The 72,089-nt window shown below is 37.5% G+C and overlaps 3 protein-coding genes across 8 annotated transcripts; all 3 read left to right on the top strand.

Annotated features, from left to right (window-relative positions):
- The first annotated feature begins 688 nt into the window (after positions 1 to 688).
- LOC149830335 (uncharacterized) lies at positions 689 to 39,993 on the top strand. 6 transcript variants are annotated; one of them, XR_016433852.1, is made up of 10 exons: positions 689 to 1,035; positions 13,053 to 13,153; positions 13,271 to 13,694; positions 15,868 to 16,758; positions 17,217 to 17,277; positions 19,284 to 19,345; positions 19,435 to 19,541; positions 19,658 to 19,745; positions 39,030 to 39,585; positions 39,729 to 39,993. XR_016433852.1 is itself a non-coding variant. In XM_090016445.1 (9 exons), exons 1-9 carry the CDS (start codon positions 904 to 906, stop codon positions 39,375 to 39,377), a joined length of 2,214 nt encoding a protein of 737 aa, XP_089872571.1. In that variant the 5' UTR covers positions 689 to 903; the 3' UTR covers positions 39,378 to 39,618. The 6 variants fall into 6 exon arrangements, 2 of the variants coding, with proteins under 2 accessions (XP_089872571.1, XP_089872572.1); XR_016433853.1 differs by having other exon boundaries at positions 39,734 to 39,993; XR_016433854.1 differs by having other exon boundaries at positions 17,220 to 17,277.
- Positions 39,994 to 51,494: 11,501 nt separating this feature from the next.
- On the top strand, positions 51,495 to 55,487 carry LOC149830336 (TMV resistance protein N-like). The gene is made up of 3 exons (XM_090015428.1): positions 51,495 to 52,132; positions 54,119 to 55,241; positions 55,413 to 55,487. Exons 1-3 carry the CDS (start codon positions 51,495 to 51,497, stop codon positions 55,485 to 55,487), a joined length of 1,836 nt encoding a protein of 611 aa, XP_089871554.1.
- Positions 55,488 to 55,711: 224 nt separating this feature from the next.
- Positions 55,712 to 57,656, top strand: LOC149830337 (uncharacterized). The gene is made up of 3 exons (XM_090015791.1): positions 55,712 to 55,998; positions 56,447 to 56,938; positions 57,026 to 57,656. The coding sequence occupies exons 1-3, from the start codon at positions 55,765 to 55,767 to the stop codon at positions 57,470 to 57,472; spliced, it is 1,173 nt and encodes a 390-aa protein (XP_089871917.1). The 5' UTR covers positions 55,712 to 55,764; the 3' UTR covers positions 57,473 to 57,656.
- The last annotated feature ends 14,433 nt before the right edge of the window (positions 57,657 to 72,089 follow it).

Genomic DNA, 72,089 nt, shown 5'->3' on the forward strand with positions numbered 1-72,089 from the left:
CTTCTGGTTCAACCTGGACTCTAATGGGACCTTATTGTTTATCACCAAACCTTAACCATATAGGGTCTGGTACGGGTTGGGTTTGGGTCATACCCAACCCGTTGACACCACTACCCGTTTGTAATCATCCCAAATCCACTCTAAATTCTAAATTTTAATTTCTAAATTCTGTCCCCAAACTGAAAAAATTATAAGAAATGTTGGATCTAGAATTCGGATCACATGGATCTGACACGTTTGATGGGTAACCTTATTTAAAATTGACGTTGGAATCCCTGGAGTCCGGATCGAGTGCAATCACATGGCACAAATTTTGTACATGATCACCCTCCATCAGCCTTGGCCACACACAACTGACAGGCCCCGTCCTCAAGATCGAGGGTGATCAGGTACGTAAGGCACAAATACTTGTGCAATCATATTGCACCTGATATTTTCACGAATCCTGTTATTATAAGTAAGACATGCATATCAAAATATCATTTCTTTTGAAAGGACGATATTTTTATTTAATCTTTTATCATGTATATGTGTTGTAGACATTTTTCATATATTTATATACCGAATATTTCAGAGATTTCACCCATTTTTTTTTCAAAATATCCCGATATTTATCTGAGAGCGAGATTTTGTAACTACTAGTACATGACGCCTATATAAATTGATCACGTTACGTCTCTCTCTCTCTCTCTCTCTCGGTGTCTTTCCGGAGGACGGTGAGCGCGGTTTCTCTTCCCTCTCGCTAATCGGAAAACCATTTTCGGGCGAAAACTTCCGGAATCTGGCGTCTGTCTTTGCAAGAGTCGCTTTGCTCCTTCTCTCTCGGAGGGAACCGCTTCCTCTTGCGTGAACAATTTAGAGTTTTTCCGTTTTTCGATTGCTGAGGGATTTTGGTAGTCGGTGATGGACGGCTCCGATCGAGCGGGAGGGCGCACGTTTAAGTACGATTTCAGCAGGGAAGGAGAGGTCCGGCTGAAGGGGGAGGTTGAGGCCAAGTTGTTGGAGTTCACCGGCTACAACGACGACGTTCTCGCGGTACGCTTCGTCCCTCGACGTGGATTTCGATTCTTTTTTTTATTCTTTTTTTTGAGATTTTTGAAGGCGTTTTTGTAGTTGTTGAATTTGTTGTTGATCGGGAAGTGAGATCTCGGAAAGGTTGCTCTTCGAGGTTTAGAAGGACAAAAATCCTAGGATGGTTTTAGATTTAGATTTTTTTGTTGTGATTTTTGTTCAACGCCTGCTGATTAGTGAAGTGGGTTCATTGATTTGAAAACTCGGTGAATGGTATTTTTTTTGTTTTGAGTTTTTAGACGTGTAGAGGAAAAGAAACCGTCGGATGGAACTTTTGGTGCCTGTATTGATGCGTTTATGGTTGTTGAATTGGTGATAAGTAGGAGAGCGCGATTTCGTAATTGTAAAATATTTGAAGTTGGGAAGCCATAGCGTGATAGTATTATTTTCTTTAGCCGCCATTATTTTATTTTCTTGGCGTTGCTTGTATAACCAATTGCGCTCTTGGAAGATTCAGTCTTAGATTTTGAACATGTTAAGTTCTGGGCGTTCCTTTAAAATGAAAAAAAAAACTAGTCTTTGTTCGTCTTGCTTTGGACATGGGTTTGGGATAATGTGTTTGTGTAATTCCATGTTAATTTTTATGTTATGCACCAGATGCTGTCTACGATTAAACAGTGAGAGAGGAGGATTAAATTCTCTATATGTCTGGTCTGATAGATCTGAACAAGGTCCCAAATACCAATAATTAGTTGTTTATTACATCACTGTTCTACAAGTGGAGAAAATCAGCACCTGGTCATATAGCCAAAGAAGATGCTAAAAATTGGAGGTTCTGTTGAATAACCAATATAGAGCTGAAAGCGTCAGTCGTGATGAGAGGGTCTACAATAATGCCGTCATAACATCTCTGTTGTTGGACACTAGAAGCTTATTGGGTGGTCTCTTAGCTACGATTATTTGCTTTTATTAGGCCCATGATTAATTGATGATGATGACAAATAGATTAGCTTTTTATGATTACAATAGTCATAAACCTGTATTTGTGTTCTATTGCTAGTGGGCTGGTAGGACTGCAGTTTTGTGTAACAAAGCATTTGTTGGAAATATGAAATGACTAATGTCATTGGGTGCTGAAGAGCCCTTAATTCATTGAAATCACTCACATATTCATTGCAGTTTTGAGTTGGTGGTTGCTAGCTGCTGCTGTATATATTAGTTAAAGAACACTATGAACTGATGGGCTGATATGGGCTTCTAAGTATGTCTCATATTTAAATTCTTTGAATGCACAGTGCATATGATGTGTCATCTGGAAATAAGGCCATTCTAATTCCTTCTTTATTTGAAACATATGAATGATGAATGCACAAGTCCCATAAAAGCAAGGGCGTAGCTAGGGGGGGGGGGGGGGGGGGCAGGACTGGGCTGTAGCCCAGTCCTGCCTCCCGAAACAGTTAATTTTTTTTTTAAAAGCCCAGTCCTAGCCCAGCCCTGATTCCATATGAAATAGATTTTTATCCATTTTTGTAGCCCAGTCCAGTCCTAGCCCAGCCCTGACTGCAGCAAATAGTTTGATTTGTCCATATGAAATAGATTTTTATTAATAATTGTAGCCATTTTTTATTTTATCTCAAATTTTTTTTTTCGGGGCCGCTGCCCCCGAACCCCCGACTATAGCGCAAATAAATTTTTTTTGGCTACACCCCTGTTTGCTCCCCCTCCCCCTCACATGAATCCTAGATACGCCCCTGCATAAAAGAGAACTCTTATGATAAATCTAAGCCAAACCAAAAAGCCACTAACATGATGGTACTTGACAAGCAGCTGTAGCTATTATTACATGCTTACCTGCACAAATAGTTAAGGATAAGTTCATGTCTCTAATGTTCATTACCCATCTGAAAGAAAATAAGGAATAACTCTAGCTCATTTTTGGTTCCTTAAACCATCCCAATACAATTAAAATATGAAGCAATATTTGTTTTTGCTAAAATTTAACAACATTTACAAGTTGGTCCACTTTGCACAATCCCGATGGACCTATTATTTTGGCTTCTTAAAGGTTGACTAATCTAATGTGACTTTCATGTAGACCTTCTACTTGGTTTTAGTTTTGATCCATGTGTAACATTTTGAGCCTCCTAGGTTTTGTTTAGCTTCATGTATGCATGGATGATGTTCCATGTTAGACTTCCACATTCAAAGAAGCTTCAAGCCTTTGTAGGTCTAGGTACAACCTTAATGGTGGTAGGACATAATCATGTTTCTAAAAAGGTGATGTTAGAGATAGGTATATGAAGCTACCAAGAAACACGTTGTGTCCATTTTTTTCCTAATTTTTGTTGTTTTAGTATTCAAATATTTTGTTTTTTATAGCCTAGTTGGGGATTGCTACTAGTGGAATTGGAACCTAGGGCTCTTTGGTTGAAGTAGTTTGACTTTTACCAGCATAGCTGTCTCATTGGATCCTTATAGGCCATCTTTAACACAATATATGTTTGACACATTTGGGAAGAAAAAATTCTTGTTGCTGGGAATTCCCATAACTAGTCTGTCTTCAATGTCAACCAATCAAAGCACCTTCACCAAAGATATAGTTATTCTCAACAACTTGACGAATGAATCTCATAATTCACTTCTGAATACAATATCTACAATTTTTTTGAGTTTTTTTGTGTGCATGGGGTTATGCATTCCACTCATCTGATGAAAACCGTTTTTTGAGTGCAACTCTATTCTTTATTAGTCTTTGCACTGGAAAAAAATTCGTAGCAAATCTAGTAGCTGCACTACAAATCAACTCAACACTATCAGAGTACTTTTTTATTAGGCTCAAAACTCATGCATGATTGTAAATAAATTTAATAATTTTGTGGCAGTATTCAACTGTTTGATGTACCTCATCCATGCTACCGATATCCTTAAGCATAAGGTCTATGCAGTGGGCAACACATGGGGTCTAAAAAAATGACAAAAAATTTTCTGCGAATTTTTCCCCTGCTACCCTATAATTTGTTGTTTCGTTGTTTGTACCCTATAATTTGCTGCATTATCAATAATGAGTTGTATAATGTTTTGAGGCTGAACCTCTTCCCCAACTTGGTAAAAAACCCTTAACAATACATTTGCTGTCTTGGGCATATCAGACAAATTAATTAATTTGAAAAACATGGTTCCTTTGGGCAATAAACAAGAAAATTTATCAAGGTCCTTGACTTTCTATCTATCCACCAATCTGCCATGATGCTATACCCAGTTTCTCTGCATGATTGTTTCATCTCGTTACAATATGCCTTCACTTTTTTCACATTAGCATCTAAAACTTTCTCTCAAATCATGATATGGATACATTTTATATCCATGCTCGATACTAGTTTTGGCATCTGCCATGACCTGAAAATGAAAAAAATTTACTGCATTGAAAGGAATGCAAGCATCATATAACCATCTCCCAACCTATGTCACATGGGTGCGGTTGTGGGTGCGGAGATGCGGCACTTCCAAAAAACCTGGGTGCAGGGGTGCGACAAAAAAATAAAAATAATATATATATATATAGGACTTATAACCAGTTTTTTTTTTTTGCTGGTGTGTTTGTTTGAAGACTTGTTACCCACGTTCTGCTTGTTGTGTACTTTGGCGTAACGGGACAAAATTGATGAACCAAAAGGATTGGCAATCTGATCGACCCAGCCTACTGCGTTCTGCTGACTGTCATGATTCAATCATGTCTGAAACTCCCCGGTCTTCACGAAAAAAAATATAAGCGAAAGGTTTGATGTGGTTTGTTGGAGAGAGAGTCTTCACGAGGCCTACGACTCCACCGCCACTACCACGCCACTGCCTAGCTATGTCACATGGGTGCGGGTGCGGGTGCGGGTGCGACACGGGTGCGGCGCAATTTTAAAAATTTTGGACACGGGGACTCGGCTATATATATATATTTAAAAAAAATATATATATATATATATATTTAAAAATATATATATATATATATATATATATATATATATATATATATATATATATATATATATATATATATATCCAGTGTGTGCATATGTCTATATAAATTTTGGACTCGGCTCGTGACTCTTCCAAGTTGTCTCAGATCCTGAACTAACTGAGTTAAAATAGTAGTATAACTGTGTTAGAACCAAACTAGGCTGAGTTTATCATTGACTCAGCCGAGTCTTAGCTACCATGGGAATAAAACATCATCAAGGTATTAATTAAAAGCATTAACTAAAAGCATGTTCTGGTAAATGCATTAAATATCTTTTGCTAAAATTCATAACATTAATTAAAAGCATTAAAAGCTTTTAATTTTTGAAAGCTAGATTTGAAAAAGAGAGAGAGAGAGAGAGAGATCTCGGTGGATGAGAAAGTGTTGCTACTCGTGGATGAGAATTTATTAGCTTTTATAAGAGAGAGAACTTGGTGGATGAAAAGTGTTGGTACTCGTGGATGAGAATTTATTAGCTTTTAAGATTGAGAGAGAGAATTAAATGATAATATTTAAGAATAATTTTTTTTCTGGGCCTAATGTTTAAGACTCATGCTATATATATATATATTTTTAAAAAATATATAAAAAGATCTTTTTTTTTTTATTTTTTTTGTACTAAAAATGGACATTTTTGGACTCGGTCAACGTTGACCGAGTCCAAAATTAAGACGGACTCGGCCTGGACTCGTTGACCGAGTCCGACTCGGCGTTGACCGAGTCCAGGCCGTGTCCGAGGCCGCACCCGTGTCCGCACCCGTGTCGGGGCGTGTCGACTCGGGTGCGGCACCTCCCTAGCCGAGTCCGTGTGACATAGCTGCCTAGGGTTCTTCAAATTTCATTTTATATACAGTTGCACACAGATCTTCGGTCTGGACTCTGGATGACAGCTAAAAGAAATTTATTGGATTTGACATGTGGAAAATAGAGGTCTACACCAGGCTACGGTTAGAGCACCCATCTCGTTAGGAGAAAAGTGAATACTAATAGCCACCAAGGCTACCACCACCATTATCATTTATTATGGAGAGAGAAAATCCTTGACGAAGAAAGATCGGGATGCCAACAAAGCTCGTCAGATGTTGTGGACACAAGTGCCCCTTTATAAAACAAGAGTAGCAGCAACAAGCAGGCATCCACGCTTCGGCTGTTCTGTCCTTTCATTCTCTCATCACTACCTGCAGGGATCCAGCAAGGGGTGGGGAGAGGTGAAGAATCTAGAAGTCCTTGTCAGGGAATAGGCAAACTCTAAAGAGACCGAAGCTATCAAGGCCAAAATCAAAATCCAGCAAGGGGCAGGTCCCGCTGCGTGGTCAACTGTCAGCAATTTTTTTTTTAAAAAATTCCGCAGCCCATTTCACAGGGCAAAATTTAAAAAAAAAATCAAAAAATTGGACCAAAATGACCCTGGGTGCGGTCAACGCACCCAGGGTCGGGTTGACCGCACCCGCATGCGCACTCGCATCGCGTCGCGTCGACGCGGGTGCGGCACCTGTCTGGCTGAATCCCTGTGACATAGCTACCAACGGTGACATCCGCCTTTTCGACTAAATGCTAAGGAGTTATAGCAGTACGAATGTTGGGCTGCACCTCATAAGCAATCCTAGGAGGGAAAAAACTCCTAATAGAGCCTCTAGCTCTACGTCCTGATCCTCCTCTCGAAAACTCCCTCCTCTTCTTCTTTTTGTGCTTGCGGCGGTCGCTGCAACACTACTACTGGCACCAACCATACTTTTTCCCTTCACTGCAGAACTTCTTACTTTTGATCCTATATTATGGGCTGTAGGATCATAAGTAGGGAGCTCATTTTCGTAATACATGTCCTCTCAGGTCTCTGCATACCCCATTTCTGCCTTATTTATCTCTCTTTCTTGTCTTTTTCCTCTCAAATCATCAAGTAATTGTTGTCTTTGCCATTTTACAACATCCGACAATTTTCTTGACATTCATGCATGCACATTATGATGTGTCCAAGCTAAATAATGCTTCAACTAAGTGATACCAGCCAAAAAACTATTTTGACAATAGTTGCATTTGATTTTTAATAGGTTTACACTCGTTACTTGAGTGCACCATTGTTATGCCGGATCTTCCGATGTCATCTTCCCTAAAAACACTCAATAACAAACAAAAATAAATATTTTTTACCTTAACCCACTTCCTTGAATGAAAAAATGGGTGAAAATGCACTCTTGAGAAAATCGCAAAAACCCTCTATTTTGCTCACAAATCGGCCCCTAAATCGATCTCACGGAACCTAAGGGACGTGGGTTCCCTTTTAACAACCTCTAGGCATATGGAGAACTCGGTCCTCAGGAGGCCTTTTAAACCTAAATTGAAAAAATTGACTTTTTGGTCTTTTTAAGTGCGCCAGACCTGTCACGTACGATACGGGTACTCGTATCGTGATACAAGTATGTGTCATATCGCAAACCCCAAAAGTAACGATACGTATCATACGATACGATACAATATCGACAACCTTGGTTTGAATGTCCCATTACGAGCCGAGAAGTGTCACGTCTGTAGTGTAAAACTCCATGATTGCTCCCTCTCTGCCAACCAACGATAGTTTTCCATTTGGCTTAGGCCTTGTGACAAAGGAAACACATCCCATGGATTGAACTCTCGACCTTTTTCAACTTGAAAGCCTTAAATGGGTCCACCTAGCCATATATGCAGGGCCCTTGCAGGCACCAACTGCAACACTTTTTTTTCAATATGGTCTGCTATGCCAAATAAGTGCTAGAATAGGTATTGTGATACTCGATATGGTTTGTATCAGAGTTACTTAAAGCTTCTTATACAGGTGGGAAGCGCACTCCCCAAAAACTTGCTTTAGAAGAGCAATACTCCTCACTTCCGAAACTTGATGGAAATCTTGATTCTCCCACGTTTCTCCTATGCTTCTCATACTCTTCATTCATGTTTCCTACATGCTTCTTATATGTCCTCTCATGCTTCTTTTCATGTTTTCTCTGTGTTTCATCTTTCATCTCATGCTTCTACTCACTTCCCATGTGCTTTTTCTAAATAGGTGACTATCATTTTTAGATGTTGACAAAAGTTTAATTCCTACACTAAAAATCATGAAACTGAAGAAGTCAATTTTAATTTTTATTCGCTTCCCATTTGATTCCCGTTTTAGTTCCCATTTGATTCTAATATTGCTTCCTGTTCAATTCCAATTTCGTTTTCAAATTGGTTCCTCACTTCTCTCTACTTTACATTTCAAAATGCCTCGCTTCTCGCTTCTGGTATCGTTTCCTGCTTCCGCTTCCTGGTCTAGCAACTTTGGTTTGTATGACATGGGTTCTTTTTGGAGAAAAGGCATGGGAAATTATTGATTGCTTCATGAGGGCAGGTGCAACCAAACAAAGGAACACCTATTTCTAACTTAGTCTAGACCTTTTCTCTCTTTCTCTTTCTCAGCCATCTTTCCCATTTTTGACAAAGAGGTGGCTGACATAGGAGGTCGCTCCAGTCACCAAAAGCAATCCCATCCATTGCCACTTGACCCTTTATTGGTTAAATGGCTGGAAAGCATCTTGATAAATATAGTCTAAACAACACTATACTTGCCTATCTTCATGAGGCCACTTTTTACCAAATGTGGTAGTTAGAGAAAAGCCAAATGGTGCCAGCTTTGCAAGAATAACCACTTATAGTTAGCCTTATCCATGGCTGGAATCTTTTTGGAAAGGAACTCTTTAACTTTTTTATGACAGGAGTCATAGGACTCTTGCAGTCTGGCCATGGTGGCTTGAATTCATTGAATCGATTTTGCCTTTGCTGAGTGACTGAGTCACACTTGGAGCTAGTAAATGGAGGATTGTGAAGGAGCTGAAGATACAAATTTCTAGCCACCTTTTGCTTTGGTCATTGCCATGGTCAAAAGGGCTTGGTGATGCCACTCAAAGAGGAGTTCAAGGTTGCATTTGAATACCTCAAAAGGAGATATTAATGGTTCTCAACATGACTCTTAGTTTACTCAAACACTAGATCTCAAATACTTGGGGTAAAAGTAAAACACCACTCAATTTTGTCTATTTACAAAAAACTGCCCAACCATTCAATCATTGCATTTAACCACCTTGGGGTTTTGATCTTTTGATACAATGATGCATCTAGTTCCAGGGGCGAAACCAGAAAAATTAAATAGGAGAGCCGGTTATATTATATATATAGTGTAATAGTAGATGGTTTAAAAACATCAAACAAACACCCAAAAAGGCTTTAACGGTGGTCGCTGACCGCCGCTAAAGACCCTTTTATTGACACCTTGCACGTGTGTCCAATGTCTGGGCGTCTACTGTTGCACCACACACACACACACATATACTGAGTAACCAGCTTGGTGGTTACCCATGTCGTCAGCGGGGTCCTGTGTCAAGCTGAGGGCCCAAGATCGAATCCCGTTGGCACATGGGCACTGCCGTTGCTTTATCAAGGTTGGGGCATGTAAGGCTGCGTGGTCGTATCCTCAACCCAGAGTTTTACCTTGCAAGGAGGTGGGCCCATTAACGTGGAAACCGGTTCTTGGTGAGGGTTCCTTCGTCATCTCTCTCTTTGCATCATAGAGCATCACACAATATCCCAGCATATCCTAGTTTTCCAAATAAATTAGTGCGTGCAACTACTCTTAAAGACAAAAGGTTAAACTACATATGCAAAGAAAAATTTGATACAACATAATAATCCCGTTGCAGAATATATGGATATTTTAGTCATTTAGTGAAATCCTAACCCTCCTTTTATGTCGTTTGCTCATAAATTGTGTCTTGATAGTGTGCTGTAAATAGCACTGCAACCTTTTAATAGACAAGATTGCCCTTTTATTTATTGTACAAATTGTACACTGATATGGCGTCATAATAAATTGGCACACTATGTTCATTCACAATTTTGGGAAATAGTGCTCTTATTATATGGAAATAATTTCTCCTAACAAAAAAATTTGAATAATGATAGTTAGGGTGATGGTTGTAATATTTTTTTAGTTATGGGACTTTTTGTCATTATGTAAAAGCAAGAGTAACTACCTAACAAAATCTATGGATCCCATGGCTACATGTATTTCTCAATTCATGAAAGAAGGTTTTGTTAGACTGTCATTTGACTTTGCTTGTCTCAGGCTGGGATCCAGGCCCCCATATTAGCTTATTACTTATTTTTCTAATTATTATTTTTTTTTTGGGGGGGGGGCAGACATTACTTGCCGCAGGCTGGGGCCCAGGCTCCCATATTAGCTTCTTACTTATTTTTTAATTCTTGAGGGGGCCAAGGCCTCTGCCCACCCTTGGCTGGTTCCTTAATTAACCAGTTGGCCATGGTTTAGTGTAATAAAGTGAGTAGAATGTCCTCAACATTTATTTCTTTAGCAAAAGAACATAAGATGGATTGCTTTATCAGTGAAGGACGAAATGTAACTTTTTCTTTAGGCAGGTATTTCAAATGTGCCGAGGAAAAGTCGGTAGCTTTCCTTCAAAGAAAAAGTAGGTAGTTGACAAGTCAAAAGAGTTGGGAGGTCTGTTGTAAAATGGTGATAAGATTGCTAGATTCTTGTAAAATTTTGAAGTGTTTTTTAAAGAATTCATTAGGAAGAAATGAATAAGGAAGTAATAAAAAGCCGTTACTTTAAATTAAAAAATAAAAAATAAAACAGCTTGAATTTTTAAATGGTTTTGATATTTTAAGATAAATTTTTTCCAAAGCAGGTTCTTGTAATGTCCCCAAACGTTTTTTATTTTTCTAAGAAGCCTTTGTTTAAATTCGAATTAAAAATAGCACAGAGTGAGTTTTTCAATCTTTTTTTTGATAATTTTGTGGTATCTTTAAGACATTTCTTTTCCAAATTTTCAGAAAAATATTGGTAGAGGTTCTTTTTCTCATCATCTTGCAAAAAGATTGCAATATTCATGGATAGAGGAGCACCTGAAAATGCCAAGCACCTATGTAAACATGGGTATACTGGGGCTATTCAGTTAGAAATGGTCGATTAATTTTTTTTTTGTTTGAAAGGAATCATGTACAACTCTTATCGCGTTTCTGATATCTTCTGTAGGTTATATGGGTTTGTCATATGGACATATTTTTTATGGATGGGGATTGTGGACATCGCTTTTGTTTTTTATGAAATTTAAGATGCAGTAACATGCATATATTAAATATTTAATTTATATAACTCTATTATTCAGTGTTTCTTATATATAAGAATATATGACTGGGTTAGGCTTACTTTTCTTAAGCATTAATCATACAAATTATGTTCAACTCTCGATTTATTAGATAACAGTCTAACACAAAGAAAATCATGTAAAATAACAAATAATGGAGAAAGGCCAACAAATACATTGACCATATCGACAATGTCATAGTGCAGTTTGTGTTGTGTCATCTAGGATGGTGATTCAAAATCACGTTTGCTTCTGACATTATATGGTGCACATTCTATTGTTTCCATGTTACTTCATAGTGTCGTTGTATTAGCTTCAAAAGATATGGATGCCTGCACAAGAGGAATTGTTTTCTCATCTTCTTGTCTCAACCATGTTAGTGGTTTCAGATATTCTTCTGTAGGAGCTTAATTTTCTGACATTGCTTTGATATGAGATTCGAGCAACCACCACCATGTTACTATTGCATAATTTTCATTAATCTTTTCTTGAATATCATTATTCTTCTGCGGATTTTTTTTAATACGTGAAGGCCACAGGACTACAACTTCATGGAACAAACTGATGATAACCATGAGGGGCTGTTTGATTTTTGACAACTTTTTCCAGTGAAGAAAGTTACTTTGATGTTTTCCTCCATAGACAATTTATCTAGAAACAAGTGATAGGCTCCATGAGATATGACATTTTCTTTTGGAGAAACTTGTCGAGAAAGATGCCTTTCTCCAGGATAATTTTCTAACACATTTGAGATGGCTTGGAGGAAAGTATGGGCCCCACTATTTCTTAGACAAGTTTATCCATTATGACTACTTTTTCTGCGCAATCAAAAGGGACCCAATTCTATATGATTTCATCTGTAAATCTGAGTGTGGTAGTGCCCTATATGGGGTGCACTTAGAATTTTTTTTAGGAGCCAGTCGTCTCTTAGTTATATTTTCTATACTAGTCTAATTGATTTTCTGTTAATATTTGGATCTGTGTGTATGTTGTTAATGTTTTTGGCAATTTGCCCTTTTCTGTAAAATTGTAAACATCATTTAAAGCCACTGCTTAAAAGCGGGGTGTTTCAATTATACTTGGGTGGCAGACAAAAAGTTCAACTGTAAAAGTCTAGATATATTGAATTTTAGAAAGAAAAAATTGGAAATGTTTTGCAACAGCAGACATTTCAACATATTTCTTGTGCTCCATATTAGTATTTTATTTGCTGTATGGCCCACTAGCTATGAACAGGAAGAAACACTATTAATTAGAGATAAATTTAATGAAGTGCTCTCGAACATTGATATTGAAGTGTTTTAGTTGTTGGACCCAGCGACCTTTTAAACTTTGATTTGAATAATTATATTTCATGCTTGGGTGTAAAATGCATTTATGCACAAATTTTGCTTTTGCGATCTGACCACATTGTTGGAGGAAATTCATTTAGATGGCATGAGTGCTAATTTCATTTTTTTTGTAGGATTTTTTTTGAGAACATTTTCAAGTTCAGTTGTTTGCTATTATAGAGTTCTTTCTTTGGTGATTGTGTCATACATTACTTTTGTTTGATGACTTGCCATTTTTCTCTTAAACTTGGATGAAACCATGAAGGTGTCAGAAGCTGTTTTATCAGAACTTGACAAATGAAAGAATTGAATGATACCTTTGCTATTCTTCATACAAAGTAAGCAACAGTATGCTCTTATTTTGAAGCTACTTCTGTCTTTTGCCAAATCTGTTAAAAGCTTCAATATAAATCCTAAAGCTTGCTTTTCAGGCAAATAAAGACATAGATATTTGTATTCTTAATACAAAGCATTCTTTATACAAAACAAGGAAACATTTTCATGTTTCTTATCTTCACTCTGCAGGACTATGTTATTGTGCTGGTCAAGAATGGCAAGCACAAAGAAGCAGCTGAACAAGACCTTCATGTCTTTCTTGGGGACGACTGTAGTTCATTTGTGTCCTGGTAATGTAACAGATTAAAGTTATCCTGCTTCTGTTCGATGCATAGAAGTTTCCAGAACCTGTGGCATTTTGATTGAGATAACCAAGTCACTTTACTTTTATTACAACTTTGATGCAGGTTGTGGGACCATCTTTCTTCAAACCTTCATCTTTATGTGAAACCCCACGAATCATCTTTTCCAGATGCAGCAGGTCGAACCAAATCCTTGCTAGCTGAATGTACAGAACAAAATGACTCAAAAACGGAGCATCAGAATGACAGCTTACACATGAATTCTGAGCATGTGCAAGAAGGTTCAGTGAAGGAAGCCAGTAGTCGTCACAAAAGGGAATGGAAATGGGTAACAAGGGACATGGCAGAGCCTCCTCCCCTTCTGGCCTCTGAAATTGATAATTATCAACCTGAGGATTATGGCAATGTCTCATCGGGTTTCTTGAGAAAGACCCGTTCTTCCAAGTCTCATGAGGAGAAAGAGCATAACAGGCCCAAAGAACGAATCCAGAAAGAGCTGAATGAGCACACAGAATGGAAACCAGCAAAGGTGAGGGACATTACTTTTTTTCTGAGTACATCTTCCTGGAATTTTGGAGGTGAAATATGTGGAATATTGTAAGTGTGTTTTCCGTTCATTCATGTATTAATGAGTGGATGGGATGTTAAATGGTCATGGAGTAGGTACAGGAAAAGAGACATTTCTAGGGTATGGTATCTTCTAGTCTTCTGCTTTTATGATAGTGATCAATTGATCAGTGATTGGTGATTACTTGAGAATATGCTGCCGGTTGATCAGCTTGGGTTGTCTGTAGCCAGTTTTTATGAGCTCTGATAAGCTATGGTGGGTTAGAGAGAGAGAGCAGGGGGTCGGTCCTTTCAATAGAAGGCGGCTAAGACTAATAAGAGATGCCGTCCCTCAGTTGGAGAGGTCTAACCAGATTGCGCAATATGTTGGTGTGGGCACAATTGATGGCCCGGGTCCAACTTTAGGTAGGAACTAGGGGTGCCAATGGGCCTAGGGTTTTATGCAAGCATTATTGCTGTCAGTTCAGATGTGCATGCACAGACATGCGCCTACACACTTACACATATAGAGACAGGAAAACCAACAACAGTGAATACCCAGTTAGCTGGCATAGTACTTGCCCCACCCAAACATGAGGGAGATAAGCTGTGCTTGTTCTAAAATGAGCGGGATATGCTTGAGTTTTTCTGGGTGTAATAAAGATTTTGTTTTTTCAGATGATTTTATTCACTTATATATGAACTAAAGTTGGAAAGTATGTAATATTATACTCCATGTAACTTATCATTTTAAATACATCTTTCTTAAAGAGAATAGATTTTGTTAATGATCCCCAACATATAACATAGAGATATAAAGTATATGATTTTTAGATTTGAGGTTTCTCTCTCTCTCTCTCTCTCTCTCTCTCTCTGCATGCGGATAGACGCACATGCACTATCTCACACCCACGAGGAAAAAGGATGGGTTGCTTATATGTTTTCTCTTCCATCATTGAGAGTTGCTCCAATTTATTCTATTAGATTTTTCTCTTCTGTCTCACATGTTCATTGAAAATTTCAATACATACTCAAACACACATGCAAACACACGTGTGTGTTTGTGTGCATATTAATTTGGTCTGTCTAGAGTCAACTCATTATTATTTTTTTGTCTCTTAACCAATTATGATATAAATCACCAGTATGTCTTTTTCAAAATCAATTCACTAAATTGATAGTCAAGGTTATAATAAAGTAGGTCAGTACCATCATAATTGTAGAAAATCAGTCCATACCATTTGGAGATGATGTAACACAGAGGATAACACACACACACGTGCACATATACACATGCACCATGCCGTGTTCCCCATCATAATGGAAAATCTTGGTTCCACCACTGTTTTGTGTGTTTTCATTTCTTTTTTTTTTGCTTGAGCTTTGGTGACAAGTAATCTAACAAAGTTGATTCTTTGGTCATTATGAAAACTTCTGAAATTTTATTTGGCTTATGCAAAAGGATTTCTACTCGCTGTACCTTGTACCATTTCATGTATTTAAGGAAAATTTTAAAATGGCACCTAACTTTTTTGGCATAATCACCTAATATTTGGAGATTTCTGAAAGGCACCAAAGTTTTGTTTATGTAGTTCAAACTTCAAAAAACTTTTCTAAAATCGACTGCAGTTACTACCAAGTTACCAACCTGTTTTTGGTTGATATGTAGATATTACTATTTTACCTTTCAACAAATAGAATATAATCTTGGTATGAAATGACAACCTGGGTTTGTAAGGCTTATGAATTAGGTGTTTTTTCATCTGTTATCTTCTCTCAATTTTTGGTTTTATTGTTTTCATTTATCCTTAAAATGTATTGGTATTTAGATAATCAACCCTCCATGCCACAACAAATTCCTTCAACTTATAGAATAGAGAGTTCAAACTTTGAAGGTGAAGAGAAAACAAAGTGATTAATAAATTTTTAAACATTACATTTGGGATTTTGCTGTAAATTTTGATGCCAAAACTGTCCTTGGTTTTCTTTGATTAACCATAATGAAGTTTTGGGGCATTTGAAAATTTAAAAAACATAAGTATATTTTTGAATATGCCTAAATCTTAGGTGCCAATTTTGAAATTATCGATTTCTTTATTTATGTTCATTAATTGAAACCTGCACTTACTGATGCAGTTTCCGTTTGTTGCTTGTAGAGAGATGTAACATCCCGTATAAAGATTGATGCCCCTCGTCGGCTGCTTCAATCTGCTGTTCGTGAAGCTTTGGCCCCATTGAGGACATTGGATCCATCACGATCAGAGCCAGCATTAAAGCGCTTACGATCTGTGGTTTCATCATCCACTTGTGACTCGGACAAATTTTCACAGCCTCAGGTGAATAGACTTGTTTCAAAAGTGGCATTTTCCATGACCACTGCATTGAAGGCTGCAGCAGAAGCTGCTTGTGACACATCAAAAGTTAGACCACTTCGAACTGTTGTTAATAGGTTGGGTTATGACATACATGTGGAGAACACTGATCAGGTGATGGAGCTTGAAAATCATCACTCGAGGGAACCAGAGAGTGATTGTGATAGGGATTCTGAGGTGGACTTTGATCCAACTCATGCAAGTGCTCAGCCTGATAAATTACAAATGGAAGAGTACAATAGGGACCTTGAAGGGGATTTAACAAATCTAGACAGAGATACAGCAGCGGTGTCTGGTTATGCATCTGGTAATGATGCATATGAGGATGTTGGCGATGAGGAACAAAGGTTTATGGATGTTACTCAAACCTCGTACTCTGAAATTGAGGGGGATAATTCACTAATGGTACAGTACAGCATCACTCCTAAATCAGATGAGGTTTTAAGGAAAATGAAGCTGAAAGATCAGTCTGCGACTGCGACGGCAAAAGCAACTCGCAAGATTGTAAATATTTCTGTGAATGTGAATACATGGAAACCACCAAATTTCCAGTCAGCAAGTAATGTGTCAAAAGTGGAGCAGCAGACTGGGCTGCAGAATAGAGGAGTTTTTGCTTGCAAGCCTGGCGTGCAGTTGGTTCAGGATAATGAGAATGCTGTAGTAGGTGATAGAAATGTAAGAATGAAGGGAAGAATTGCACCAATTTTTGGTTAGGATTGTTTGTGTTCTTAGATGCTAGAAATTTGAGGCTTTGTGATTTACAAATGCAAAATTGCAATGATTTACATAATGCAAATTCTTATTTGCCTACTACTTCAATGTCCTCTCTTCGAAAATGAAATATTTGAGGGATTAAAGGGTCCCTTATAGGCGTGGGAATTTTTTGGTATTTCTTGGGAAATGTCAGGATCTTCTTTCATCCTTCTTACCTATGATGTCCTTTCTTTGGCCTTTACTTTCCCTTATTCTCTCTACACCATTTTTTCAACCACTGTTGATCCCTTTTCAGACAAAGAAAGGCATAATTGTTTATACACCTTTTGAGATTCATAAGAGCTTATATTGCCTTGAATTCAGGGAGTTGATCATCTTAATAATCTGCTTGATGAAATTTTCTAAATTGCGTTTTTTAGCAGGAAAAATCTCATGAAGATGTTTGTAAGGAGGACCAAAAGGCCATGTCATGTATGCCTGGTGAGTTTGAAATCTTACTGTAAGGTGCAAACTTGTTAAAGAAACTCCAGTGCAGGTTTTTATCTGCAGTCTTGGTGCTCTTCTTTTTATTTAATTCCTTGAACTATGAATTTTCTTTTGTTTCTTTCCTCTACTGGTTTTATGTCTACTCGAAGTTGATCCAGTTGTTTGTGGTTTCTTTTCCCATTATTTCTTTCTTGCCATTTCCTTTTCAATGGAGAGGGAAACTACCATCCAGTTTGTATTGCTCACCTGACAGACATGCTTGTGATAATGATACTCCAAGACCATGGCAATTTTCCTCTTTTTGAGGGAAGGCTAAATGCATGAGAAAATTGGAATCCTCCACTTCTTTCTTGTCTGCATCCTTCTCTTAGTAAGTGAAAAGATGAAAACTGCTGTGGTTGCTTTGTCAGCATTATTTAGTGAAAATTGCCTGGAATATGATGGTCAATTCAGATGAATGGCTGTTGTTGGCTGTTGCATCATTTCCTCTCCCACCCCCATCGCCCATCCCCCATCCCCCATCCCCCACCCCCATCGCCCATCCCCCATCCCCCACCCCACACATACACACACACACACACACATGCTTTTGTATTCTCCATATCCTTCAAGCATCTCATGAACATCAATATTTCCCCAGTTGCAATGCAAGATGGAGGATGTCTTGGTGGTTCTTAGATAAGGGAAATGACACGTGGTGGTGCTTAAATTCCAAAGCGGTGATAGTGTCCTGTAATCATGTTGGAACTTTTAACTAGTCTAAGTTCAACACAAATGCTTTAAGGCTCTGATCAGGAGGTGAGTTTTTGAGGATTCTGGGCATTGGACAAAACACAAAAGAGATTCTGCAAATCTCTCCTATCTTAGGAGAGATTCTCAAAATCTCCCCATCAATGGGTGAACGAAGGGATTTTTTCATGTTCCTCCTAGTTTTCCATATGTCTTTATAATAACCTTGTCACAAACTGTGCCACCCAAAGGAAATGCTTCTTTCCTGAGTCATCAGAAATGAATAAAAAGAAAATTGAGCACGATCAGAATGGGTCTCTTCTCTAGAAAAGTAAAAAAGGGTCCATGTCCATTTCACTCTGTCCAGATTATTAATCTCTCCATAAGTCCTCTGCAAAATATTTATATCCACAGGTTTTTCCTCAAAGTTTGTAGCATTCTTTTCATGCTATGTAAACCACCATGTTGGGAATAACCACTAGATTCACACTGACCCTTGTTTTCTCATCCTCCTCATTTAGGGAATAAGGAATAGAGGTCAAATACTGCAATTAGATGAAGCCAGTCGCAAATCTAGTTGTGGGGATTTTCTCAGCAAATGAAAATCTTGCTACAAATAAAAAAATTGTTTTTGGGGGTAAATCTCAGGAAAATATTGGTATATATAAAATTTTAAAATATATATGAAAATATATAAAAGGCAATAAAAATATTAAAAGTATATAAAAATGGAAAAATTGCATTATTAACACGATAATATCAGGATAAAAATGTGATATATTCATAACAGCGATACTTTGAAAATACTGTGTATGTATGTGTTTTTCCATCATTGTATCGGTTTTTGAAAATCTCGCTACAAAATCACGAGATTTAAAAAAACTGGCAATATTTGTGATTATAGATGAAATTAATGCAATCAGATATGGCAATGCCCAGCCTAGTAGTGTTGGGAACAAATGTGCTCTCAAGAAAAGGTGTTTTATGGATTCCTCAGTTGCGTAAACATGGAACATTTATCTGCCATGATGAAACTTCTCTTCTTCAGATTCAAATGCTTTGTGAGGCAATCTTCCGGTGTCATCTATGTGGAAGCCTTGGCTCTAGGAGATGGTCCAAATGCCCATGTGACATCATGCTCCCCTGTCATTTATCACTAATACAATGCCGTCCCCAAATGGTTATCTCATCATGCTCATTAACTGTAAGGATCAACGTGTTTCCTTCTATTGAGGTGGTATCAATTAAATTTCTCCCTTTGGTATCTGCAGAGTCTCATCCTGCTGTTCGTCTGTCTGATGATGTTGTATCTCGGAGCATCTTTGTCAGCAATGTAATAACCTCATTTCGTTTTCCTTTTCCCTTCTAGTGTTGCTTTTGTAAGCTTAAGCTCTACCAAATTTTTATTTCCTGCACTTGCAGGTTCACTTTGGAGCAACAAAAGATTTGCTTTCTACACATTTCAACAAATGTGGTGAAGTGCAGAAGGTGGTAATTGTGACAGATGCTGCAACTGGTCAACCTAAAGGGTAATCTGTTTCTGATTTGCCTTGATTAAGATATTTTTAAATTGGTTTATGATTTGCCTTGATAAAAAGTTCCATTGAAGATTAATTTGGTTTTTATTTGCTTTCCTCTGAAATAGATCTGCCTACGTGGAATTTGTGCGCAAAGAGGCTGCTGAGCTTTCATTGTCCTTGAATGGCACATCTTTCATGTCCCGCATTCTCAAAGTAAGTTGCACCATCTTGCTTTTGTTCAGTGATGACTTTTTGTCAATCTTTGTACAAATTGGCAATTTTATATTCCGGTGGGTGGTTGTTTGATTGTCTTAGATAGGCGATGCCATTGATGGAATTCAAGAATGATTTTTTTGTAGCTTTGTAAGACACGATGCAAGATTCTTTGACAGTTGGAAATAGTGATGTCAACAGGGGAAAAGTTTATTTATAGCAATGCCTTTGGTGGTGATATCTACAAAAAAACATTGCTATAGAATTGTAAAAGTTGTTAGGGGTTAATGGAAGTTGGTCAATTTATTTATTAGAGAGAGAGAGAGAGTGAAAAATTTGTCGCCCAAACATATGGATAGATTAACCCAGAAAGAGAAGATGCTCTTTTATTACTGGAAAGAAAAAGTAATTATGTCTATCCAACTGACAGCCATCCCACGACATAAATAAATTAAGGACCAATATTAACATTGACAAAAGGAATGACACCAGTTTTATACAACTTACAACTAGTTTCCAAAGTCCAAACAACAAGACCTAGACGATGTTGCATATTTGGACATCTTGATTGACTACAAAACTTACTGAACCTGAAGGAGCAAGGACCAAAAGAAACCTCTTCTATGATTCATCACAGATAACATATGATTCTCTAATCCAGTATCCTCTAACATATGTTGTCCCTAAAATTTTCCTTCAATAAAATAAACCGAGGTCTAAAAATACAACAAATGATATAATCATCTGTTAATTGTGGCATCAATGCGAGATTTTCTTGAAAATTAGGAATAAAAGGACTATTTTTCAACTCAATGGAACCATTTGGAAAATAAATGGTTACACATCCAACATGGGTTATGGAATGTGATGTTCTATCTCCTACTCCTACAATTATGGCCTCTTTTCCTTAATAAGGAACAATGGAAGTGAACATACCTGCATTACTGGTAACACAATTCATGGCTCCGCTATCCAAGTACCAAGTGTTGGTTTTTAAAGATGTGATGGATAGGACATCCATGCTTGGAGTCAAACTTTTGACACTACCTCTATCATCTGCTGCTCCTTGAACATTGGAATTATATGAAGCAAGATTAGCAGAATTGGAGTCTGTTATTTGGTTTCTCATGATAATATCTGTAAGGAGATTGCAACATCACAAACATTGCACATCATCAAATTAAGATTTCCATAGTTGGGGTTAGACCTGTTTCTATAATATCCAGTATCTACTGTAGGTTGAATCCCACAACCAATACTAACATTAAAGTTGCCGCCTCTATCATCATTAGCAAATCCTCCATATGTACCAAAATCTTCTTTTGCCACATCCTTTGTTATTCATGTTGTTGAACCTACCACCATGGTCATGTCTTTGATGAAGAAAACGAAGTATGCTTGTTGAAAAATAGTGACTCATGGTGTAGTAACACTAGTCAAAGCTGTTAGTGCACGTCTCCTTGTGATGGTGGGACGTTGCAGTTTCAAACCAGAGTTACCGGAAGCGCCTAGGCGTATGGGGAAGCGCGCTTCCCCGATACACGCTTCGGAAGCGCGAAACGTCGTGCTTCCGAAACGCGTGGGGGAAGTGTCCCCCTTTTTTGGGAAGCACGCTTCCCCCTCGCTTCCCCATTTTTTTCATTTTTTCCCGCTTCTCCCTCGCTTCCTAGGTCGCTTCCGGTTCGCTTTCGAGACAGTTCATAATTTTCTTCTAAGTGGTCCCCCGCTTCCCCGCTTCCTAAATTTTTGAAAGTGCCTCGCTTCCCGCTCCCGCTTCCCGCTCCCGCTTCCTCGACTGGTAACTCTGGTTCAAACCCCAGTGTTAGGTTGAATAATAACTGGTGGGGGTCTGCCTAACCCCAGCTTGCCTTAAAAAAAAAACACTAGTCAAAGCTAAGAAAAAGTTGGATATGAGGGCTTGGCATGTGCAGACTGACAAACGACTCATTCATTTATGAGTTATTACAATGCATAAAACACCTTATCTACATGCTTAAGATGTGGAAAGAGAAGAAGACACTAGATTTACGTGGTTTGGCCTCGGGCCTGACTCTACGAGCAAAAGGGGACTAGAAAATCCACTAACCATAGTGAGGAATACAATGACAAAAGAACTCTCAAAGTCCCAAAACACCCGTTACTCTCAAGGATCCTATCTTTCAAGGAGAGGCACTTCTTTATTATAAAGGAAGAAGCCTTAAATTGCATGTGGAAAAATTACAGAAAGAGGCAAGGTCCATACTCGCACCCTGGAAGACGTTTGTGGTGGGCTCCAACTTGGGTGATGCTAGCACTTAATTGAAGGCGGAGTCTTGAAGTTAGTAAAGGTACATTTGTTGTGATACAAAACAAGAAAGTTGTAAGTTTGTATTTTCAAGGTTCCCCTATCATAAGTTTAATGACAGTCTCTTACTTAGTTTTGTTAGATTCTAATACTACCAAGTGATGACAGATTAAACTATTAAATACTGTAAATTTCTCATATATATATATATTATATTATGTATGTATATACATATTCCATGTATATATGTATGTATATACATATAAGTATAGTGGAATGTACTTAGGGCTTAAATGTAATTTTTTACTTTTTTGTTTTCTTTTTTTATTTTGTTTAATTCAAATGGTAGGATTGACTAGCCGTTAGAGTCTGACGACTAGACAAACTAGGCGTTAACGGCTAGCTCTTTGGCCCTCTTGTATATATAATGAGATCTCCCCATTCTTTAATATTAATAAAATTATTATTTTTTACTTGTGGGTGTTCTCTCTTGTGTGATTTTTGTGAGTGCTTTGTTTCCCTTGAGTTCTTGCCCATAAGTGGCATTTGAAGACTTTCTTCTTGGACATCATTTCATTACATGGTCTAAGAGCATATAGGCTCTTGATCCTTGTGGTGGACCATTACGGTGCTCATGTGATCATGATTGTGCATACCTCAGTTCTGTGCTCAGAGTGATCGTGTTGCTTGAAAAAGCTCGGTTGTTTGTGGTGATCATGAGTTCGTGCTTATCTTCTTCCTCTATCCTTCTCCACCTTTGTCTCATTTTCCTCTTTCATGGACATGTATGACAAGGAAGTTATCAACTTCCTCCCCTACAAACTCAACTCTTCCAATTATGTGGTGTGGTCAAACTTCATGAATCACCACATATATGGAAAAGGTTTGTGGGAATTGGTTGATGGTTCCGAAAAAGAACCTCAACTAATTCTCACAAAGATAGAGAATGACAAGACCACACAACTACGAGGGGATGAAAAGAACAAGGCCATTGCAAAATACAAGAAGAAATAGGAGTGGAGGATGGGCCACTCAAAGGTTATGACATGTCTCATTAATAGTGTGGAGGTTGCAGTATTCTCATATCTTGCAAAATTTGATTATGCTGATCAACCATGGGACTTCCTCAAAAGAATGAGGTCCCTACGAGATATCACACACACGTCACCTTCAAAATAACGTATGGACCATGCAATAAGGAGAGATGACCTTGAGAGAACACTATGGTGCCTTCTCCCAACTTTGGGCTGGTACGAGCTCTCGACGTTGGAGCCTAAGTGGCATTGCTCTCTTGATATTGAACTCCACTGAAATCAAATAAAGAAGCGGTTTTTCCAATTCATCAATGGCCTTCAATCGAAATTTGATCAAGTGAAGGATTCATTGTTGCATAGAGGAAGCATTTCATCCTAAGAGTCTGGAGGACTTAATTATGGAGGAATATAGGTTGAAGTTTTGGTCAACCTAAGAGTGAAGGAGATTCGGTTTTAGCTGTATCTAAACTGGGCTCCTACACCAAGACATACACAATGAATATGAAGGGAAAAAGATGATAATATGTCATCATTGCAACGAACCGAGACATATTAAACCTTATTGTCCCAAACTTAAAAATAAGAGAATAAGGTTGAAAGTTAACCATGGCGGGATTATCTCAAGAATCCAAGGTGGCCAACGATAATGGAGCTACACCTATTGGAAACATGTCACTTCAATAACTTTGTGGGAGCTCTACAACCTTAAGGGATTTTCTACTTTCATCGAGGCGGTTATATCTTCTTCATCTCCTCTGGGTATGTCTCCTCGGCTTTTAGATTCTGATGCCTCTTTTCATATGACCACAAACATAGATTTCCTCTTTAAATGTCATAATAATTCAAGAGCTTCTTATGTTTCAACCGCTGGTGGGATTTGTTTTAGTATTAAGGGGATAGGGGATTTTGAAAATAATCATGGTTTTCAAGTTCCTAATGTTAGATTTATTCCAAAATTAAACCTAAATTTGCTTTCCGTTTCCCAAATAACTGACCATGATTGTAAGGTCACCTTTTCATCGCATGGTTGCTATGTGCAGGATCACCTTTCAAAGATGCTGATTGGGGAAGGCCATAGAGGAGGCCTCTACATCATGGACTCTCTTTATTTACCAAAGAATACATTTTTTTTAATGTCCAAAATCTTTATGTAAACTTGTGGCGCAAACGTTTAGGATATCCTAGTCCGTTAAGGCTTCCTCATTTTTCAAATTTGAGAAAAAGTTGTAATGTTGAGGATTTACAATATATTGATTGCATTATTGGTAAAATGAAAAGTTTACCTTTTGGGCAAAGAACCTTTATGTCTTCTAAACCTCTTGAATTGATACATTCAGATATTTAGTGTCCAGTACCAATAGTATCTAGGGATGGATATGCTTATTATATCATTTTTGTGGATGATTTTATGAGATATACTTGGACTTACTTTCTTAGGCATAAATTGAAAATATTTAACACTTAAAAAAAATTTCATAATCCTGTAAAGAACAGATTTAAAAACAACATTTGTATCTTTTGCTCGGATTCAGGTGGAGAATTTCTATCAAATTAATTTAAAGGTCATTTGGACTCAAATAAAATTACTCACCAAAGATCTTGTCCACACACGCCTCAACAAAACGGACTTGCAGATAAAAAATATAGACATACCATTGAGACTACGTTACTTATTTCAAACAATGTATCAAATTTTTTTGGGCCGAAGCTGCGCTAACCATTGTTTATCTAATTAATAGTATGCCTTCAACTTCTCTAAATAATGTTTCACCTATTGAAAAGTTTTTCAAAATAACCCAAGATTATAATAGGCTTAGAACCTTTGGTTGCAAATGTTTTGTTTTGTGTGACAAAGGTGATAAACTCTTCCCTAAAGCTATACCATGTGTTTTTCTTAGGATATGCTGAAAATCAAAGGGGATATAGATGTTTTGATCCCAAAATCGATAAATTATATGTTTCTAGAAATGTAACTTTCATTGAAAAAGAATCTTACTATGGTTTGGAACTTTGGAAAAGCCTAAGAAAGAAATTTCTGTTTGATCTTTTGTCTAATAATACTAATGGTGATGCACGTAATGAATGTATAAATGATGATAGTGTTGATGACTATTGTTGTTGACAATGTTGATGATTCTATTGGTGAGCACATCAATAATGATGAGGTTAATGTTGAAGAATCTCGAGCTACACATTTGCAATACACTAGACGTGGTTATGAGAAACCTCCATGTGCTTTAGAAAAATATATTAACAACCAAACTAGGGGAGAAACTGGGGTTACATTTTGTTTCCCGCTTTTGCTTCCTAGTCTGGTAACCTCGGTTGAGACCCAGGCCAAGCAGACTGTGAAGGTCATAGAGTTCCTTATGAGACTTAGTCCTAATTTCAATAATGTGAAAAGTGCCATAATTCACATGACATTTCTTCCGCCTGTCATTTAAGCTCTTTCTGAGCTTATTGCAAAAGAGACCAAGATGAAGTGTCTTCGGTTATATACCCTGCTGGTGACTTGGTCATGGTTGCCTCTAAGCAATCAAGTAGTTATGGTGGGTCCAAGGTTGGGATGCCCAAGTATGACATAAGTGGTGTGCGGTGCCATTACCCCAAAGAAATGGGGCACATGAAAAAGTCATGCCCGATATTGAGGTGGAAGAATGCGAAGATGGGTGGAAGTGCTGCGATGTTTGATATGATTGGTGGCGAAAAGAGCAAGGGGAAGGATGATGCGCGCATATCTGCAACTGCCTCTACCTCCACCTTTGATGTGCAGGCTTCTGTAACCTCCAGGCTCAATCGGGACGCAATAAATCCAACATCTCCTGTCACTTTCTGCTTCATCTAGCTCAACCATGCCTGTTGGTACCTTTGGTTGTGCTTATGCAGGTATCCCTAGTATTTGTTTTGGTTGGCTGATTGATTCAAAAGCGTCATGTCATATGACCTCCAATGAGTATACTAACCAATTATAAGCCATGTTGTGGTGCCTTTCACACTATAGATGGCTCTCTTATGGATATCCCTAAAGTTAGCTCAACTACTTTTGATTCTACTCGGGAAAAAATTATACCTAAAGTTTTCTTGGTTCCTTCTCTTGCCATAAACTTGCATTCTATTGGTCAAATTACTCAATTCAACTGTGATGTAATCTTCAGTCCTAACTGTTGCTTTGTGTGGGATCGGTCATCAGGGAAGAAGATTGGGACAGGACATAGGCAAGGTCATCTATACTTCCTTGACAAATTGGATCAAAGTTTTGATGGAGTAGATATGCAGAGTGTCGGTGCTGCAGTTTTGGAAGTGTCAGTGTTGTGGCACCAGCGTCTTGGTTATGTGTCTAGTTCTAGGCTCCATTGTATGTTATCTTCAAGTGTTTTTTGGGTAATAGTGGTATTTCTAGTCTCTGATAACGTTAGGTGTTTTGAGAGCTTATCATGCTCTCCCTTTCAGTCTCAGGGAAGTTGAGTCTAGTAGTCCTTTTGAGATTATTTGCTCAGATCTTCACTCCTAACATTAGGTGTTGTTTAATAGTAGGATGCCCAAAGAATTTTGGGCAGAGGCCACGGGAGTTGCAGTTTATTTAATAAATCAGATGCCATCTAAGGTCATTGAAAAAGATTCTCCATATAAAAGGTTTTTTGGCAGTTTACCTGATTATGATTTGTTGAGTTTTTGGCAGTACCTGCTTTGTGCTTGTTCCTTCTCAACAAAGAGATAAGTTGTCTCCAAAGTCGATTAAATGTTATTTTATTGAATATCCTGAAAGTCAGAAGGGTTACAGATGCTTTGATCCTATAAGAAAGTTTGGACCTCTAGACATGTAGAATTCTTAGAGCACATGCCATATTACAAGAACAATCATCATGTTGAAAGTTGACTTTACGTTTCCTTTCTTGATACCCTTCTCAGAAGATTCAAAGAAAGATAAGGATAAGGAATGGGTCATAGTAGAAGGCCATTAGGTGTCCCTTCTCAGTTTTTCCTTGACAGCATGACTAGGAAGGTGAATCCTTGTTAGAGCCAAGTCCCAATTCTTCCTAGATCAATCCTAACGAGAACACACCTATGCCTCCTCCCATTCTGTAGGTGCGTATAAGTTTTCGTTCCTCAGTTTCTCGGTTTGTCTTTTATGAATCTTTCTTACTACTCACCAAGCTTTCTTGGCTATGATTCAGTCCTATCATGAGCCCCAATCCCATGCTGAAGCTGTGTTAGAGCATGAGTGGCAGAAGACCATGTTTCAAGAGGAGGCATTGAAAAAATGGAAGCATGGGAACTAGTTAGACTGCCAGAACGGAAGAATATGGTCGGGTGCAAGTGAGTGTATAAGATAAAGACTCGAGTGGATGGATCAATAGAGGGATATAAAACACGTCTTGTGGCAAACGGGTATAGTCAACAATATGTGATAAATTTTGCTGTAATCTTTGATTTTATGGCCCATATGACAACCATCAAAACCCTATTGGTAGTGGCAGCTATTAGGAGATGAGATTTATGGCAGTTCGATGTTAAAAACACCTTCTTGAATGGTGATTTAGAGGAGAAAGTGTATATGAAATTGTCTCAGAAATTGTTGATAAAAAAGGCGGATTATGCAAATTAAAGAGGGCCTTGTATGGTTTGAAGCAAGCCCCGATAGATTGGTTTGACAAATTCAACGCCACAATTATGGGATTGGGCATCAAGCAGAACTTCCATGATTCGGCTTTATTTGTGGCATCCTTTGCAGTAGGTCAAAGCATCCTTTTGTTGTATGCGGATGATATAATTGTGGGAGATGACAAAACCATGATTGAAAATGTGAGGTGTCAGCTGGCAGAAAGTTTTGATATGAAAGGCATGGGCAAGCTGAAATATTTTTTGGGACATGAAGTTGCATACTCAAAAAAAGGGTATTTGTTAACTCAACATAAATATGAAACAAACTTGATCGGCAAGGCAAGACTGGTAGATGACAAGAAACAAGTAGATACTTTCATGGAAGCAAACTGCAAACTAAAGCATTCAGATGGTGAAAATTTAGATGATCTTAATGCAATTGGTAGGGAGCTTGATTTACTTGACTATTTGAAGGCCAAATATCACCTTTGCAGTGCATATGTGTTGAGTCAGTTTATTAGTGCTCTCAGATCTACTCATTTAGCGGCAATATTAAGGATCATAGGATACATTAGAGGCACTATGCACTGTGCTTTGTTCTTTCTTGCTTCTTCTGCCTTAAAGTTGAAAGCTTATTGTGATCCTGACTTTGGAGCAGTATCCCAGAACATGCATTCTACCACTGGGTTATGCATATTTTGAGGAGATTCCTTGATAGCATGGAAGAGTAAGAAACGACAGGGAGTTGCATTCTCCACATAAAAGTAGAATATCGTGCCATGGATCAGGGTACAATTGAGGTGATGTGGCTAAGATGGTTACTGGAAGACATGGGTGTTATTGAGAAGGCCACACCTTTGCATTGTGACAATCAGAGTGATATTCACAGCCAAAACCCCTGAATTCCACTCAAGCACATTGAACAAATTGTCACTTCACTAAGAAGAATTACCTGGATGGAACCAGCTCTTTGTCATACATTGGGACAACAAGTCAGATTGCAGATTGTTTTACTAGGAGTTTGCCCTTAAAAACGTTTCAACCATTTCTTTTCAAACTTGACATGATCACGTTCTCATCATCCCAAGATTAAGGGGAAGTGTTGTGAAATTTAATACTTGTATCATAGTTCTCCTCCTGCTTCTTGTCACTTCCCACCCGCTCCTCTCTCACTTCCTACATTTTTCATATCAGAAAATTATAAATTTTTTATAACAAGCTTGCATGTTGATTTTATATTGTTTTATATTTGTGTTCACGTGATTCTTATTTGCTTTTGCTCGTGCTTCATATTGCTTTCAATGTGTTTTCTTTTCATTTTATCATGCACTTGCAAATTGCTTCATAACTGTATCCGACTTCCTGCTTCATACTACTTTTCAACACTCGCTTCCTCGCTTTCGCTTCATGCATCGCTTCTCGTATCCATTTCATTTCCTGGTAACTATGATTGAACCAACTAATTGTTAAAATTCCTTTTTGTTTTTGCTAAATACTCTGATACTGGCAGATTCTCTTTTTCACAACCAAGAAGTTGCTTCCTCAAGTGCATAAAATTATATTGAGATGTTGAGCATGAGAATTCTTGAGTTTATCCCACATTTATTGAGGACTGGTATAGGTCTATAACTTGAGCCAGAAAGTCAATGCATAAGTAATGATATATCAAATTTGTGATGTGCACATTTGCAGTAATGCGCTCCTTAGGCTCCCTTTTCTCGTTAGGTCTCGTTAGGCCCCTTCAAAATCGTAGTTTTTAGTATTTTTTCTCACATCTAACACCATAGATGTGATCTTTAGGTTTTGTTTAGTGGGAACCAGATTTTGGATTGCCGGAATCTGACCTCTATACAAGTTTTTCTGGTGATCCAAAAATCAATGGCTATAAAAACATCAAAATTTCCCAGCTCATAAAAATACATTTTTTTGGAAAAACATGATCTAAGAGTTGATTCCTACTAAATCGAGCATGATAAACACATCTAACGGTTCAGATATGTCATAAAACCTCTTCAAACTATGGGGCCTAATTAAAAAAGGGGGCCTAATATGTTTATTTCTCATATATATATATATGTTAAAATATATGTAATTCATATATATGTATATATTTATATACATATATATTTGTATAATCTAAAATACCCGATAGGGGTATTTTAGTCATTTCACAAGTACCCGATAGGGGTACTTGTTTATTTTCTTTCTTTTTGTATTTTTTCTTTTTTTTATCTTTTATTTTTTGGTTTTTTGTCCACCTAATAGGGGCCCCACCATGGAGTCGATGGGGCCCCCAACGGTCACATTTGTGACCGTTGGGGGCTCCCAACGACTCCATGGGAGCCCCTAGGTGGCTCTTCTTTTAAGGCCATATGGCCACTCCTCCCCTCCTTTTGTGTATAAATAGGGGTGAACCCCTCTTGTATTTTGTACTCTTGAGAGTTCTCTCTCCTTCAATAAGAGGCATTTATATTTTTATGTTGTGTTGTCTCCTTTGAGTTTGGGTATTAGCTCTTGTTGTTTGTTCATTAGTGGATGTTGTAAGTGCGTAGAGCACTCTTTACTTTTCCGCATATTTCATTACATGGTATCAGAGCCTTGTGTATGCTCTTCTTCTTAATATAGCTAGTTGTGTAGCTATATTTGTTTTTTTGTTGGTCCTCTCTTCTTTTATCCTTTTAAGTGTGATTATTATGGAAGGAGAACAAAAGATTGATCTCTCCTTCAAGCTCAATGGATCCAACTACATGATGTGGGCCGCCGCCATGGAAAACAACCTCAAAGGGAAAAAGCTTTGGGGATACGTTATGGGCACCATTCCGGAACCACAACTCCAACTAACTAAGATGGAAGGCGATCAAGAAAAAGCTCTTGAAGGAGATGCCCGCATGAAGGCCATTGAAGATCACCAATCTAAAATAGAAGATTGAGAAAGTAAGCATGCCAAGATTCTTGCTTGGTTCATGAACAATGTGGAGCTTAAGATTTGCGCCAACATTGCCAAATTTCGGATGGCAAATGAAGCATGGTTCTTCATGAAAGGTATGTTTACCCAAAAAGACCTTGCTCGTCAATTCTTTCTTCAAGAAAAAATCCGGACTATCAAACAAGGAGAAATGAGTGTTAGGGACTACTTTAGCACTCTTGGCCCTCTATGGGATGAGTTATCCTTGCTAGAACCAAAATGGGTTTCTAGTATAGATGTGGAATTAAGGAGAGAACAAATGGAAAAAGAACACTTTTTCCAATTTTTACATGGGCTTAGGCCCGAGTATGAACAAGTTAGATCCTCCCTCCTACATAGATCAAAACCTCTTCCTTTGGAAGATGCCATTGCCGAAATATGCCAAGAAGAAACCCGTCTTGGCATGATTAAAGGAGGAAATGATGTCTTGGCCGTATCTAAACCCGACAACCATATGAAAACCTACAAACCTCCTCATTTTGGAAGGCAAAATAACTATAATGGCAACTATAGAAAAGCCATTTGCCATCATTGTCAAGAACCGGGTCATATAAGACCTAATTGCCCTAAGTTGAATGAAGCACCAAAAAATAAAGTTGCTTCCGTTGAAGAAGCCACTCAAAAGAAAGATGAAGCAATCAAAGGAACAGACTCTTTTTCTCTTGCTCAACTATCGGAGGCACTACAAACTCTACTCAAGATTCCATCAACTTCGGGTGCCGCCGTAGCTTCTTCCTCTCCTCCAGGTATGTCGTCTTGGATCCTTGACTCTGGAGCTTCCTTTCATATGACCCCCCTTGAAAATGAGCTTTCCGATTTATGTAATAATTATAAAAACTCCTATGTTTGAACTGCCGATGGTACATCTTTACAAGTAAAAAGTTTTGGAACTTTAAACTTTTCAAAAGACTTCTTTGTGCCAAACGTGAGAGTTGTACCTCAACTTAATTTAAATCTCCTCTCTGTTGCTCAAATATGCGATCATGGATGTAAAATCTCCTTCTCAACTAAGGATTGCTCTATACAGGATCTCCGGTCCGGGAAGCTGATTGGGCAAGGCCATAGAAGGGGAGATCTCTATTACATGAGCAACTTGAAACTCCCCATTAACTCTTTTTGTAACCATGTCCAAGATAAAAATATTGATATTTGGCATCAAAGACTTGGACATCCAAGTTTCTCAAAAATGTACTCCTTTCCATTTGGAAAGAAATTTTGTAATGAGAAACATTTTGTTTGCAAGAATTGTATTTTTGGCAAAATGAAATCTACTCCTTTTCCAAACCGAACTTTTGTGTCCAAAAGACCTTTTGAGTTAGTCCATTCGGATGTTTGGGGTCCTTCCCCCGTCATGTCTAAAGGAGGGTACTCCTATTATGTCACTTTCATCGATGACTACACTAGGTATGTATGGATTTACTTTCTCAATTTAAAATCCGAAGTCTTTGAGTTCTTCAAAAAATTTCATATGATAGTTAAAAATCAATTTTTAAGTAATATCTCCACTCTTAGATCCGATTCGGGTGGAGAATATTTATCAAATGAATTTCAAAACTATTTAGAAGTAAATGGAATTTGTCATCAAAGATCGTGTCCTAGGACTCCCCAACAAAACGGCTTGGCCGAAAGAAAGCATAGACATATCATGGAAACCACTAGGACACTCCTTATTTCCAAAGAAATTCCAAAGAATTTTTGGGCCGAAGCGTCCTTAACCTCAACTTACTTAATAAATAGAATGATATCTTCATCCTTACAGAATACATCTCCATACGAAAAACTATTTGAAAGAACACCTGACTTCAATAGATTAAGAGTCTTTGGATGCAAATGTTTTGTCCTTACTCATAAACGGGACAAATTATCTCCTAAAGCTATTGAATGCGTTTTCTTGGGTTATGGAGAAAATCAAAAGGGTTTTAGATGTTTTGACTTGAAAAATAACAAACTCTATGTATCCAAAGATGTAACATTTTTGGAAAATGAGAATGGTTTTGTGAAAACTAAAGATATTGACGAAAGTGAATATACTTTTTTATTTGATCTTCTATCTCAAGAATATGAGACTCCTCAAGAAGAGGAAATCTCTAATGAGTCTTTGAATGACCTAGAGGAAATTCCTCTTGATAATGCTATAGATGAGAATAATAGACCAATCCAAACATATGTTAGGCGTGGTCAACAAACTCAAATAAGTGCCTTGGAAAAATACTCTCAAGGATCCAACATTGAAGAAACATCTTTAAGGAGATCCAGTCGGATCTCCAATCCTCCTAATAGGTTTGTTTCCTATGAGTCCTTAACTCCTAGATATAGAGCATGTCTAATTGCATTGCATTCATTTCATGAACCTTCACACTATAATGAGGCAAAAAATATTCCCCAATGGGTTGAAGCCATGAACTTAGAGCTTAGTGCCCTTGAAAAAGCAAAAACTTGGGAAATAACTTCGTTACCCACTGGAAAGAAATCAATAGGATGTAGATGGGTCTTCAAAATTAAAACCAAGAGTGATGGTTCATTAGAACGTTATAAAGCACGGTTAGTAGCTAAAGGATATGCTCAGGAATATGGTATAGATTATGAAGAAACCTTCGCACCTGTTGCCAGAATGACTAGTGTTAGGACTCTTATTGCTATTGCGTCAGTAAAAAAATGGCCTATCTATCAATTAGATGTTAAGAATGCTTTTCTAAATGGCGAATTAAATGAAGAAGTTTACATGGATCCCCCACCAGGAGTATGTATTGGTAAAAATAAAATTCTTAAACTTAAAAAGGCATTATATGGTTTAAAACAAGCCCCAAAAGCTTGGCATGATAGATTTAGTAATGTAATGACAAGTTTGAATTTTCGTTCATGTTATACTGACACTGCTTTGTTTGTGAAAAGTGCAGGGTCTTCTGTAGTTATTTTACTACTTTATGTTGATGATATGATCATCACAGGAAGTGATGAGAAAGGCATTAATGATATTAAAAAGGTTTTGAAAGAAAATTTTGATATGTCTGACCTTGGATTCTTAAGATATTTTTTAGGAATTGAAGTGGCGTACTCCCCTCGAGGGTACATTCTCTCTCAGATGAAACTTGCTGCTGACATATGTTCCAAATCTGGTATTTCCGACGATAAGAAGACAGAAATCCCAGAAGTCATCAATGCAAAATTAAGGTTGGAAGATGGAACACCTCTCGAGGATCCTACTCCCTACCGGCAACTTGTTGGGTCTCTAACCTACTTATCCATCACACGGCCAGACATTGCTCATGCCGTTCACTCTGTCAGTCAATTTCAACATGCACCTACAACTGTGCACATGAGTGCAGTCTTAAGGATCGTCAGATATATCAAAAATACCATAACTAAGGGAGTTTTTCTTTCCTCTGCCTCATCCCTTGATTTAATTGCTTATACTGATGCAGATTGGGGAGGAAATCCCAATGACCGAGTCTCAACTACCGGATTTTGTGTTTTCTTAGGTGAATTTATGATTTCTTGGAGATGCAAGAAGCAACACAAAGTATCCTTGTCCTCAACTGAAGCCGAATATCGTGCTATGACCACTACAACCATGGAACTTGTGTGGTTAAGAAGCCTCCTCAGTGATATGGGCATTGTCATCTCTACTCCTTCGAAGCTGTGTTGCGACAACAAAAGCGCAATCTATATTGCAGGCAATCACACCTTCCATGAGCGTACTAAGCATATTGAGATGGACTGCCATTACGTTCGTAATGAATACCTAAGAGGAACCATAGCACTACCTTACGTCACATCAGAGTACCAGTTGGCGGACTTCTTCACTAAGGCTCTTGCAGCTCCTCGGTTTTTGTTTCTTCTTAACAAGCTTTCGGTCATATCCCCGTAAAGCTTGAGGGAGGGTGTTAAAATATATGTAATTCATATATATGTATATATTTATATACATATATATTTGTATAATCTAAAATACCCGATAGGGGTATTTTAGTCATTTCACAAGTACCCGATAGGGGTACTTGTTTATTTTCTTTCTTTTTGTATTTTTTCTTTTTTTTATCTTTTATTTTTTGGTTTTTTGTCCACCTAATAGGGGCCCCACCATGGAGTCGATGGGGCCCCCAACGGTCACATTTGTGACCGTTGGGGGCTCCCAACGACTCCATGGGAGCCCCTAGGTGGCTCTTCTTTTAAGGCCATATGGCCACTCCTCCCCTCCTTCTTTTGTGTATAAATAGGGGTGAACCCCTCTTGTATTTTCCACTCTTGAGAGTTCTCTCTCCTTCAATAAGAGGCATTTATATTTTTATGTTGTGTTGTCTCCTTTGAGTTTGGGTATTAGCCCTTGTTGTTTGTTCATTAGTGGATGTTGTAAGTGCGTAGAGCACTCTTTACTTTTCCGCATATTTCATTACAATATATATATATATATATATATATATATATATATATATATATATATATATATATAGAGAGAGAGAGAGAGAGAGAGAGAGAGAGAGAGAGAGAGGATCAACATTATCACACATGAAGATCAACAAAATGTTGAACCCAACAAAATAGAAAACAAAACTAAAATATAGAAAAACAAAAGCAAAAGGAAAAAAAACTACAACCAGCTAGCAACAAACAACAAACAACAAAGCCAAGCTCAACCAGGATCCTCTGGAAAAGAAGGAACCACCGATGAGTGAACGTTGTTCAGACGGAAGGAGAGGTCTCTAAGATGCATATGTAGAATCGCGTATACATCAACCAAGATTTTATGGACAAGATTGTTAAGGATGACTGGAATTTGACGGAAAGTAGCATCATTGCGTGCCATCCAAACAAACCACCAAGTAGTAAGCAACCATGTCTCCACCGCTTGCAACGTCTAATTTCAATAGGGCCTAGGAGCAGATCAAGCGCAAAAGACTCCTCTTTAACAATTACGTTCGGAGATCTCCAAGTGCTATTAAATAGGGCCACGAAGATTGGGCAGGACCAGAATAAATGAAAAGTAGTTTCTTCAGCAGCTTGACACAGCACACACCAACTTGGGAACTGAAAGCCCAACTTCTTTAAATAACTGTGAGTCTGAACCCTATCATGCAAAATTAACCAAGCCAAGACCTGAGATCTTGGGGTAGGGCCCTTACCCCATAACGCACACTCAGGGAACCAATCTGCCCCTGGGGCGAGCAACGATCTATACACTTTATGGGTGTGGAACGCACCATTTGGTGCAATAGCCCAATGCAACCACTGATCATAATTACTTGTATCCCCAATTTGATCTTTGAAGGACGATAAGGCTCTCAGCCACATGCTTCACAAGTGCGAGATCGCCGGCCCTCGGGTTCCATGACGAGAGTTAGATAAATCAGGAGCACCATATTTAGCATGAAGCAAACGAGCACAAGGAGAACCTGGTTGATGGGCCATCCAACATTGCTTGGCCACAAGAGCAATACTCCTCTGTCTTGGAGCAAAAACACCTAAGCCAGCCATACGCTTAGGTAACACCAACGTTCGCCAACCAACCAAATGGCGCTTACTCTTAAGCTGACACCCAGACCAAAGAAAATCCGTCATTAAACGACAAATCTGCTTCTCCACGCCCACCGGCATCACGAACATTGACATGAAGAATTCAGGGATAGAAGAAAGAACATGTCTGATTAAAGTCAGACGGCCAGCAATGGAGAGATAAGACGCCTGCCACGAAAAAAGCTTGTTTTTCACTTTTTGAATAGTTGGAGCCCAAGCAACGGAAGATAGGCGCTTCACTTGTAACGGCAGGCCCAAATACGTCATCGGCAACTCAGAGATTGCACAATTGAAAATCCGTTGACCCGCTGCAAGCATAGGATACTGAACATTGAACATAGTAATAGAGCATTTGCTATCATTTAGGGAAAGCCCAGAAAGAGAAAGAAAAAACTGGAGAATAAGCTTGAATCTAAGCATTTGTTGCACGTTTGCTCGCCCAAAAATAATCATATCATCAGCATAAATAAGAATATGGTCTGAAAAATCCGAAAGATCTAGAGGATCTATCAGGCGCTTCTCCGCAGCACGCTTGAGCAACACCACGAGACCCTCAGCAATGACATTGAACAACAAAGGCGATAGAGGGCAGCCTTGCCTTAGTCCACGCCCCAATTTGATCTGACCACCTCTAGTGCCGTTAATCTTAATCATGGCCTGAGCATTAGAGACCAATTCCCTCACCCACCCAGAAAAACGACGACCAATGCCAAAATTGGATAACATTTGAAATAAGAAGGGCCAATGCACAGAATCAAAGGCTTTATGAAAATCTAATTTAAGAGAAAAATAGGCCTGACCACTAAGATGTAAGGAGTGAATGACTTCAGAGGCCAAGATGAATGAATGTTGAATCCTCTTATTGTGGATAAAGGCAAACTGAGAGTTAGAAAAAATTTGGTGAGCCACGACCTTCAACCTATTAGCCAACACCTTGGCAATCATCCGATAAAGGGCACTCATAACAGAAATCGGACGAAACCTAGAGAGAGAGAGAGAGAGAGAGAGAGAGAGAGAGAGAGAGAGAGAGAGAGAGAGAGAGAGAGAGAGAGAGAGAGAGAGTATTTGCTGCCCTCGTGGGTAAGGACCCCTTAGTTATAATGCATATGGGGAGGAGGCTGTTTTAATCAAATCTAGCCTCATGTACGTGTGCAGCTTGGGCAAAATAGTAGGAATCGACCTTTGGATCATATTTTTTTGACACAAATATACGATTCTCTAAAGGTTGAAAATTTGGTACATTGTAGGCTATGTCACAGGGATTCGGCTAATCAGGTGCCGCACCCGCGTCGACGCAGGTGCGCGTGCGGGTGCGGCACTTGGTGCGGTCAACCCGTCCCTTGGTGCGTGACCACACCGAGGGTCATTTATGTAAAAAAAAAGAAAAACACGTCGAGGGAGGCTTGCCTGAAGAAGAAGAAGAAGAAGAAGAAGAAGAAGAAGAAGAAGAAGAAGAAGAAGAAGAAGAAGAAGAAGAAGAAGAAAGAGAGGCGAGAGGGAGCTCACCTGAAAGGAGGCCAGACGGCGCATCGCTGGCACATGAAGGACCAACATCAGGTGGCCGAAAAACCAAGGCTCGCCGGACGTGGGGCTTGCCGGCGTCACGTGGCCAAAAAACAAACGAGAGAGGGATCCTGCTGCGGGGGGAGAAGGCGAGCGAGGAGAGAGAGTGAGCAGCGTGGGGGAGGGTTTCTCGAATGAGAAACCCTACCCTACGCAGGGTATGTTTTATCGGGTTTGGATCCGGGTCGGATCCGAATCTGACCCGGGTCTGATCCGAATCCGACCCGGGTCTGATCCGAATCAGTCCCGGGTCTGATTTTTTTTTGCCGCACCCCTGCACCCATGTTTTTTTAAAGTGCTGCATCCCCGCACCCGCACCCGCACTCATGCGACATAGATTGTAGGACATTGATTTTTCAACCCTAAAAAATCTGACATTCATGTCGTGAAAAGCTTAATCCAAGCACCGATTTCTACTAACCCAAACATGTAGATCACATCTGGAGGGTTAGATGTGAAAAATAAAAAGAAAAAGCTTAAGGTTTTTCACTACCGGGTTCCACACCCATGATGGTATCTGGCATTACCCCGTATATATATGTATGAGAGAGAGAGTTCCTCCTAATGGTAGGAGGGTGCCGACAGTCTTAGTTTTCAACTTTTTAGTTTTTTTTTTTTGATAATCTAACCTTACTATGGGATCTACATTTTCTGCTTTGTTGGAGTAAGCTTTTGGATTGTCTGATTATGACAAGTGAGCCATTTTTCATAATGTATTGCAAATTGACAATTCAGGATTTTTCATAAATTTAAACACAAAATTATGTATTTTCATCAAAAAAATCATTCAACTGTCGATTCCTAGCAAATGAAACATGCTGAAGGTATCTGCAGGGTCAGATTTGTCAAACATGGCTTGAAACATAAAGAATCTGCACTGTCCACATTGTATAGGCGGTTGGGATGCACCAATTTTCATATATTATAGATACGGGAATATATTTGCTACAATTGTTTATCTGTACAAACGACTTAGCAAATCACATTTTACAGGGCCTGGTTGGTCAAAAACTTCAGAAGTTTGGAGGTCAATAACTTTAGAGTAGGATAGTTTTTGATGTCATTTAGACACATTGTAAGGACACGGGTGACACCATTTTTTGTATAATTTTCCATTAAGAATAGCATACAAGGGGAATATGACATGGGAGTAGTTGGAGTATCCTGGTCGGAAACTCCTGGCTTTTTATTTTGACCAATTGGATGCTGCTATAGGTTCAGGACTCTTATGTATGCCTGGGCCCTGTATTCATTTTTGAGCACAATCACGTCTTGCTTGCATTTTGCTACTCAATGCTGATACTTGTGTTTATTTTCTGATGCAGGTCGTTCCAAGAAGTTCCATGTCCCAAGTGGCTGCTCCGGTGATTGCATGGTCTCGATTTCATCGTGCCTCTCCATATCCTTCTAGGATGCTTCATGCTGTGCCTTTTCCAAGAGGCATGACAGGCATGTATAGAAGGTCATTTCCTTTGAAAGTTGGTCCCCACAGTTTACAGTGGAAGCGAGATTCTCTGGGGACACCGACTATCAATGCTGTAACTGACTCTCAGGGTGCATCTCCTGCTGGCACAACGCCTACTGGTACACCGCTGGGTGCTGCCCCTAGGAGACCGCTGACATATGTGCGGAGCGAGTCAAAACCAGCCGACAGGAATTCGTGTCCAGCATAAGCTTGCATGGCTCTAAAATCTCGTCTTGATTTTACTGGAATCTGGTGTCTCAAGATCGTGAATTGCCATGTTTTTTCAATCGACATGCAAGCTGAAGATTGGTACAGGAAGCGGTCGAGCAATGAAAGAAAAGCTCCTGGCTTGTTTTGTTTTGGCAAAGGTTATTGGACAGTATTTCTTTTGTTCCACTCAAGGCATTGATAAAAAGGTAAAAAAGATGTATATATGGATTGCAATTCTATGTTGGGGGTACTTGTTCTGAGCAAATTCGAGGATCCCCATGCATTTTCATATCTCATAGTAATGAAAATTTTATTCGTCTTTGATAGATTTTGCTCCCTTGTTTGTCAGGTTAGATTCTGCTGGAATTTGAAAGGAATGCCTCATAATCAGGTTTTGTCACAGAACTGCTGGTTCCCATGTGGGCCTTTAATTTGATAAAAATATAATCAACCAACAGTTTTCTATCCCTCGTGAATTATGTGTATCAAGATTTGTTTACCAGACTTTGTAATCCCCTTCGAGCCGATGATTACCAAGGCTCGGCATGGGGTTTTTAAGTCTGCAACTGATTACTATTGATCTTGCTTTCTGCATCACAGGCTGGCAGACCCAGCCAAGGTCTGATAAAGTTAGCCCACACGGTCTCAAAAAAGAAGTGCCAGGTTCAAGCCCAGTTATTTTTTTTTCTAAGCTGGGGTTATTCCGAACACTATGGATGAATTCTTTGATGTGTCAGCAACCGATCTCACTGCAAGTAAGTTTTGCATCGTATCTGCTTATAAATCTGAAGATTACAGCCTCTTGCGAAGTAATTCCCAAGCTGTTTGCCCACAAGGTCCCCCACTCATCTGGTAGTCTGCTTGTGAATGTCACTGCTATATGATGGAAAAAATTGTACATGACACGCTGGGTTGGCTGAGGAAGATACGAGAACAAAGGGCTGTGATCAGCCCAAGGATCAAACCATAATTCAATGGAGGACCCAGCACTTAAAAACCATTTTGCCTCTTGACACACAATTTGAGCACCTAGTTTAACACTCTTCCAATCGTAAGTACCCAGACTAGGAGATACTGGAACCCACATTGACTCTTTGAGAGTTCTAACAAACCTGGGTCAAAGGTGAGGCCCATGACCCGGCTGTTTGATGCCTACCAACACTAACCCAAATCACTCACTTGGAAGACGTGTGTGTTTGGATTCATGGAATTAGATTAAATCCGATTATACTGAATTCTGGTAAATCCTTGGCCATTTTCCAGTGACAAAGAGGAATATTTAGTGGGATTTGACTTCAGTCACTGTATTCCCTGAATCCGAACATGCTCTTAGACTTGCAATGATCATGATCGGTCATCCATCTTGCAGACAGAACAACACTGTTAAGGGTTGCTTGATTGCTCTTTTAGTTTTTCCTTGGGGAAAATTTCTTTGCAAAACTTCGTAATATGGCAAGTTTCTCCACAAGAAAAGAAAAAAACAATTTTTTTAGGCTTATTTACTTGGGGCATGTTTGCAATGCCTTGTGATTTTTGTTTTCTCAAGGTCTTCTGATTGTAAATCACAATTGCAACACTTTCTCAAAGTCGGTGAAACATGAGAAAAATACAAGTTGCGATTGTGATTGAAAACTGTGATTGTTTTCACTTTAAATCTTGTAAAAGTTGATCGCAAGATTGACCGTGTGACCAACAATCACAACTTCTACTTTCTTGGTTGTAATTGTTCCAGGGGCGGAGATATGTTGCTGCCAGGGTGAACACGTACGTACCCACCTTGAACCGCCATGTGCATAAGAGGCCGGATCAGGGTGGGCACCACTCGGGATCTTTCTCTCTCTCAGGGGTTAGAGCAGTAGGTTCGTCGCCCGATGACCTCTCCAACATATCATTCGGTCTTCTTCTTCTTGTGGGTTTTCTTTTTCTAGGGTTTAGAGTTTCTTGTGTGTTTTTATTTTTTGTCTAATTAGCATTTAGGTTTTTGATTGTGTTTTTTCCAATTAGATGAATGTTTAATTAGGTACTTCTATGTTTTTCCCAATCAACATTAGATATGATTCCAAATGCTTGATTTTAGTTATAGTTTTAAGGGTTTCATTTTTTTCTCGATTAGCATGTATATATGAATGATTTTTGTTAGCGAATAGGTTTTTGATTTATTTTTTAATTAGGTTTTAGGTTTTTTTTTTATGTTTTTTAAATTAGCATTTAGGTTTTTTTATTTTAGTTTTTTTAATGAGATGAATATTTGATTAGGTATTCTATATGCTTGATTTTAGTTAGATTTTACGGATTTCTTTTATTTTTTTCTCAATTAGCACACACACACACACACACACACACACACACACACACATATATATATATATATATATATATATATATATATATATGAATGGTGTTTGTTAGGAAATAGTCTTTTGATTTTTTTAATTGAATGAATATTTAATTAGGTTTTATAGTTTTTGTATTTTTTAATTAGCATTTTGTTTTTTTTAAATGAGTTGAATATTTACTTAGGTATTTCCATTTATTTTTAAATCAACATTAAACATGATTCCACATGCTTATTTTTATTTAGGATTTTAAGTTTTTTTTATCAAATGGCCTATAAATGAGTGATGCTTGTTAGGATTTAAGGTTTTGATTTATTTTTTTATAAAATGGCATAAATATTTAGTTATAGTTTTTTTTTAAATTTTTTTTAATGGTAATTAGACATGAATCCATGAATAATCAATATTAAATGCTAGATTTAGTTAAAATATTAAGGGTTTATTTTTTAATCAATTAATATTAATGCATAATTATAATATTTTTAAGAATTAGGGTCTTTTGTAAAAGTTATGCTTTAGAATAATTGATTTTTTTGGAAACATGTTGTTAGTATAGTTTATTAGGACTTTTCACTGTGCATTCGTGTCCGCCCTAGTTTAAATTCTTTACTCTGCCCCTGGATTGTTCATCCTCACCTGTGATCAAAGCAAATATGTCCTTCGAGGGATTTTTTTTTGTGCCTACTTGGTTTTAAAGAAAAGCGCGGGGCTGCATGTTTTATGTTAAATCTTTTCCATTGAAAAGTTTTCCATGCATTCAGACAGCCCCTTAGGGCCATTTGCATAGCACAAGAAAGTGCCGTTTCTATAGAAACCATCAAGTTCACATGGGACCTATGGGAACCAGTTTTTTTTTTTTTATTGAATTTATAACTCAAAGAGACCACACCTGACATTAAGACCTTGTCATGCTAGCTCAGCCTGCCATGCCTACAGTAATCTTGCCAGCAACATAAAACTCTGAGGCTAGGACTCCTGCCCTCGGGGCCTTAGCTCAGTCTGCCATACTTACGATCATCGTGCCAACAACATAAAACTTCGAGGCTAGGACTCCTGCCCCTGGGTCCTATACTATGCATTAGCTTGCGCAGAGAGGCAATGCCCATGAGAATCGAACCTTGACTGCCCATCTAATAGCCAAGGCCTCACCCCACTATGCCAAACCCCTTGGGGCCTATGAGCACCGGTTGAAACATGGGATTCTCTTTCTGCAAGGAAAGCACCCTACTTTTCAACATAAGCCCTCTCTTTTCAGTGGAAATGGAGTCCGTTGTAGGTGGTTGGACTTCGTTTCTGCAAAAAGAAGCTCCCGCAGAACGATGCACGGAGCCCGTTTATGTGCATTGCAAATGCACCCCTAAGCACTAGAGCTCCTAGTCGAGGAAGACAGATTCACTGACAGAATAGGTGATTTCTTCTTGGCGAGCTTGATGTATTGCTACAGTACTGCAACCATCAGGGCAAAATCGTAGATCACATCTAAGCAAGGATACTTAATGGAAAACGATCACCTGACCATAATTTAGTTGGGTCCAAATTAAGTTGCTCAATATTTCACTTTATGAAATTGACCATATATAACCAGAAGTTTTGGACCCAGACCCGGACACGACACTGGCCGGGTCCATAATTAAAGGAGCTTGGGCACGAGCTGCTTGTAGACATGTCCTGCTTCCCTTGGATGGATGCGGCCTTGCTTACGTCTATTTTTTTATCAGGTCTGCCCATAAACTGATCAACTGGTTGGTTCTAAACCTGGTTTGGGCCAAACTGGGTCTCAAAAAAGTGACTCGGGCTCAACCCTTTTTGGTCCAGTAGTTTATAGAAAACAAGTTAAAGATGAAAAAGGTAATGTGGCTGCCAAATAGGGGGTGTTATTTATAATTAAATAAAAAGCTACCAAGCATTTGCAGAATACTATTCCAAGGTCTCTTTTATCTTTCTAAAGCTTTTATGTTTTTTTTTAAAAAACTCTTCATGTTTATTGCTGCGCTTGTAACAAGGCGATTAAGACTTAAAGACTTATAAGGTAGGAGTGAAAAGTAGAATGGAGGATTGTAAAGTGACAAAAGTTGTATCTCTGTATAAGAAGTAATGACAATATGTATATTAAGTTGAATACAAAAGAGGGTAAAGGGATATTTTTTAGTTAGCTAAAAGTCAAGAGAGAAAAACTAGCGATTTAAGCCAAGTGAAGTGTATAAGGATGACAATGAGAAAATTCTAGTTAAAGATCGAATTAAAAAAAGATGAAAAAATATCTCTGTTATCTATTAAATGAAGAATAAAATAATGAGGTATAGAAAGACAAATTTTAATTAACTAGGGAATGATGGATAGAATTGATGAAGATGAAGTGAAAATGACTATAAAGAAGAACCAAACACTTGGGATAGATGATATTCCTATTAAATTTTTGATGTCAACAGGTAATATTGAAATAACTTGATTAATTAAATTATTCAATAATATTTTGCTATTAAAAAAAGCCAAAAGATTGAAGATGAAATAAGTTAATTCTTATATATAAGAAATAAGGGGTTTACTAAAAAATGTTGTAACTATAGGCGTTTAACTTATGAGTTACACCTTCAAAGTGTGGGAGATGTTAATAGAGCAATGTTTGAAAAGAAAATCAAGTGTATTAAAGAATTAATTTGGCGATAGAAACTATTTATTATTAAGACAACTTATGTAAAAATTTAGAGAGAATGAAAACAATTGCATATGGTTTTCAACGATTAAAAAAAACATACGATAGAGTCTTCAAAAATTTAATTTGGTTAGGGATAAAGAAGAAACACATCCCTTATAGATATATTAAAATAATTCAAGATATGTATGCAGGAGCAGTTACAACTATTAGAACTACATATGACGAGACAAGGTTGCTTTTAATTAGGATTGGGTTATATCAAGGGTCTACTTTAAGCCCATACATTTTTGCTTTAGTTATAATGAAATAACCCTTTAGAATATACTTTTTGCAAATGATATAGTATTGATTAATCAAGATAAAATCAATATACAAAAGCAATTAGAACTTTAGAGAAGCTGAAGAAAAATGGTTTATGAATTAGTAGAACAAAAACTGAATATGTGAAGTGCTAGTTAATACAAAAGTTAATGATAACAATGTCATTCGAATACAAAAGATGCGTATAAAACAATGCCATAAGTTAGATTATTTAGGGTCTATATTACAACAAAATGAGAGATTTGAAGAAAATATAAAAAATAGAATCATTGTAGATTGGGTTAAGTAAAAACATGCTAGTAATGTGCTATGTGATAAATGAGTAACTTTACAACTGAAAGGACATTTTTATAAGGCAATTATAAGACCAATTCCTAAAAAATGACAAGAACATATAGTGCATGTTACAAAGTTACATGTGTTAAGATGGATGTTTGGAGTTACAAAAAAAGGTAAAATTAAAAATAAATATATTAGAATGAACATAGGAGTTAGACCAATAAAAGATAAAATAAGTGACTGTCATTTTGAGATGGCTTGAACATGTTTCGCGGATTCTTCTCACTGCACCTGTGAGAAAGATTGATATGGTACAAGTACAAGAAGTTAGAAAAAGATTAAGACCAATGAAAATTTAGAAAAAAATGATTAGAGGTGACATGAAAGATTGTAAAGTGACCAAAGTTTTAGCTCTAGATAGATATGAATAAAAAAATGAGAGTCGTAAAGCTGACCCATGTAGTAGGGATAAGGCTTGATAATGATGATGATGATGAAGTCAGATGGTGTATGGCATGATCACCACGATCATAATAACGTTCACAAAAAGGGTAGATGTATCCTTTTCAGTATAATAGTTTGACCCAAAAAGCTGAAACTCAAATTGAATTAGGGCAGAAAACGGATTGACCCAATACAAATAATTGTTAATCCAAATTCAAATAAAATCGAGTAATAGATCTAGACCAGGATGTGATTTTGAATATTATTCATAAAGTAGATCCTGATTTTATGAAGTGATACTTGACTAGGAAGAAGACCAAAAGCATGTTTTTTACTTGCACAATGCACGAGGATGAGCACATTATATTTAATGCTGATCCAACCATAGATCCAACACAAAATCATGATGTGTGAGTAACAAAATTCTATAAGATGTATTTGAATCAGATATGTTCACACTCTTGGATTTTATTTGAAGATCCAATTCCAAAAGGTAAGGTGTGGGATTTGGATCCTAGGTCCAACTCAACATAATCCATCTCCACCCCTACTATTAATCAAAGCTATTTAGTAGGAAAAATTTGTCTTGAACTACCTGTTTGTCCTTGGCAATAAAAAACTCAAATGAATAAAACATTCTTGTATTATCAATCGTACCTTCCAACTAATTTATCCATCTTTGCATAATCCGATCCTATCCACATTATGTGTGGACCTTGGATAAGATTTGACTATATCCACATTAGATTTGGACTTACATGATCGGATTTTTCTTGGATTTGGGTTTGAATTTGAATAAGTACATTATGTCCCATCTACCATAACCCGTCCTGCATCCAACCCATTTGCACCGCTACACACCAGTGGATCTGAATTTTCTTTTTTAGCAAAAAAATCTCGTGAATGTGATTTATGCCTATGGAATAATTGATGATATAGGAAATGAAGGTCAAAATTGGTCCAAAGACTATCATATATGTGTGTCCGGTAGGGGCTAAAGCAGGATGGTTTGGTTTGGGCCATTTCTTGTTTAGGTCTAGATCCGTGAGTAAAACCTAAAACGTGAGATTGGATTTGGTCTACATAAAAAAAAATGGTTGGCTGCATTCATGAGGGCTTCTTCTCCATTTGGGTTCTAACCCAAAATCCCTAAGTTAAGATAATGTTATTTTAACCACTTGTGGTACCTTGACCTGGCTGAATTGGGGGTCATACATTTGGAATCAGGGGTGTCAACGACTAGAGTATGACCCAATCCTGACCCATAATGGGTCAAATAGGATTCGAGTTTGGTATGAAATAAGGATGTCTGATCAAGAATTTGGGGTCAAACCTATAGGGTCTGATCAATATATGGACTGGGTATAGCTTATAAACTTTCATACCAGACTTAGGTCCAACTTGAGTTCCCATTAAAATATGCATATTTTTAATGTAAAAAATATAACAAATATTATTTTACGAGTGTAAGTTGAGTTGGTTTATCTAATCCTAATCAGATCCAACACCCACCCCAAAGTTCAACTTGTGTTAAGTTGGAAATCTAGAGAAAATATCCAACCCATTACTCCAAGATTAAATTGTCACCTCATCAAGTCAAGAGGAGGTTTTCAAGTCAAAATGGAGGTCAAGAAGGTGATGTGGCTGCTGACATAACTCTTCTCTTAAAAAAAAAAGTCAATGGACGAATGTCTACACCATAATAAAGGTGAGTGCAAGAAAGTGGGGCCCACAAAAGATGCCAACGTGAAAGAAGAAAAATTTCAAGCTAGTGAGGTCAATAAGGGACCAACTAGGAAGAAGAAAACAAAAAGAAAAGAAAAGAAAAGAAAAGAAAAATGAGGGTTCCTCTTACTTTCCAAAAGTAGGTGGGACATCCCACCCTCTTTCTTACTTTTTATACTTTTTCAAAATATGAGAAAGGGATCTAACTTAGGTAATATTTTCTATTTTTAAATTCTGTTTTTTATAAATTTTAAATCTATTTAGGATTTGGTTAGGGATGGAATTCAGTCAGTCCAACTTACCCTCTTCCTAATCTAGTTCTGACTCTCAATTAGGTTTTGTTTTGACAATTAGAGAGTATATGAGTTTTATGGTTTGAATTTTACTTTTTAGATTGAAGCTATACCTAAACCCAAGCCAAGCACTATAACTAGAGGCCTGAGGCCCTCTTGTTTTGATATGATGATCATATGCCATATTTATGAAACACATGAGTTGAATCCATTTCTCTTTCTCTTTATACACCATTCTCTTTGCGTGTCTCTCTTTTCCTCTGACATCCCAAACCTTTGACGTCCTCTGTTCCATCTCCTAGGCTATGCCCTATATAGGACAGGTTTAAGGATCCATCCCAAGCTGGTCCAGGCCATCCCTTAGCTAGGCTCGCCTCGATACTACCCTAGTGCTGCCTAGTCCTCTTAAAAGTTCAACATGATGTCGATCCCCAGCTGTGGTTATGCTGGTCCATCCCCTCCTGATGCTTCCTAAGACTTCACCCAAGTAACTCTAACTTTATCCTTGCCCTAGACTCATATCCTCATCCTTATCCTTATCCAAGCCTCTACGTATTTTCAGAAACCTGAAAACCAAAACCACATCCTACTAGTAACCCGTCCTACCCGATTGGACATAACCGACATCTTTGATCTATTCATGACTTTTTTCATAGACCAGCCATTGTCCAGACCTTCACTCATGTCCTAGACATTGTCACCTAACCTTGAGAAGGTTTGTTCAATTCCAGTGAAAACCCTAAGAACCAATCTGTCGAAAATAGCCTTACCAATTATGAAACTCCATGCAATTTTGATTGTTCGACATGATCACCAACCCTCTTTAAAGCCAAACATGATATCGCAGACCTCTGTAACATGCACCAAACCTTTGCACATGTTCCAAGATAAATATAGAGCCCTTAGTCCAGATCCAAGTAGTTTTTTGAATCTAACCTTTTACCCGAGCTTCTCTCCGAACTTGATTTGAGCTTACTCGACTACCTAATTTGTCTTAAACCCACAAGTACCTCTTCTCCCATAACCTCAAGAATCCCTTGGCCTCTTAACCACCGTACCCACAAGGGTACATACAATAAGGCCTATAACCCATAGGCCCAGGCTTATGTCCAGCATGTTTGATCCGCTCGAGTCCACAAAATTCCTCTTAACAAAACTTGTTCGTTGCCATTCAAATCCACTAACTGGTCTCAATTTCGATTCTATCTTCAGTGCATCCAACCTAAACTCAAAATTTCCAAAGGGTGCAACAACTTCCACTGGATGCGCAGGTGGCTTTAATCGGTGGGCTTCGTAAGGGCTTGGGTGCTGGTGACCCCACCTAGGGTTTATTTTGCAGGAGGCCACACCCATTAAGTGACTGGGTGAGGGTTCCTCATCATTAAAAATAATAAATTCCTAATTGGATCCAGGTATAATTTTTTTCTATTGTAGGTCTGGTCAGACCCATATCCCAACTCAGCACAAACATCTCTAGTCGCATCTGGGTTTGTATTCACCCATTTCACACCCCTAATCAGCATCATGGGGGTTATAGGTAACACGTTAACATCATATGCTAGAATGGTATACATGTATATGTATACTAAAAGAACCACTTGTAGATTCCAGACTGTGAAGATATAGACATGTCAACACCAATTAATTGTGGTTTGGTTTGAAAAAAAAACGGATGAAGGGAAGGGCCCTTGCATGTCAAATTTAGGTTGCAGCCCTCTCCCAAAGTAATCCCCATCGTGGCCTCCATGAAATCTCATTAATTGATGCAAGTTGTTTTGATCAAATTGGACCCGATTGATATGATTTACATCGTTCATCTAGTGACAAATCATGAATTGATTTAAAAAATCATATATTTTTCACATAAATTAATAAACAGCCTAGCACGGTCACGACATCCATTTCCGTTCCTTTTTTTCTAAAAAAAAAAAAAAAAATTTTTATGAGCCAACCTTTTGCCCCTAATACCAAAAATGAGCCTCACTTTTCTGAAATTCCTAACATGGTTGTACTTTTCCTGTAAACTGTTTAAATAGAGACTTGAGATGAAGATGTGTCGTGTCATCTATAGAAATATAATATCCTTTGAAATTGACAAAAAGGAAAAGGTAAATATTTTGAATATTTATTTGTTAAAGTTATTATTATTATAACTTGACTTATGATTTAACCTTAGTTAATAGATAATGAAAAAGTAGTCTCTTATTTTTCTGGATAATCCAAGGAAAGGACCCCTCATCATCTACTGCATATTGGCTGGCTTCCTGTTGGTAAAACCCTTGGGGTTTTCCCTGACCACCTGAGAGTACACCCAAGTTTCGACTTTCCGGCAAGGGATGCCACCCACGGGTTTGAACGTGCCATGCCCAGTGAGCCAAGTCAAAGTCGATTACTTAGCTTTCAAGTTTAAACAATGATGAAAACAGCACAGCACGATCATGGCGTCCATTTTCTTTCCGTTTTTTCCTAAGAAAAAAATTTGTCAACCTTTTGCACCTGATACCAAAATTGAGCCTCACTTTTCTTAAATTCCTAACATGGTTATGCTTTTCCTGTAAACTGTCAAACAGAGACTTTAGATGAAGATGTGTCATCTTGAGAAATATAATATCCTTTGAAATTGATAAATACTCATTTATCTTGATAAAAAGAAAAAAAGTAAATATTTTAAATAATTTATTTATAAAAGTTATTGTTATAATTTGGCTTATGATTTAACCTTAGTTAATAGATAATGAAAAAGTAGTCACTTATCTTTTTGGATAATCCAAGGAAAAAACCCCTCATCACCAACAACACATTGGTTGGCCTCTGGTTTGCAAAACCCTTGGGGCCCCTCCTGTCCACGGGAGAGCCCACCCAAGCTTCAACCTCATGCAAAGGACACCACCCATGGGTTTTGAACTTGACATCCCATCAACTTGGTGACACTCACAAGTCGTTCCTATCAGATGGGTAGAAAGATAGACAAGGGTTAGTCATGAACTAGGGAGGATCAGGTGCAATGTAATTGCACCTTATCATCTTCCACCATTGCTTGGGCCCACAGTTGACAGAGACTGTATCCCAATGATGGATGGTGATTAGATGCAGCAGCACACTAAAAGTATGCAATCACATTGCACATGATCCTCCCTCGTCCTAAGATCGGGTCCAATGACCTTGAAAAGAAAAGCCCCCAGGGCTCCTTGGTTGTCGTTTAACTTGGAGATGAACAATAACTCGACGTCAAAGATGAAATCCATTCTGGATTTATACCAGGGATAAAAAATAATTGAGTACTGAAAGTTGTTCCACCTGGTGCGACCATGTTGGCTGATTGAAAACTCACCCAGCGATCAGTCATACATATACATATATAGGAAAATGGGTCCGTGCTAAAACCATTTGGTGCTAAACTGCGTTCTAAATGGGGTTTTAGGGCTTCTCCGATGCTTTTATGCGGTTCTGACTCCATAAATGTTTTGGGCATGATGGAATTTACTAAGAATCCACACCTGGATCGTGAGATTTCATTGAAAAAAAATAATGAGCCTCTAAAATTTACATAGATTTTGAACAGTTGATTTTTCAAACTTTATAAAACCTCACCCATGTGTTGGAATCAAACTCTTCAAGAGCTGATCACATCTGTACGCACATAATTTAAAATCTAAATGAAAAAGGCCCAAACAACCCATTTAGCACAGGGTTTATCACGGACCCATTACTTTACATATATATTATATGCAATATAATATAAATATCATATATATTATATAAAAATATATTAATGAAAGTGTATATTATTCATATAATGCATACAACATATTGGTAACATACTATAAAATATACAAAATATATGCTTATATTTGTATATTTTTTGAGTCAAAAGTTAATCAAGAACGAGCTGAGCACTGGGTTTTAAAACTACCGGCTGAACTGTATGCTTTGGAATAAGTCCACGCACTGCTTTATAAATGATAGTGACGCAAAACCTAACACACACACGCAATTTCTCAACAGAAGGAGAGTTGAAGTTTCCAAGTCTTTCCTTGTGAGTTTCTTGGTCGTTACAAGGAATGGTCAAGGAAGAAGAGTTTCTTGGTAATTATAAATGTAAATGGTTTCATAGAACATACTTAACAGTGAGCTCCTTGGACTACAAAGGAAGCCAAAATTCTGCTAGTGGGAGAAATAAGGACATTAGAAGGAAAATGATGAGGGGTGAGTCTAGCAAATATGAGCGAGGAACATCTACATTTCCATCAAATTTCTTTGCGTTTGAGGCATTCTTGAGCTTCAAACAGGAGGATACTGGCGTTATTATTGCCGGCCATCTCCACGATGCTCTGGTGGATCTCGGTGTGCGCGTGGTCCTGGATGAGGATAAGTGGAAGAAGGGAGAAAGCATTGGTGATCTGCTTACCTACATTATGGTATCAGAGGTGTTCGTGCCAATCTTCTCGAGGCACTATGCTGAATCGAGATGGCGACTCGTAGAGGTTGCCAAGATGGTAGAGTGCAAGAGATGCATCATCCCCATCTTCTTCGACGTCGATCCTTTGGATGTCCAAAACCAAACGGGGTCATTTGGGAGTTACTTCTCTAAACATGAGCTGCATGAAGATGCAGAAGTGGTGGAGGCGTGGCGCAACGCACTGAAGGAAGCAGGGGGATATTCTATTTCTGGCTTCCATTTCAAGGGAGAAATAGATGGGTATGCCTCTCTCTCTTAAAAAGAAAACCTTTTGGGACTTTTGTTATTGGGAGGGTTCTTTTTAGTCGGTTTTTTTATTTTATTTTATTTTTTCTTCTGTTGAGACTTGTATTTGATGTGCATCCTGTTGGAAGATGGACGTAAAACTGTTTTTTCAAATTAATGAACTTGAAGGGTTTTGCCTGTCAAGAAAGAAAAACAGAAAAACAATCCCCTCAGAAATAACTGATTAAATTACACGAATTTTTGACACTTAGGTCCATTTGTTATGAAAATGCAGAGCTTGCATCCTTTTTTCCTTCCTTTCCCATGAGTGAAGAGGAGAGCAGTTTCTATCATATTGTATATGACCTTAGATTCCATCGCCACCATACATTTCACTTGAAGGAGGAGTGTGTGGGGCCCTCTTGATCACATCTCATGGTTGCCAAGTGACGTGTGGTGGGGATTGAATATAATTGAGCGTGCCATTTATAATATAACTGTAACTGTTCTCTGGTGAACCAGGGATTTTATGTATATATATATATATAGTACGTTGATCAAGCGTGATCAAACGGCGATGATTCATAGTTTTTTTATGGGCTCTCGAGATTTAGTAGCGGTCTTGACCACGGCTAATAAATCTATGGGCAGAAAAATGAGAATAATTAGCCGCTGCTCAAAATCGCTACTAATTGTCATTTTTTTGAAAAAAAAGTGCACAGTATTACACCTAGGGGTGTCAATGGGCCTGGTTTACCCGGACCCGACCCAAATCAAACTCTATAAGGTCTGGGTATGTGATAAATAAGAAGACCCGATTAAGACCCGGGTCCAGACGATTAATACACTTAATCGGGTATAGTTTGTGAAATTTTATACCAGGCCTGACCTGAGTTCTGATTAAGACCAACAATTTTTTAATGTAAAAATGATAAAAAATTATGGTTTTACTGGGTTTGGTTCATGTAGTTCTTATTGGGTCTGGGTATGGGTTTTCTTATAGTAGACACGATTAAACCCGAGTCCAGACCCGATACCATACCCGAAAATCTGGTCCAAGTCTGGTTCTACCCGGGTTCTAACCAAACCCTATCCGTTGACACCTCTAATTACGCTGCACATTCGAACATAGTATATATATATATATATATATATGCACCCTTTCCTTACATAACACTATAGTGGTTTGCATTAGGGGCCCAAAAAAATTTGACCAATTTTTGGATTATCTGAACAGGTGTCACATAAGGAGATAAGGCTGTACATTTTATTGATGAAAATTATATTGCACCATATCCCTGCTCATTGGTGAAACAAACTTTAAAGCTTAATAGTGAGAAAGTACCATGATGGCACAAAGTAGGGGCCCTATTTTTCCCACCGTCTTCCTCTTTCCACAAGAAAAGTCCACCTGTTTCCATATGAAAGAACTTCCATGGGAAGGTCTTGTTGGTAGGACTTTTTCAGAAAGTCATGTTACTTCTAGGGTGTTCCTTCCACGGGAATGAAACGAACAGATTGTCAAATCAAGGACATTTTTGGGCTCATCTTTACATTTTGGTTTGCTATTTGTTGTTGCATATACGAGGAGTTGGTAGGGCCTAAGCATCCTAACTTTCCTAAGCGGTTACAAAAAGAATAGTTACAAGTATTTGCTCAACTTGAACATACAGATGTATTCTCTATAACTCACATACTTAGCGGAGAACATGTATTAATCAAAAGTTCAAAAATATGAACTCATGTTTCACTAAATTTTTGTGACAAAAGATTCAAATTTCTTTTTAAATTAGTTCAATCAAAATCTTTTCTTTTTTGTGTGTAAATAAGCATTGATAAACACACCTATAGGTTTAGATTAAACAGAAAAGCACATGTATCTATGATCTTTTGAAGTGGTTAGGATGGTAATTAGGAGGATAAACTGACTGATCAAGAGCTTACTGAGTTTGTTTTTGTGCTTTCCATAATTTTTTTTTGTTTTTTGTTATAACTTAACAGGCAAGAAGCGAAGCTGATCCCAGTTATTGTTAAAGAGGTCCTTAGAAAATTAAACAAGACCCCCTTCAATGTAGCTAAACACACAATTGGAATAGAATCCCGTGTTGAAGATGTTACAAAGCTGTTGGACTTGGGTGGCGATGGTGTACACACAGTTGGAATCCAAGGGATTGCAGGAATCGGGAAGACCACAATCGCCAAGGCCATTTATAATGAATTATTTGATAAATTTGAAGCCTGCAGCTTCATTTTTGACATAAGGGAGAAATCAAAGCAGCCTACTGGACTTGCCTCTATGAGGAGTCAGCTCATTCAAGACATTTCAAAAGAAAATACTTCCACAGAAAATGTTGAAGATGGAACTGCAAAGAAGAGAATTCTCCTTGTTCTCGACGATGTCGATCACCGGGACCAAATCGATGAGCTAGTTGGGGAGCAAGATTGGTTAGGTCCAGGTAGCAGGATCATAATCACAACAAGGTATGAGGAGGTTCTAATTATGCAGGGACTGGATCAAGAGCATGGAATCTATAAGCCAAAAGTATTAGATGATGCTCAATCCCTCCAATTGTTCAGCCATCATGCTTTTGTGAGTGACCAACCTTTGGAAGGGTTTGTGGGGTTATCAGAGGAAGTTGTGCAAGTTGCTGGTGGGCTGCCATCAAAGCTTGAAGTATTTGGTGCACTGTTTTATGACATGAGGAGTGAGAATGAATGGGAAGACATGTTGGACAAGTTACGGGAAGCTCAAGATGAGGATGTCCAAGGAAGATTGAGAATAAGTTGTGAAGCTCAAGATGAGGATGTCCAAGGAAGATTGAGAATACGTTATGAAGCGCTGGCCGAAAATGAGAAGCGCATATTTCTGGATATTGCATGCTTTTTTATTGGACGAGGCAAAGAATATGCAATGTATATGTGGGAGGACTGTGGTCTTTTCCCACAAAGCGCAATTGAAGTTCTCCTTCACAAGTCTCTTATCAAAATGGATAACCGCAAAGATGAATTTGTAATGGATGACCAACTTCGAGACATGGGAATAGAAATAGCTCTAAATGAAGGCATTTTGCAAAGTAGGTTGTGGGATGAGGATACAATATCAAAAGCACTGCGAAACCCTGAGGTAAGTGGTGATTTAATAAACACTCTTTATGGGTCTTAGTCCGCCTTTCGCTTGATGTATAGAGCAAAAACCATTCTATTTTCATTCTTTTAATAACTTTATAAAATTTATACATTTTATGTCGACCAACTTTAAGGTTTGTCCCCCACAAGGGATCAGCTCATCTGGTAGGGGCGACTTGTGAATGTTGAAGCTGTGTGTGGTCTGCGGTATGCAAGGGACCTCAAGGGACCTCAAGGGTTGTAGGAACCGGAGGCCAGCCAATGTGCGGTCGGTGATGAGAGGGTTTTTTCTATTAGACTATCCAAAAATAAATAAAAATTGAGGTTTATCATTTTTGTTGAGGACATGCATGCCAAGTGACACAATGATCACTCTCTCACCCAACTCAAGGGCCTAACCGATTATATATTAAGTTATTTTGCTTGTTTCACTTCAGGAAACATGGGAAACTATTGAAGGCTTCGTTCTCAATCTAGAAGAGAGAGGTCAGACACATTTGAGCACCAAGGCTTTTAAAGCAATGCCCAACCTTAGATTGCTTTGTGCCAACTTTGTCAACTTTGAAGACAATGACTTTCACCATCTTCCGGCAAATATAAAATGGTTGGAATGGAAAGGGTGTCCCTTAGAGTCACTACCATTTAATTGCAAATTTAAGAAACTTTCTATCCTTAATTTATCTCACAGCAATATTAGACAATTATGGCCAAGGCCTGGAATGGAGTTGAATACCCGATCACAATGGAAAAATGAGGTATGTAATGCAGACTGGCATCGATTCATTATGACATTTAGGGATACCAATGGGTCACATTTAGGATAGAGGTTTTGCAATTTTTGGCAGTTCCGGATCCGACTCTCTCATGTATTTAGCTGTTCTGGGTCCAAACCATTTGCATCCCTAATTGCATTCTCTTGAGGGTTTTGGGTCAAATGATATTGAAAATCACCATTGATGGTGTTTTTTTATTGTTTTGCACTGGACACCAAATCCCCCAAAATTTGTTTAAGTGGGAGATTTGACATCTGACCCTTGATCCATCAGGATGGACGGTGGATATTGAAAATCATCACCAATGGTCCTGATCCCTAGAACCTCGGGTTATAGGAGCACAGTTGGTGTGGCCACCTTTTTTTTTTTTTCTTAAATTACATTTTGCATATATATCATTTGCTCACTAAAATGACTGGTTAATTGGCAGGCTTTTGATGGATTGAAAGTCCTTGATCTCTCTTCTTGTGTTTATCTTAATGCCAGCCCTAGTTTTGCCAGTGTCCCACACCTAGAGAAGCTGATACTTGATTACTGCACTAACTTGACTGAAATTGACGAATCCGTCGGTTGCCTAAAGAAGTTGACATTCTTGAGCATGAGAACGTGTGAATCACTGAATGGATTGCCCAACAGCATGCTTCAGTTGGTTTCACTTAGAACCTTAAACTTAAGTGGATGCTCCAAAATTTCCACTATGCCATCCACACTTCCATCTTCTTTAATCACTCTTGATGCCAAAGATTGCTCTGCTTTGAGAAGAACTCCCGATTTCTCAAACTTGAAGAATTTAAAGACATTGAACTTACAAGGATGCAAGAACATCGTCAAATTTTGTGGCCTTGAGGATTTGGAATCCTTAAAATGCTTAGTGTTGGATGGATGTGAAGGCTTTAGTTATGATTTTATGTTGAGATTCAAGGTACCTTCTTGCCTACTGTCCTTGACATAAACATATGCATGCATACACACCCACACCTACAATTTGTGCTAATATTTTGTGATGCAGGATAAGAGGTTTAAACATGTGGAGGAGCTCAGCATCTCCGGTAGTAGGACGTACTCCGAGACAATGGGCCATCAATTCTTTTTCATGTTTCCATTTGGATCTGAAACTGATCCTTTGCTCCTGGAGCATGTGTATTGTCATGGCTATGCCATCCCTACTGAGAGCCATCAAAGCATCCGTTCAACATCCATCTTTATTGGGTACATGGTTGATAATGAAGTAAAGTTTGTGACTGAACAAGAAGCTCATCGCGACACTGATAATGATCTTGACGACCACAACTATGGATACTGCTATACTCTCAGTTTCAAGGGCTGTAGTGATTCTGCTTCGTTTGCATCGACGGCTTGGTGGAATAAGCTGTGTGTTCAGAATGCTGATGGCTGCCGTCTGACAAGGGTTGATATTAAACTTCGCAACAAGAGTTACTGGACAAGAATGAGTTGATGCTGATCTTCTTGTTCAAAGGCAGTAGAACCAACATATTGAATCAACATCATCATCTACCTTGGCTTAAAATTGAGCAGCTAAGAGCAGAATCAGTCATGTTGGTCATCACCATTATGGTCAGGAAGTCATAGTTTTGAGTTCAATGTATTTTTCTAGGTTTAAAGGGAAAATAACAAACAGTTGGTGTCTGTACTTTTTTTTTTATGACGAGGAATCCTCACTGATTTGAAGGAAAACCTTGGGTGGTGGCCCACGACCACCCTGACTTAAGTGGCTGATGCAGGAACGTGCACTCCGAAATAGGCTTTCTCGTCTTTCCTTATAAATACTCATTAAAGGGGTTTCTTAATCCGAGTTGGATGATTCGACTATTTGTTATTTTCTGAATTTTATGCAATTTTAATTGATATTTTCATTATTCCTTCTTTCCAAGGTCTCTTTCTTAGGAGTAAGCTTAATTTGGTCTTGTTATTGTAAATCAAACTTCGGATTTACATCAATGGCCTACCTCTGAAAGCTACTGGCGCACCCGTGTGCCAGTGGGGCGCCAGTGGGGATTGATCCAGGGTCTTCAACTCAACGCCTTCACAACCACCCTGCTGGCCACATGGGCGATCCCTGTGGGGTGGTCCTAAGAAGCAGATTTGAAGGACAGAATTTGTGGCAATTGTAGGCAAGGCTAAGGGCAATATTGGGGTGCATTGCTAGACAAAGGAATTAATCAACGAGTTTGCATTTTGTAAGAGTAGGTTCTTTCCCGAGTGAGAACGCTCATACTATTGTACTAGAAATAGGTTCTTTCCCGAGTGAGAACGCTTATACTATTGTACTAGAAAAATGATTATTTTATTTTGAAAGACAAGCTGGGGTTAGGCAGACCTCACCAGTTAGGCAACATACCATTGGGTTTTGAACTTGCAACGTCCTAACACATGGTGACGTGCACTAACAGCTCCTACCAAACAAGATGATGTTGGATTTAGCCCCAAGCGGTTCTCTATCTGAATTGGACCTCAACCAGTTTACTCGCTGTGAACACCCAAAATTTTTCAAAATCTTGTAAATATTCCTTCTTTGCCCCTGGCCCCTGTTTTCTGAGCAATTGAGTCGTTTCTCGCTCAAAATTCCAGTTTATTCCTCGGATTTTATGGGAATCAACTCTATTTCCTATATCTGACTCAATTTCAGATCCGGACCCAGTGCCAAAATCCAAATCTGAGCCCCGTTGTCCGATTTTTAAACTAAAATTACAAAAATACCAAAAATAGTTTTTGAATGGCTCGGACAGTCCATCCGGCATCCCTTTGGATTCATTGCTCTATATTTCTCGATTCGAGGTCAAAAACTCGAATATCTCTTCAAATTCCGAATCCAAACCCATTTTTCTGAAGAATATTTTAAAGATCAAACCCGAATTCTCAGGAAACCTTTCTTTTATAAATATTTTTGAATTTCACAAAATTAGCCTAAAATTATTTAGTTTTCTAAGTTTTTATTTCAAAAACACCAAAAAAATATAAAAGTTGGAGAAAGCACGAAAAATTTTCGGTTTAAAAGTCCTTGAAAAACCGTTTTGTAGTGAGAACCACCTTTTGAAAAATCCTTTTAGAAGAACCCTCTTTTTGAAGATCAAGGAAATTCACAACGGTTGTGCTGGTCTCGCTTGTCTCACACGAGCTCTCTCTCACGAACGCCTACTTCTTCCCCTTCCCGCGCTACCTTCGGAAGCAGACCTCCACCCTCGATCTCCATCAGCTTCAGCCCTCCATCACCAACGACCTCTCCCTCTCAAGATCGATCTCCATCGCCTGCCCGACAACCCCTCATCCATTTATCTCTAACAACCCTCGATCGCCAACGAACTCCCCCTCTTCCAGATCCTTCCTCCGTTTGCTATATAAGCAAACGCAAGGGAAGGCTAAGAGGATCGGGTCTTCATCCCACCATCGGCTTCCTCTGCCTCTCGGAGATCACCATTTTTTTTCTTTTCCATTTCCCTTTTCCCGTTTCCCTTGGTGTTTCCCCTCCAAGTGATCGAAGGTCGAATACCCCTGCAACGGAACTGGAATCACACTCCTCTATCAAAATCCCTGCAAAAACCAGGTGAGAACCTCCCCCTTTCCATCTTTTAATTCTCTATAGGCATCTTCGTATATTGTCCCTCTGTTTCAATTGTAGTTCTTCTTCATCGTTTTTCTTGTATTTTCACGCACTTCCGGTGATGTTGGGTTGCCTGTGCAACATCAACCACCCACGTGCAAAAGCAAAAGGAACATACCGATTCCGACATTGTTTTTGGTTTATACATTTGATTTTGTCTAATTCCTTTAATCCTGATTTTTTTTTTCATACTGTTGATTCCTTACAATTCACTGAATCGTTGTATGTATTTCCCCTTTTAGGCTCTGTATTTCAATATATCGTTCTTTCCTGTCTTTCATTCAACAAGGCCTTAAATGCCTATTTCAGTAAGTTTCGTTTATCGTTTTATATTTTGAAATGACTTCCACAACGACGTCTGATTTGATCTAGCATCAAATCGGATCTGTTATACGAAGGATTTCAGTCGATCTTATGATCTCTTGCTTTTATGGCTCCGATTACCTCACTGATTTCATGTTTTGTATGTCTTCAATGCAAGGTGTTGTGTATCTTGATTATCATCCCATCATTGGCAGTCATGCTTCCTGTAACCCCTTATGAATCACAGCATCATCAACATTTTTTTTAACAAATCGTTGCTTATGTGAATTCTTTTCCATCGTTAGTATATGTTCACGGTGTTCTGACCGGTCGGTACCCCCCCCCCCCCTCCCTGCGTGTTAGGGAGCATAGGCAATTCACATCTCTCGTCTGTGGGTGACATTAGGTTGTAAATAATGAATATGCTCTCTAACCATGATCCTGTTAGACCAAATTTACCGTGGAATTGCCCTCATTAATGGTCAACGAAAGAGCCTTTAATGGTGTTGATAACATGGTCTCAATCAATCAATCTTCGATATATGCTCTCAATATTAATGTTCATGTCTTCATCAATCAAAAGTTCAATGCCCTTTGTCAGAAGTCGCAACTTCAGAAGGCAATGCCAAAGGCTATGGAGATTGGCTGCCAAGGAGGAGAGGGTCGATTGTATTCATCTATCCTGGGGATGAATGGGTTGAGCTGGGAAGTAGTGATACAGAATGATTTTCCTCATCATTCATCTTTGATTTTTTTTTATATTCCATTTTACTGCTAGCATGACAAAACATGTATTATTCCAGTTGCTTGTCTGTTGATGCTTACAATACATTTTCTTCCCCTGAGCAGATTCTATATCGCCTTTACTTTCATAGTTCATCTCATACGTTCATCCTCCATTCCATTTCATTCACTTACTTTATCACATCTCATTGAAATGCATCATGATATTTTGTTTTTATCAGTAACTCTTGTACAGATCACATTTCCTTATCTCTCATGGTAACCGAGCCCAGTTCATTACAACCTTATTAATCTCCCTTGTATTTGATCTAATTATGTCTTGCGAATGACCAACGTCATTTGATCCATGTGTTCATTGCACTCATGCATTTTTTTTTTATATATATTCATCTCATTAGTTGTTTTGATTGCCATATCTGTGTCCATGTATTATCCTCATCGCATCTTGGATTTACATCTTGTAGTGCGTGCCGATTCTTTAATCAGATTTTGATTCCCCATAACCTCTGCATTGCCTCATGTTTTGTTTTGTGGTGTTAGACCATCTTACACTTTCCTTTAGTTTAGCATCGCCCATTATTACCTGTGCATCTGGGTTCATCTCTACATCATCCCTTCATTTTGATCAGTGGGTTAAGTGCTATCTTTCGACACATATACTTAGTTAGCCTGCTGGCGCTCCCTGAATATTCTCATGAGAGTCTTGAAGCAGAAAAGGGGCCCTGGCAAAATTTGCTTTCAGAAAATCCCCAGGCTGTGAGATTTTCCTTGGCTTTTACCTTGAGTGCCTGAGATACAATGTTACCGAAGAAGGGAGATGGCTAATCTTTCCTCCTCCTACGTTAAAGAGCTGAAGTTCAAGCCCATTTTGTAGCCTCCCATGATCGCTCCAATCGCAACTGGAAGGATGCAGCCTGACAACAGTAGCTTCACTAATACTTCAAGTGTGACTCTCTTGGAATCTGTGGCTACAGTATAGGGAAATCCACAGTTGTTAACATTCATATCAAAATCCTAGTATGACAGTAGTCCTGAAATGTAATGTTCATTATTACAGGACTAGTTAAATGATCATTCAATTTCTGTTTTGATTTAGTATTTCATTATATCTATACCTGCTTCACCCTCACCCACAACATAGCTATTAACCTGCTATATACCCTCCTGCATTATCCATCCACCTGTTCCATTTGCATCTATTGCTTGTGATTTATCATTATCATACCCCTCATAAAACTCAACACCACTGCACTCTCTTCATTACAATATCTCTTCCACATTCTTCCACTACCACAACACTTCGGTCCCACACCCATTTGCACAACACTGTAGCATTAACTCATATCTCTCCCCTCCATCTTTTTACCTTGCAAGCCTCCATTCTCTTCTCATTGCACAACATATTATACCGACTTGTAGCATTCACCAACCCTTGCATTGGTCTGATCACTATCAACCTCTCTGTTACTTCAAAATTCATTGTATCATGATGTTTTTGCAAAGTGTCATGTGGCATATTTCTTCATGCTGAATATTGTTTACCTGTCATCATTTTAGGTCATAACATCTTTTCACTTAGCATTTAACATAAGGTAAATACATGGACATTCCGTAAGTCATAATAATATGATATTTCTTGCTATGTTCATTTTATCTGGTACTAACTCTGATTTTCGCAGGAAAAAAACATGGAGAATGTTAATTCTTCTCTTTAAAATTAGGACTTTATGGTTTCAATTTCAATTTCAGAATTGTAATAATTAGATATTAATGAGAAACTTTATTTTATTTTCAAGCACTAGATTAGAATGTATGAGCATATATATGCTTGTTTCATATCATTTTTTTTATTACAAAATTTCACAAATAAGAACACGAATGACACATGCACCATTCTTATAAAAGGTGATTAAATCCTAAGTTGATGATTTGCATCAATGGCCATAGTCAGGATGTAAACAAAACTTAGGATTTTCATCTTTTATGGAATAACATTGGATCCACACTAGATCTTTTTCAAAAATCATCATATTTTAAAAAAATTTCTTCCTTTATTAGAGTTTAACTTAAAATTAACTCAAGATATATATCAATGGTCATAGTCAGGATATATTGAGGGTTAATTTCATTTTAAACTCTATAAAGGCACTAAAAAATGTTTTATTCTTTACCTGAATTGAAATATGATTACTATATAATACATTCAATGACCATAGTCAGGGATGTATCATATCTTCAATCTTAATTCAGTTCATTTAAAGAATGAAATATGCTTTTCAAATTCAATTTCAAATTCTTCGATTCATTTCATCATTTAGGATAAAATTGCATCATATTTTTAAAATTCTTTTTCAAAATCCAAGTGATTTTGAGAAAACTCTTCAAATATCTTCTTCATTTCTCAAATCAATCTTTCAAGCTTATTCAAATTCATCTTTCTATCTTATTTCAAAGATTCAAAATTCAATTTCAAAGTCCAATTTGACTTTGAAATTCCAAAATTCATTATTGCATTCTAAATTCAATTTTCAATCCAAATCCAATGTCAAAGTTCAATTTAAACTTTGAAACTCCCGATTTCAAAACTCAAGTTTAAAATCAAGTTTATTTTTTTAAAATCCCCAAAGTTCTATCCAAAGATTGAGTCTTGATTCTCAAAATTCAAAATCAAAGTTTTGAGATTGATTCTGAAAAGTTTAAAAGTCCACTTCTAAATTCAAATCTGGATTTCTCCAAAATCCAGATCCATCCTCAAAATCCCATTTGGATCTTCAAAATCCAAGTTCATCTCAGATTCTAGATTTTAGAACCCAATTCCACCTTGAATTCAGATTTCCAAATCCAATCTCTATTTTTGGATTCCAGATTTCGGATCCAATTTCATTTAGGATTCTAGATTTTGGATCCAACTCCATTTTGGATTCCAGACTTCGGATCCAATTCTCTTTAGGATTCCAGATTTCGGACTCAACCATATTTAGGATTCTAGGTTTCGGATTCAACTTCATTTTGGATTCCAGACTTCGGATCCAATTCCATTTAGGATTCTAGATCCCAGATTCAATTCCATTTTAGATTCTAGACTTCGGATCCAAATCCCATTTAGGATTCCAGATTTCGGATTCAGTTTCATCTTGAATGCGAGATTACAGATTAAAAATCTATTTCAAATTTTAGATCAAAATTCCATTCTAGATTTCAAATCTAAATTCCATTTCCAATTCTCCCTTTTAAAACCAATTTTGAATCTATTTCTCAAATCTGAATTCAAAATTTAATTCCTGTTTTAGGTCTTGAATTCAAAATCGACTCTTGAAAATCGATCCAAATTCAAAGTCCATTATGACTTTGAAAATTCATTCCTATTTCAAAATTTTAATTCTAAATTCCTTTTCTCTTCATTTGAAGACTTATCTTCCCAAAATTCTGACCATTCTAAGACTTGGAAATCCAGGTCTCTTCTTCCGGATCTATTTCAAATTTTGAGTTAGATTCAAAGTCTAACTTTTTCAAACCAATTTCAAATCCTTGAATCATTTTCTTCACTCCATTATCACATTTATTTCAGAATCACTTGAAAAATCTCAAAATTTCTAAATTATTTTCTCAAAAGCATACATTTTTGCATTTGCATCGCAGAAGCATGATTCTTTGTGCATTTTTTTGAATAAATTCTTAGATGATATTCTAGCAAAGCAAAAGGCATAAATTCGATCCTTGGTTTGATTACCCCTGGTAAAGGCACCAAGAACGGTCGAACCTTGTACCGATAAGCGAATCCCGTCTCTCCATTTTTCCCGCAAATTTTTAAAACGGAGGCGAGTGATTTTTGAAAACATTTTTTTGGTCAAATGAGACCTTGCAAAAAAGTTCATCTCACTCTTCTTTTCTTTTCTCTTCTCTCTTCTTTTCTGTCTTTTATTTTCCTCTTCAAAAGGAGAATAAAGGTTAGAAAGGAAAAGAAAAGGAAAAGAGAAGAGGATACAAGAGGGGAAAAATTTTGCATGATTACACTCGCCTGCTGTCCATCCAAAAATTGCGAGGGAATGAGGTAACTTAGTCAAGGTAGCTATGAGTTCAAGGTATTTATGTTAAGAAAGCTGGGCTGTCTAAGTCACCAAGAGAGTCAATATCCAAAGACTCTCTCTCAAATGATGACATTGAAGCCCATGCAACGTCCAACTAGTCAATCTCATCAAATGAGGTTGTTTCACAACAAGATCATGCTATCTCAAATGATAATGTTGAGGTTGTTTCATAACAAGATCATGCAACGTTTATCTCAAATGATAAAACTGGAGCCCATGCAACGTCTGGCTCATTAGTTTCATCAAATGAGGTTGTTTCTCAACAACCTCATTGAGATTTTAGGAAACCAAAAGAGGAAGTAAACCTGTTTCATCTTATCCTCTTGTTTTATTGTTATCTTCTTGTATGTGAATTTCTATTCTCGTCTACGAATCTGGACTTTGTTACCAAATTATTCCTTATAAATTGAAAGTCATTTGATCTCTCGGTGGACAAGAAAGAGAAAATCAGAGTTTCAAAGTCATATAGCTTTTCTTTCATGATATCAGAGCATACCATCTCAAACGATCTCTTGGCCTCCACCTCCTCCTTTTCAACGATCGAGTGGAACACAATAGCCACTCTTGTCTCTGTAAAGCTTAATCGAGACATTTATCTTCTTTGGAGGTCTCAACTCGAGTCTGTCATGCTTAGTCAAGACCTCTTCAAGTTCATTGATGGATCTTCACATCAACCTAATCAATTTACCATTGCTGCATATGAGAGAAAAATATGAAAATGAGAATTACTTTGTGTGGCTTTGCTCTGATCAGTTGGCGCTCAGCTGGATCAAAGCTATAGTATTAGAAATTGTCCTAAGCCAGATCATAAGATCAAAGACATCATGTGATGCATGACTTATGGTGGAAAAGGCATATGGGTCTCAATCTCCATTGCGACTCATGATTATGAAAAAGGAGCTTACTTCTATAAATAAAGAAAATATGGACATGTTGTCATACCTTGAACGCATCAAGTTCCTAGCTGGCTCCTTTGCTGCCACCAATCATCTAGTAGAAGATGAAGATCTTCTTTAAATATCCCTGAATGAGCTTCCTCTTGAGTATGAAAGCTTCATCACTCTGATCGCCACTAGTGCATTATCTCACTCATTTGCAGATCTATACGATTTGTTCATTAATCTAGAAAAATGAGTTCTAATGCTCCATCCCAAGTCATCCAAGATGTAAGAGACATCTCACATTACCTTTTCTGCCTTTAGAGGCCATGGACGTAGGTGTGACTTCTATAGAGGTTGAGGCAGGGGTCAAAAAATGAACTCAAATCAAAACAAGTCCAGTGTGAATCAAGGTATGCAAAACCTTCAAAATCAACAAGATCGAGTTACCTGCCAGGACTGTGAAAAACATGGTCATATTGCCAAAAATTGTTAAGATATTTTTAAAGTTTTTTTTGCCATGTCTCTTCAACAATCCACTAATGACTATTAGTATCCCGACACTGGTATAACAAATCACCTTACTATGGACGATCAACTGTAACGCCCAAAAAATTTAACCCAAATTTCAGAGAAAACTTTTTTTTATTTTTAAAACAGCAGAAACAACATTTTTATTTAGGTTAAACATTATGAGCGGGTTATAGTACAATCAATCATCATAACTGAATTAAAATATGAATATTAAAATTAAATTTAGTTTCAATAATTTAAAATACATATCAAAGTCTTTTGATAACAATAATTATTTTTTCAAAACTATCCACGGGAAAGGAAAAAACTGGCTCTCGACACCGCCTAAGCATTCTATATCCGCTCTACAATTGCTCATCATAATCTACCTGAAACCCATAAAATGAGTCAGGCTCATGAAAGCCTATTAGGAAATAACATGCTCACGATATCAGAATACATTCAAATACAACTTCAGCTATATCAATCAAATAATACACATCTTAGCCGACTATAACATAAAAATCATGCTAACAATTAAAATAACAAGTCAATTTAATACACATCCACTCATGCTAAAATTCACATCAATGCAATAAATTATTCATATGTATGAACATTTACAAAATGCATGAACATAGGTAATATGCAAAAACTTACCATTCTAGTGTTGTGAGTTTTTCATACATGAATAACTTCTTATCTTTACTTATTGTTTTCTTGTTTAAATGATGCATGTCATATTCTATTTATATGAAATTCATAATTTTGTTTTATTTGTCAATATATGTCTATGGGTACAATACAAACTCTTCCAGATGGAGGTACAACCCAGATTTATGTTTTCAAGTAATTGTGTCTTATTAGCCTGCATGATGCCCCAATTGTGCATAGTCTGGAGAAGGAATATAATTTTATAGAGAGGGTTTTCAACTCCTTCAATCCCGATATATTAGATTTTTCTCATAAGTCTTACCTACCACACCGTAGATAAGTCATTGTAGTTCCCTCGGTTACTGGTCCTGTGGATGGGAGACAAAAATAACCTTCCGTGTTAAGCCAAATATCCCACAAAACTATTAGTACCATGCTTACTCTCTCAACAAGCCCCAAGAGAATTAATTTTGTTTTGATTTTTTTTAACTCTCTTGTTAATCGTTCCAATGCAAATATGCAATCATATTCAAGGTTTAAATACAACAATATTCATGACACTCTATGCATGCTTTTGATCAGTTTCTACCATAAGATCAATACAATAATGTTATTGTTATAAATTTACACAGTCAAGGTAGGCTAATCATTGATATTTATGCATGCTCAATTCAATTAATAATGAAGTGTATTTATTTAACATGCATATCAGTCTAATATCTCATTTAAGCATTGACAAACATGTTGTGAAAAAGTAAACTACAACTCGACATTAATACATGTCATACTGTGCAGTTCGGATCCCTGTTAACCCGATTTTAGAAAACCCACCAAAAATCACAGGTTCCGAAATTAACTCTCAAAATTTGACTGGGATTGTCCCATCATCTTAGAAACACAATCCAAAAACAAAATTACAAAATTTATTGTAATAAAATTAGAAAAATTTCAAGACTGAACTCTATTTAGAAAAAATATAGACAGATCCTGTTAACTACATAAATTTAATCCAGTTTGAATAATTTCTCAAGATTTATAGAGAACACTTTTGAAAAAATCATTTTTATAGAATCTTTTCATACATGTTACCTTTCATTCAAATTTTTTATAATTTATTTTGATAATTTTTTATTAGGGTTTTAGTTCTTTCAAAATGTTTGGTCAAAACAGTTTTGCTGACTAGGCTGAAAATCTGTGCTATGTTGCAATGTATGTTTCAGCCTTTAAACTGAACCAAACGAGACGAAACAAGATTTTAAATTCAAGCCTTGGATGTATAGAACATGTTAGTAGTTTTATTTTTATTTATTGACCTCGCTTTTATAAAGATATTGTTTTTTTAACTGGTTAGAACAAAAAAATGAAGACAAAATAATGAAGATCCAAACTCATGCAAGATCTACTAAGTAAGAATAAGAAACATGGTGAAACTCATACAATCATTATTTTTAGATGTTGTAAACACATTTATAATACCATACAACACATCTTTGATCATATTTAGGCCAATTTTGTTAAAATATTAACAAATATAATAAAAAATTCATAAAACTGTCATAGAGTATCTCAAATACACTTTCATCTATGCAAGAATTACAAGAGACATAAAAATAACATGAAATCATGAATTATTTATGCAATAACATGCTATTTAATCATGCTATACATGTCTTAATCTACCATATATAATCAAATTAACTTTCTTTATCATAAAACATTACTACCCTAAAACATTTTTAGTAAAACCATTTTCAAAATAATTTTCGCATATTTTTAACCAAGATATACATGAGACATATTTATAGCATCAAGATCCATGAAAAAATACTCAAAAACATGCTTCTACATTCAATATTCATGATGAATAATTAAATAAAATATATATCTATCTATTCACGTGATTTTTGCTTTTTAGGGTTTCAAAACTAATCTTTTTTGAATCGTTTTCTCAAAACCGATCTTCCAAAACACCATTTTAGTTTTTCAAAAATCTTTTTCATGTAGATCTAATAGCTATAGATGTTCTAGGCATAGATTACATAAAGATCCAAGCCTTGGATAAAAAAGAGGGTATGCTAATGCATCCCGAAACCGAACATCATAAAAATAAAGATTTCTTATAAAAAATACGCTTTGCGCAATGACACTGTCGCTTTTTCCTCCACTCACATCATTTTGGTCTGGATTAGACCTTTATCAAGGTGGTTGCAGGTCTGTAATGGAGGTCTGAACTTTTCTAATAGCTTAGAGGAAGAAGAAGGGAGAGATGCATATCTCTATTATGAGGACTTCTATTTATAGATGAGCCTAAGTAAGAGTCCTATCTCTAATATAAAAAAATAATATCTATTAAATTTTTTATTAATAAAATAAGTAAATAAATTATGGGTCCTAACTTATTAAATTTCAAAATTGATTAAGTTATTGAAGAAATGTGAGGTCTTCTTACCTTGTCTTGGGCTCTAGTGATATGGTAACTTTTCAGGAGGTCTATAGACTCAAGGCTCAACAAAATTGACATTTAATTAGTTGATTTGATAGCTCTTGAAACATAGAACATTGTGGTGGTCTTAAATTTAATCGTACACACACAGATCAACAAAAAAATTTAGTCAATGTCAAAAAATATTAAATTTTGACTTATAATTAGGCATGATCATTGGTCGACGATAAAACACTCAAATCCACACCAATTTGGGTGTGTAGATAGTTGATTCTGATGCCCTCAAAATCAGAAACATCAAGGTCAACTCCGATTTACTAGGTGAGTCACCAATTGGCTGAAATTTTTATCGAAACAATAATGACGTTGTTCGAAGCCTTCCACCCTATGGGTTCAATCCAATAAGATTAGATCTGAATATCCTAAGTCATATTCAACTCAATCAATCCATAATTAGATCCAAATGTCATAGATTATATCCAATCTAATTGAATTAGATCCAAAAATCATGAGTTAAATCCATTACCTAATTTAAGGTCCAAATCCATATTAAACCCAAATGCTAAGATTTAGATCTAAGTCTAATATCTATAATTTAAACATATACAAATCATTTACTTTGTTGTTTAGTCTATATATTTTAAATGTTATAATTATTCTTGCAATGTTCTTTATAACTTAAGACTAAATTTCATAATAATTCAAAATCAAGAAAATCAAGAATTTCAAGAAAATAAAGAAATTGTACTCATGTCATAGATACAGATAAAATTCACCATTTATTCATTTTAATTACCAAAGAAAAATCTCAAGTTTTACATCAATAATTATCCAATAAATCTTAATATCAAGGTGGTGAATCGATCATGGTTGGCAATTGTAAGATGCTTTATATCTCACACATTGATAATCTTATTTTATCAACAAATGGATCTACCTTTCACTTGAAAAATGTTATTCATGTTCCCGATATAACAAAAAATCTTTTATTTGTGCGCTAATTTACGAAGGATAATGATTGTATCTCTTAATTTACACCTTTTAAATTCATTACCAAGGATTAATAGACAAGCAAGATTGTCTTAGGAGCTTGAAAACCAGTGCAAGCCTCTATCTAATTAAGACAAACAAAAATTTAAAGATAGCAACTTATGCAGAAGAGAATGCTTAATTCAATCTTTGGCATCAATGACTTGGGTATGCCAACAAGAAAATTGTTTCATTTTTAAATTCTAAACATGAAATTTTTTGTAGTACGGACAAACAAATAATGGTGTGTTAGAGCTTCTTGATTGTAAAAGCTCACAAGATTATCATAGTGGATTACTTCACTCAGTTCTTGTGGTTTTTTTCTATGCATGTCAAATATCAAGTTTTGAGTATTTTAAGAATTTTAAGCCGATAGTAAAAAATAAATTTCAATTTTCTATCAAATCCTTTCAATCTTATAATGGTGTTGAGTTCGTTAGTTGTGATTTTGAAAACTTTCTAAAAAATAATGGCATCATTCATGGATATTTATGATCGCACACACCAGAACAAAATGGACTAGTTGAGTGCAAACAATGACACATAGTTGAAAGCAGGTTGAGCATGTTGAGAAGTATGTCATTAATAGGCTACCAACCTTAGTTCTTGGAAGAAAATGTTTTATGAGCGGCTTTTTAAACTCTCACCTATCTACCAACATCTTTGGGTTTTCGGTGCCTTATGCTACCCGCTTATAACTCCGTATAATACCTCTAAGTTCCATCCCAAAACTAAACTATATTTATTTCCTTGTTATGCGTGTTGCCACAAGGGATACATTTGCTTCGATCCCAAAATCGATCAAACCTATATTTCTCGTAATGTGTACTTTGATGAAACATCTTTCTCTCTATGATCGACGTCAGTCTCTCCTTCCAATCCTGACCTTTCCCAATGAGGCTTGACTTCACTAGTCATACTTTCCTCTCTCCCTATTGCACCATACGATCTAATCAACCCACATGGTCTGCCTACACTAGGTTCCTCTACAATACTCGAGCCAACCTCGCCCTCGTCACCCACGACCCCACATAATGCACATGCATCACCAACATCATCGAAATGCATACCCAATCACTCACCACCTATTTTGCCACTGTTCTCTTCACCACCGCTTGCTGCCCCTCTCTCACTCAATCATCCTTCTGACCATGTTCATTCCATGGTCACTCGATCCATGACTAATTCCCTTAAACGTAGGACATTTCATAGCACTCTTTATCCCATTTCTCTTGTTTTAGTGCTGCCTTACTTGAACCAGAACCCTCCACCTTTAAACAGGCCAACCTAAATCCCAAGTGGTGAGCAACAATGGAAGATGAATTTCGTGCTCTTCAAATTGATTGTACATGGCATCTTGTACCATCTCCAGGTCACTACAATGTTATTGGTTCTAAATGGGTTTATCGTATCAAACACCATACAGATGACTCCATAGTTCATTATAAGGCTTGTCTCATCGCCAAAGGTTTTTATCAAGAAGAGAATGTTGATTTCTTTGAGACATTCAGTCTAATCATTAAACGCACCACCATTCAAGTTATTCTTGCTCTTACATTCTCTCTACAGTGGCTCATTCGACAATTGGATTTCAACAAGGCATTCTTAAATGGTTTTCTTTCTGAAGATGTCTATATGTGCCAACAACAAGGTTTTGAGGATTTGAACTATCCTTACCATGTCTGTAAACTAGATCATGCCATCTATGGGCTCAAGCAATCTCTTCGAGCATGGTACGAGCGTCTCAACTAATATTTCCTCTCTCATGAATTTTTTGTCTATCTCTTAGTCAGATGCCTCTT

The sequence above is a fragment of the Nuphar pumila genome, chromosome 8, assembly GCF_984573655.1.
Source record: "Nuphar pumila chromosome 8, dmNupPumi1.hap1.1, whole genome shotgun sequence".
In the NCBI taxonomy this organism is placed as follows: domain Eukaryota; kingdom Viridiplantae; phylum Streptophyta; class Magnoliopsida; order Nymphaeales; family Nymphaeaceae; genus Nuphar; species Nuphar pumila.

Excerpts from the sequence above, each read along its gene's own strand:
- LOC149830335 (XM_090016445.1), top strand. The coding sequence starts at position 904 with ATGGACGGCTCCGATCGAGCGGGAGGGCGCACGTTTAAGTACGATTTC. Across the intron at positions 13,154-13,270 it reads TGTAGTTCATTTGTGTCCTG|GTTGTGGGACCATCTTTCTT; the intron begins GTAATGTAACAG and ends ACTTTGATGCAG. Across the intron at positions 19,542-19,657 it reads GCAACTGGTCAACCTAAAGG|ATCTGCCTACGTGGAATTTG; the intron begins GTAATCTGTTTC and ends CCTCTGAAATAG.
- LOC149830336 (XM_090015428.1), top strand. The coding sequence starts at position 51,495 with ATGGTCAAGGAAGAAGAGTTTCTTGGTAATTATAAATGTAAATGGTTT. Across the intron at positions 52,133-54,118 it reads TTCAAGGGAGAAATAGATGG|GCAAGAAGCGAAGCTGATCC; the intron begins GTATGCCTCTCT and ends ATAACTTAACAG. Across the intron at positions 55,242-55,412 it reads AAGCACTGCGAAACCCTGAG|GGGCGACTTGTGAATGTTGA; the intron begins GTAAGTGGTGAT and ends CTCATCTGGTAG.
- LOC149830337 (XM_090015791.1), top strand. The coding sequence starts at position 55,765 with ATGCCCAACCTTAGATTGCTTTGTGCCAACTTTGTCAACTTTGAAGAC. Across the intron at positions 55,999-56,446 it reads GATCACAATGGAAAAATGAG|GCTTTTGATGGATTGAAAGT; the intron begins GTATGTAATGCA and ends GTTAATTGGCAG. Across the intron at positions 56,939-57,025 it reads ATTTTATGTTGAGATTCAAG|GATAAGAGGTTTAAACATGT; the intron begins GTACCTTCTTGC and ends TTTGTGATGCAG.